Source organism: Acomys minous (genome assembly GCF_964271855.1).
Source record: "Acomys minous genome assembly, chromosome: 3".
NCBI classification, from domain to species: Eukaryota; Metazoa; Chordata; class Mammalia; order Rodentia; family Muridae; genus Acomys; species Acomys minous.
Genome location: NC_140485.1, coordinates 14,560,194 through 14,621,141, shown reverse-complemented (window position 1 = coordinate 14,621,141; position 60,948 = coordinate 14,560,194). Strand labels below are relative to the sequence as shown.

General features: G+C 39.7%; 1 protein-coding gene and 1 pseudogene across 2 annotated transcripts; one reads left to right on the top strand and one right to left on the bottom strand.

Moving 5' to 3' along the window:
• Positions 1 to 2,329: 2,329 nt before the first annotated feature.
• On the bottom strand, positions 2,330 to 38,599 carry TMX4 (thioredoxin related transmembrane protein 4). The gene is made up of 8 exons (XM_084776167.1): positions 38,268 to 38,599; positions 27,256 to 27,371; positions 23,277 to 23,322; positions 20,758 to 20,886; positions 17,037 to 17,082; positions 11,871 to 11,972; positions 7,623 to 7,686; positions 2,330 to 6,605 (listed from the first exon to the last, which is right to left on the bottom strand). Exons 1-8 carry the CDS (start codon positions 38,429 to 38,431, stop codon positions 6,256 to 6,258), a joined length of 1,017 nt encoding a protein of 338 aa, XP_084632293.1. The 5' UTR covers positions 38,432 to 38,599; the 3' UTR covers positions 2,330 to 6,255.
• On the top strand, positions 21,464 to 21,919 carry LOC311593120 (non-histone chromosomal protein HMG-14-like; annotated as a pseudogene). Its single transcript has one exon. The product of its transcript is annotated as a non-histone chromosomal protein HMG-14-like (transcript).
• Positions 38,600 to 60,948: the final 22,349 nt, after the last annotated feature.

Genomic DNA, 60,948 nt, shown 5'->3' with positions numbered 1-60,948 from the left:
GGAGTTCTTGTCCTCTTTGGGTCCCTCTATCCTTTTCCCCAGTTGTACAAGACTCCCTGAGCTACAATTGTTTGGCTGTGGGTCTCTGCAACAGTTTCTATCCACTGCTTGGTGGAGCCATGTTTTCAAGAGCAATTTCTTCACTTGCTTCTGCCAGTACACCTTTGCTCTCCTTCCCCAAAAGCATTCATAAGAGAAATGATTGATTTAGTGTGAATCCAAACACTTGTTTAATTCCAGGCTCATGCCTATGCTTTTAGGGAACTCTTGTCTGCACACAGACCAGGACAAGTTTTTCCTTGGTTTTCATGGGCTGATGAGTCTTTGTTTTTGCCAAGGACAGAGATGAGAATTTGCAGTTATTGCAGTTCATTCCCACTTTGCAGTAGCCAAGCCTTGTATATCTAGTATCTGGAGAACCAATAAAGCATGAATTCAGTGGCTTCCAGATAAGTGGGCTTTTCACCACCACCCCATCACCCCACCACCACCACCACCACCACCATCACCACCACCACCACTACCACCACCATGACAACCACCACGACCACCACCACCACCACCTCATCACCATGACCACCACCACCACCACCCCATCCCCACCACACTACCACCAAGACCACACCCCCCCCCATCAAGACAGCCCTAACAGCTCCCTTACTTGCTTCTTGCTTTTTGTCAGTTTACCTTTTGTACTCCATGATGTAGCAAACATTTCTAGTTTTTGTAGTCTCTTCCAAATTTCTGTTCTACTACACTGCTTACCAGGTATACCTTAAAGAGTCACATCTAAACATTTCTATCAAAAATCCCATTTTAATACACACAAAGATCTTCTGGCTTGTGTCAAACCCTAAATTATTGTCTGCGTGTTATAAACAGAGTCATTCTCCCAGCTCCCAGAGTTGTAGATGGGTTCTTGAGGCCATTATTTGAAACTACTACTAAGGCTCCTTAAACTACCAGGAAAGAGGCTTATCTTCCTGTTAACATGTAAGAGCAGACCTATAGTTTCAAAAGGGGGCTAATAGACAATAAAATTTTGCTTTTAACCATCCTACTTTATATTACTTAAAAACACAACTGCTGGTCAGAGAGATGCATGCCTATAACCACAGCACACTTAGAATGCTGAGGGAGGATTGTAAGTTGCGAGGCTAGTCAGGGACAGATCTTGAGTTCTAGAGTGATAACCATCATGACCCTGCTTCAAACCAAAACCTCAAACACAAAGTAAAATATTAAAAAACACAAGTGACAGCTAAAAGATAATTCCTCATTTTCCAGTAAGTAGACGTGTCTGAAGTTCAGTTGGCTTGGCTTGGCGCCTTATTTTACACAGTTGTTAAGGATGTGAAAAGAAAGCACACTGTACAGAATTGCTATTAGTCAAAACAATAAAGAGGTCAACCTATAATCTATTATGTGCTTGAGACCTATGCTTATAATTTACTGCCCAGAGAGCATGGGTTCAAAGAGCAGACAATTCCATGGTGTAAAGACTTGGTAACCTCATGAACGTAGTGAGCCCTTTGTCCTTCTGCAGCACAGACACTTTCTGTGTCTATCATATAGTCACCGCCCAAGTAACTATAATTCCAGAAAAAGGTTCCACCAGTGACAAAAACACTCTACATTCTGATGGCCAAAAACTTTCCAGAGGGTAGCTAATACTAAGTTACCAGGATTAAACAGAATCCCACTTAATATACCCATGGAATCTATAAATTACTAAAAATCATTCGAACAAAAGGAAATACTTACGGAAAGACAAGAAACTGTCATCACTCCCTCATGTAAAAAGAAAATCAAGGCCAAAATCTATCTGAGGGGTAGCTTAGTAAAGAACTTTCACTACATTTCATCCCCACAGACAGAATTCTCAGCTTTCCTTTGGTAATGGCACTGTGAAAATGTAAACTTAATAACTTGTTTTTTAACTAGACTGGTTACTACTATCTTTCCAAAAGGGATAAATGAAATCTCCATTACCTCCCACCCCTCCCTCCCTCTCCCTCCCCCCCTCTCACTCTCTCTGTTTATGTGTATATGTACAAAAGAGGCACATTGTCTCTGCTTTTTATTCCTACCGTGATGGGAACAGGTAAATTGAGTCCTAGGAGACTGAGGCTCAGCATCTTGGAGGACTAGCAGAGTCATTTACTAAATGCACCAGCCCTGGCCATGGCTAGTGTAGTGATCTCCTATAGACAATACAATGAGCTGTGATGTATTGAAAAGCCCTTACATCTTTAGCATTGACTTTGAGCACATGGCATGGTTTTCACCAAGTTCAGGAAGGAGAGATGGAGAATCAACAGTCAGAGAATAAACAGAGAAGAAAATTATTTTTTTAACAAAGTAATATATTCAACTGCTTTCACAAATGCTTTTTGTGTGAAAATATGTATATGAAAAAGCAATACTCCATTCTGTTTCCCTTGGTCATCACTATCATTATGTTTGACACAAATGGAACTTGACAATAAAATGGCAGTATGTAGGCTAAGGGGTATGTACAATTCTGTGATCAGAGAATTTATAATGCGGGCAATGTAGTACTTGAAATGATACACTGATTTCTCACTTCAGTTGCTATACATCTATCTGAGAGAGCACAGAATACATAGGTGAAGAAAAATAAATACATAGGGCTAAATAACACTATTACAAAGAATAAACAACCATTTTATAATGTATTGACTTAAAATTGAACAGCGTCTTTAGTATAAAAATTGCATTTCTACAAAGCTGTCTAGAAGCAAATAAAATTCATCCACATTAGAAACAAGTCAAAGCCACATGTGAACAGCATCACAGTGTACACAGAACTTTTGAGAATATGCCTCCAAGGTCCACATGCTAGGCTGAAGCTGTCTAAGGTTTCTCAGTTGAGCCTCCTGCTTCGGGTAGCTGCTCAGAGAACTGACCCAGCAGTTTCAGCAGACTCCTCCGTGGCTTCTGTTAGACTAGCTACAATCTCAACAGGACCAAATCTAAGAATGAGGTAAAGAGACACAACACTAGGACAGTTCTTGTTGGCACAAAGATTTACACAAATACTTTCCAAATAGTTGATAGAATTGACAGGCTAGTCAATCACACATGTACAATACTGTCAGGAATAACAGCAGGACACTAAACAGAACACAGGAAACCTGCACACACCAGCAAAAGCACCAAGCCCCCCTCTTCCTCTCACTTCAAGCTTAGGATTTTATGCTGAAATACCATTCACCACCCTTTTTAGTCTTTTCAAAGTTCCGTTTGGACTCTATTGTTTTCCATCTTGCAAAAAGCCACATGATAGATATTTCCTTAACTAGTGTTTATCAACCCCCACCACCCCCTGCCCAAAGATGTTACAAGATGCAGTTATTCAAGCTTACACACACTCAACCATGTGGCAATATCTTAACTATCAGCCAGTTTTTTGACCCTAAACCTTAAGTGTATGAGATTTCAGCTGAAAGCTGATCTGTGTCAAGCTGATTTGCCTTCAATTAATTACACTAGTTACTATAGATAACAGGTACAGCTCATATGCACAGGGTAAGACTGCAGTGATTGCACACAGTGCAATGGCCTGCGGAGTGAAGGAGCCATCCATTACCTGCTTCATGATTAGCCTTCAAAATAAAACAGTAACAACAACAACAATGTGAAACTGCCTGAGCACTGCTTCTGTGAGATTCTAAGCAAGTTGGCATGGTTCAGCACAGTTAAGGAGGTGAAAGAAAAAAAATTTACAGAGGCAACTGCAATTTTCAGTATTTCAGTGAAGAACAAGGCACCTTACACTAATTGCCTGTACATGAAGTACTATACACTTTCATTCCACAATCGCTATTGCATTCATCCAATTTTAACTTACAGAAAATAGCATTCTACAAATAAATAGCAGATATAGCAATGGAGAGGAAGCATGGTTAGTTTTTGTTTTATAAAATCATGTTTCCATGCACTAAACTTCTGGATTAAATTTACTATGTACACAAAAAATAAGGTTATGTTAAACATTGATCTAATTTTAAGTTGATCTTTTCCTTTGATTTTATATTAACTCAGTATTGAAAATAAACCTAAAGTCTTCAAATGGAAAGAAATTAAATTAGCTAATTACTTTCTGGGCTATTTACCAGAACCCAATTTTTGCCAGGATGTTAAAAACAGAAGATCTAGGAAAAATGATTCCTATAGATAAATATAATTTTACTGGACTGGACTCTCTTCTCCATGACTTTTTCTCCCAGCCTCTAATTTCTTTTCAATATTATCAAGAAAGGAAATATATTACCTTGTTGTATAACTAAATAGTATTTAGGGTCTAATTGGGAACTGGTTTTGAATAATTTATAAAAGCCAAGACAGACTAATTCTTCAAGCCTTGTGTCTTGTCAAACATCCCACTAAAACCCAATTGTCAATTTGGAGGAGCGTACTTCACAGAGCGGAGAGTCGAGGCTTCTTCCCTTTCCCACTCCTCTGAACTTGGACTTACTATCCTTGAATACTTCAGCGTCTGCTGACAAGGGAAGGGAATCCACTGGCAGAGCAAAGTGCAGCTCAGCTCTAGCAGGAAGATACCAGGTACCACAGAACCACGGCATTTTTAAGTAAGGATGTGTCAGGAGGTCAGGAAGGCCTCCAGCTCAGTGATGGCCTCAGCCTTGAACTGACTGTTAGCTAAGTTACAAAGATGAAATAAAAACATTAATAAGGAATGAATTGTCACAATAATATTTTTCTTTATGCAAGGTTTGCAGCAGCCTCATACAGTACCGAAGGGGAGATTCTGAACCTCAACTACCAAGGAGCTTCCCGTTGGCAGCTAATGCTGGGAAAGGGATCTCTAAGCAGCCAGGGAAATACACTACACATCCTTTCTTAAAAATAACAAAAACATCTTGAATTTCACAATCCTGTAGTCATTATTCGCACTCAATCCAGGAGGAATAAGATTGACTTTAGTCATCTTTCATACAGCTAGAATCTAATTTTATGGATTTATTCTCAGACATGAGAGAGTAAGAGAGGAGATGGTGAGAAATTATTTTTAAAAAGAAAGCTGGGTTCCTTGATACTAATATTAGCTTGAGTACAGAGAGATTTATAACAATACAATTCTCTAGAGAATTAAGGGAGACAGAAACAAAATCAAATATTTCACCTCCTGATATTGATTTTCATCATTTTTCACCAGAAGCACATCACTAAAAGCAAGGCAGACATGCCTCGTCAGTTGTTATTAAAGTGCTTCCAGAGACAGAGGACCCCTCGAGATAGAAACTAAACACCACAGACCTGAAGCTGCCTTTACCGAACTACCTTGTGGCGACAAGACTGAGAGTACTTTGGGTTCAGAAAATCAAAGAACGTGGCTGAAGGAACTCTTGAAGAAGTTACCTTGTCAGCACGACAGGCTGAACTAAACAAGCTGTTGTATGAAACCCCTACTTTCTTTTGACTTTTCAGAGACTACAGCATGTCCTTTGGGACATCTGGCAGTCTTAGCTTCATCAGCTGTGGTTGCTGATTACCTTACAGCTTTAAGCCGAATACAGGTAATGGATGCCGGCTCACTGCTGCCTGCTGCTCTTACTACAGAAGTTGTGAGGTGTAGGAGTCTTCAGGCCACAGAGGCAAAGCTACAGAAATTGAAGGTAAAAAATAAAAGACAACAGAGACCAAGAGAGGATTCCACAGTTCCTTTTTGAAGTTGTATCTATACCCAGGTCGCCCACAATTTCTAGCTCCAAGACAGTGTTTGGGGGCTGAGGTACCCAATGTTTCTTTCATGACAAAAACAAATGCTTAACAATGAAGTCCAAGACTTTTCCTGTACTTCACGGATGCTCTGGAGTAATGTGGCTTCACTCTCATTTTATTAGGCCAGCAGCTTCACTTTTAAAGGTGCTAATGAGGACTGGAGAGAAGTCCTCTGACTGACTCTTTGGCCCCCAAGCATACGAACTTGTTCTCCACCCAAGTCCCCACAAAGATCCTAACACCATGCTGGCTCAGTGCTCCACCTGACTCTCTTTAGGACCCCGAGGCTTACTAGCGTGTAACCACAGGACCAGAGATCATCTTTTAAAAGTGACCATTGCTCATTAAGAACAAAGCAACAAAACAAAAACAAAAACAAAGTCCCTAAGGATTTGGCTTAAACTGCAGACCAGAGGGAAAGCTGCAGACCAGGGAGAAGCAGACTTGCTCTTCTGGCCTGTATGTTTAGAAATGGCATCAGGAAACCTATGGTCCCTTGTTGGCACGCTGACTCTTGCGCTGCCTCACTGAGTCTTCCCCCACCTCCTGTGTATTGGCTGAACGAGGTTCATCAAGATCAAGCTCCCCCTGGGGCACACTGCCCTCCTTCAGGACTCCTTGGTCTTTGGGGTCGCTTCCCTCCTCATCCATGCCGCCTGCCAGGTTGTCCTCTTCCTCATCTTCTTCAGCTTCATCCTCATCTCCAAGGTCCTCTTTCTCTTCCTCATCATCCACAAGACTGTCTTTGTTTTCCTCTTCATTTGAGTCATCCTTTTCTTCCTCTGCATCCTGTAGCTGTTCAGCTGCTTGAGCCTCCTCTGGCCTCTGACCCTGTTCTATTGAGAGTAGACAGAGAGAAAAGAAAAACAAAAACAAAAAAAACTTCTGGATAAACAATAACAACTTAGTAATTAACTCACCATGTAGCCATGAGATGGACAAATGGGGAATTTTCTGCTCCTAAAGTGCTGGTATCACATGAACAGATTTTCTGGTTGAAGCTTAGCCCCAACTAGATATTTCATATTCCCCTCTTGGGGCATCACTGACTGTGATGGAAAGGCAGATGGGAATGGACTTACTTTTGGTTTTGCTATGCATTACATACTGTGTAAAAGACTCAGTGACTCACTGTTCATAGCAACTATTTCAGACAAGTGGGCCAATCAAAGGTCTGCTCCCCAAGAGTTTAAGAACAAAGCCAAGAAGAAAAGGCCTCCCCTTACTACCAAGTTAAATTGATGAAATGTGAGTTGGGAATATTGATAGTGTTCCCATCCTCAATGAGCTTCAGAAATGTAACATCACTTGGGCTGGGTAGGAAGCCAGAGAACCCCAGCAGCAGTTTACAATGGCTGCCTTTCACACTCCATAAAACTGAAGTCATACATGTCCTAGCTATCTGTGAAGTCTTAAAAATGTCTAGAACTAAAGATATGACCTTATTTAAACTCCTGAGAAACTCAACACTATAAGTAAAGGTCATCAAGTCTAGAGTCAGGTAGGCCCAGAAGTAGAGGAAGTAAATACAGATTTGGGCAAACTGCTTAAAGGAGTTGAGGTAGTGAGTCTTGGAGACTCAACAAATGTTGAGTTCCTCTAAGAATCTTTCATTCCAATTCAAAAATAAAAGTTAGCCACTGAAAATTAAGGGGGATAATCCCAAGGAGAAAATGCAATCTCCAATATGAAGTATATTCCAATTTTAAAAGAGGAAAGTAAATGTTACTCAGTTATATGGGAGTTCCCTAGGGAACTCAACAGAGGGGTCTGGATGCTCAGTGAAGGGTCTTGAAAGCTAGAACCAAAATGCTGAGCTACAACTTCCTCCTATGAGAACTTCTCAGACTCACCACAGCGTTTAGATGCAGATCTTGGAAAAGGTACATAGAAGCATTCTGAAATCACCACCAGGACCTGGAGGAAACAAAGCGACTTCACACTGAGAAGATAAACTGCCAATCCGCCTCAGCATCAGATCTGTTCCCTAACCAGACGTCCCTTAAGCAGACACTTAGCAGCTAGTCAAGCCTTTAGAAAGATATAGTTGCGTGGAAGAGCACTCCATGGTACAGGATTCTTGAATAGTTGGAAAAAAAAAAACCCTGCGCATACACAAGAAAATTCTGTAATGCTGAGAACTAAGTTCTCTTTAGGTAGAGACTGGCAGGCTTCCCATCTGACCTTGATGTCTGAGTGACTTTCTACTGTATTAAAAAAACTCTTTTTCCCTGAAAAACTAAGTTTCTTAAGGCAAGGATCACCTTGCTGCATGTTCCATACCCACGCATGGACCATATTAATGAAACTGTGGCTTGTTCCAGTAATTGGCTTGTTTCTAACCGACAGTGTAGAGTTAGCTGGAACCAGAGTTAGTTGGAACTCTCCAACTGCAACATTTTACTACCCTGTGTTACCATGCAGAACAAAGATCAAACCCAGAAGCTGCATGTATCAAGCTGCATCTTCCCACACTCACCCCCAACATACACCCTCATTCTCTCTTCTGACTGGCCGTGGACTTTGCAGTCCGCCCACCCTCAGCCTCCTGGCTACAGAAATACAGGCACTGCTATCAGAGGTATGGCACACATGCATTGCTCACTTGGACATTTCTTCTTTTACCTGGCTAACATATGGAGTAAGACTTCTCTCTGAGTGACCAGATTTCAGAAACAGGAATAGCACTTTATTATATTAGTATTTTACAGAGACTTTAAAGTTTTAATTGAAGCCACAATCCTCTGGATTGCAGTAAAATACTTTGTACTCAAGTGTATATGCATATATATATATGCATATATTCATTTGTTCAACTTCGGTTGAAGGTCCATGTTAACGGCTTAGGGAGAAATGTTGAAAGGGGGAAATAACAGTTTGACAATAAAGCAATACGTGTTTCATATGAACCATCAGTAAAGCACTCTGATACTTCAGGGATTGAAGAGATTACATCTAATGTAGGCTTTAGACTTCCCACTTGAATGAGGAAAACCCAGGGTCCTGGGCACAGGAGATGATGGGAAACATCACTGCCTGGCCCCTCTAAGCTGTGCCAAGTGGGATTACTAATATTCATAGATCAATAGAGGGCCTAGAATTGAGGCAAGGCATCCACTGTAGAAGACAGTGGGATAAAGGAAAATTTTCTGGGTTGGACAATACACCTTACGCTATTTAACAGGTTTAGACAGCAAGGGTCAAAACATATCTATCTGACAGACATAGTTTGAAAATTACATTTTAAAAGTGGGAGACATGTGTTTACTACTTCATCTTTTGTGACTTTATGTTTATTTACTTCCATAAGGAGGTAAAAATTTTTTTTCAATAATCCAGTGTTTCCAATAACTTCCAGAGAGAGCAACACACTTAGGACAAGCTTGAGCTCTATGGAGGACTGAGTACCACAGCCTAAAAGAGATTCACCCTTCAGTCCTGCCTTTGTCTGGCATTGCTGTGGCCTTGGACACGTCACGTAACTATGTTCTCACTCCATGCTCATAAAGCTGTGAATGGGCTAGCCCACAATCAAAGTCTATTTATGTGGTACTCTGTCTTCCTCCTCAGAAACTAGCAAGAAAATCTTCTAATCCTTTCATCAGGATTCTCTCAGTTCAAGATTGATTTCTGTTTCACAGGCCACTGCTAGGTTCTAAGCCACTATAAAATGGCAAGGTTTAGAAACATTGCTTATAAATAAAGGGCACTTTCTTCATCTTACACAAAGATCCTTTCAGGTTTTGGCTTCTACCTAGAGAAAAGCACCTAAATAAGGTGGGCAGATGCATTTTTCCACAGATGATGGCATCTATGCCTGTACACTGCAGACCTTCCTCTGTGGGAGGCCTTGAGGAAGGCAAAGATCATAGGCATCTTGAAAGTAATTGACTTAGCATCAAAATTTAGGCAGTGCCTGTAATAACAACAGGAATAGAAATCAGGTAACAGAAACAAAATCAGCCGCTACCCCTTATTGTTCTGTGAAAGCCTCTTCTTCAGACTACCTGCATCACTGCCTACATTCTCCACGGCTTCTCACAAAGCAGCTGGTGACGGCAGGATGCGATGCTGTCTGAGTGACCTAAGACCCTTTTCAAAAATTGAGCCCATGTGAAAAATAGCATATAATAAAATATTTTAGCTGTTAGGAGACTCAACCAAGAATACCAAACTAACAGATTTGATTTAATTATCTTCTAAATTTTGGGAAAAGATAAATACAACAGTCACACTTATATGAAGCAATGATTTAAGACATTTCCTATGGAAAATGTCATGCCCTTGCCTGTGAGTGGCTTTGTTTGATCCCCAGGTACTTAGTACCCACAGAGGCTTTGGAGTTCAGGGCCTCACTGACGAGCAGCATCAGATTGACCTTGAGACCTACAGGAGCAGGGTTTAGCACTCTGTGGCACCTCTGCCATAGCCTGGGGCTGGAAGCTTAGCACAGGCTTGCAGCCATGTGAAACTTATCTTGCTGACCTCTTCCCTCCTGTGAGTCTTTATGGAGTTGAACTTAAATAACAGACCTCATATTCATGTAGTTTCCAAACACTGATTAAAAATGAACAACAACAACCAAAAGGCAGGAGAAGTAGAACTTACATTCTATTTTTGTACAGTTAAAATCCATTAAACCAGGGCAAGGGGACCATGTTAGTTAGCAATTAAATTAATAAAACAAGACATAGCTGAGGCCTAACTAATGATTCATACAGGCAGCCAGGTCTCACCTCACTTCTAAAGTTAACATTAGAAGCCAAACTCAAAAGTGAGCTACAGTGTGAATAAACAATTGTCATGAATGAGGTCAAACCTCTTTAACTCTCTGGAGTTACTGTCCTGTACCAAGTTGTGACTTAACAATAATGTCAATTTCCAGCCATTTTAGTTTTTTCAAGACTTTGCTAGATAGTCAAATTTCATTATAAAATGTAAGTAGCCTTACCAAAAGTCTAAAGTGTACTCTTTTATCTAGATATTTCATGATCTTCAATTTTTTCTACCATAAAATATTTAGAAACTATGTAATTACCAACAAAAATTTTCAAAAAGTATATTATCTTAATTTGAGTTTAAATATACAATCAAAATGTTCACCTATAGGTTAAGCAAACCATTTATCTCAGGAAAAACAAACAAATACACAAACAAAAAAACCCTAAGTGTCATAAAACATTTAAGGCAACTTCTGTATTTAAGTATGTCAAAGTATTAGTCCGACTTTCACTAGTACCTGAGGAAAAGATATATAAACCTTATGGGATGCAAACTTTCATGTCCAAAGAGGACATAGTGATTCGCTTTGAATTTGTTGTCTTCTAGAGCAATAAGGATGTTATTTTACCTACATTACCTAACAACAACAACAACAACAACAGAACCAACACCAGGGGACCAGAGGGAACTTATAAGAATCTGGTCAGGCTTCTGTGTACTGTGGGGACCCTTGTCCTACTATGGGATGACTCATCCTCTCTTAATGTGAGGTGTCTGGTCTTACAGCAGTGTGATATGCCATGTTTGGCTGATATCCCTGGACGGCCTGCCCTTTTTTGAAGGGAAGCAAAGGAGGACTGAATGGGAAGGAGGAAGGTGTGGGGAAAAACTGACAGGAGAGAAAGGAGAGGAAACTGTGGCCCACATGTAATATATAAGAGAATAAATTAATAAAAATATTAAAAAAGAATCGGATCAGGATTCAATATTCAACTGGAAGATAAGAACAAGAAAACAGTCTGTCATCTAACCTGCTAGGTATATTGTTTGTCTTTACTACAGTAGTCAAAGTAAAGAGATTTGGGTGAGGCACAGCAAATTGATTGTCTTGGAAAATTATTACCGAATCAAATAAGGTAGTTATTTCTTCTTTGATCACCATGTATATTCTTGGCAGCATTAATCTTCAGAACATTTAAGAGGTAAGATGAGGGGATGACAATTGTGAATTTCCCCTTATATTACACATTACCATTGAAACCAAAAAGCAAATTAACTGCTTAAATGACACAAAATGATATTTATGTGCTTCTCCTTTCATAAATTTTACCTGAAATCCTGTGTTTGAAGGACAAGAAAAAAGACTGAGGTTATCTTACCAGACCCATGAACAGGCCAAACACCAACGTGGCGATGACGAAGAAGATGTACGAACACCATGCAGGAATCCCAAGGGTCACTGTGAAGTAGTTATGCAGGTGCTGCATGCAATCAGAGGGATGAGCTGTTGAACTGCAGTCTCTGCTGTAACTCCAGTCTACACAGTCTGCCACACAGGCGCCCAAGGTCTATACTGAAATAATTCCTAATTAACAAGCCAAACTGTGTAGCACTGACAAACAGTGTCAAAATCATACCTAGTAAGAATTATTCTTAGAGCTCAGGATCTTGACAGAGGTCTGGCCAAATTACTTTGCCTGCTATTTCTCCCCTCACAAAGGTGTTCTAATAGCCTTCATAAAATCATTACCTATTCCTCAGTACTCAGTCCTAACATGAAATCTATTAATATATGAAGTCCTAGGGCCCTTGTCGGTTTTTATGTAAGCAAAGTGATACCTTAGAGTATGAACCATTTATATTTTTCCATGCTTACTTTTCCCAATGTTAAGCAGTATGTGAATTACAGGTATAAACTGTTCATTTAAAATCAAAGTCTACTTAGAGGTAGACTTGCCGGGCCCATACTTCCTCACCGTAAGTCAGACTGTTTTAGACCATGTTTGTTTCTCATTCAGAACAGGCTAGAATAAAATATTTAATTTCTTAGCATAAAGTAAAAAAAAAAAAAAAAAAAAAAAGGAATGACTTAGATTTTAAGAACTATAAAATCAAAATAGAAACTTGGACTCATTTTCATCAGTTTTGTGAGTTCTGGGAAGATCATTCAGTAATTGTTTTTATGGCTGCTAATGTCTTACTTGGAGCCTTTTAATTCCATGCCTAGTAACTCACTGGATTATAGTCAGTGGACTGGAGTCCTTTGGAGCCCAGATGATGTCAGCATGAATGCGTAATATAGGAACTAGAGTTGCAGAGCGTGGTGGTTGCTTGCCCTGCAGAATCTGCTTACTCTGATCAAATCTTTCCTTGCTATGCCACCATTCACCACTTTACCATAGGCTAAAAATACCTAAGTTGGTTTTTTACTTTCTAAAAGCTCATGGTTAAGAGAACTGCCCTGAGTCTTAGAAGAGACTGCACTTTTGAACAGCTTCTTGCCATATGGGCGCCAGGGGCAGAGCATTGCTTGAATATGAAACGTCCCCCACAGGCACATGTGTGAATACTGGTACTCACCTAATGGCATTGTTGTCAGTGGCTATACAGCTTTAAGGGAAGAGCCTGTGCTTGTGAGACTAGGTCCCTAAAGGGTGGGCTTAAAAGTTAGAGCCTGGTCTTAGTTCTGACACTTTCCTCCCTCTCTCCTCTTGCCCCCTCTACTGCTCTTTCTCTCTAATATTTTTATTAGTTATTTGAGAAATTCTTATATATTTAGAGCATAATCAATACATCTCTCACAACACCCTTTAGAGCCACGCTCATATACTTACCCTTCCAACCTATTTACTTTTACCATTCTTTCTTTAGCAAAACAAAAACCAAAATCAATAAATAAAATGTGTTACCCAAATACTTTTGCGTGTGGGGTCTGTCCTGATTGTAGTCCTTCCCATTTCAGCTGGGATTTTTGTCTGGCTTGAGCTTACATTTTTTTAAGTCCAACCATGTAGTTATAGCCACTGTGTATTCATATATGCAACTGCCCTGTTGTATCTAAAAAACCACACTGTTTCCTTGCACTCGTACACTACCTCTAGTTCTGACATCTTTTGGCCCCTTCTTCCTCAAGAATCCCTGAGGAAGGATATGTTATCTATGCCTTCTGTTCTCTGCACACTGACCAGCTGCGGGTCTCTGTGTTAATTTCTATCCACTGCAAGAAGCTTCTCTGATAAGGGTTGAGAGGTGTACTTATATTGGTTATAGCAATAAATCATTAGTAGTCAGTTTAATACTCTGTTCGTCTAGCAGAATAATAGTAATAGGCTCTCCTCTATCTAGGGCTAATGACCTATCTATCCATAGGTTCCTGGCCCCCATAACCCTGCCAGGGTTGGGTTCCAAGTCAAGGACCAGGCCTTAAAGCCAATCAGAAAGTGGTTGGTTATTCCCACAACACTAGTGTCACTACTGCATTTGTGGACATATACTACCAGGACAGTCACTATTGTAGTTAACAATTATTTAGCTGGGTAAGATTTATGATGAACTGTATCCTCCAGTGGTATATGTATCACCTTTTAGCACCATGAAAGCCAGCCAATATAAATGAAGCTTCTAGGTTAGTACCCACTGGAATTCTCCATGTATTGTGACTCAAGTCTGTAGTATCTTCAGCCGCAGGGTGTTATTGCCACATTCTGGAGAGTCACCATGAGCAATGGCAATGGCCTGTATGCTGTAGGCCAATAGGATCCCACTGGCCAACAGCTCAAAGGGAGATAACTGAGGGTGTTCTTTGTTCACATATGGCTCTTGTTGGGGTACTGTATCCCTCTCATAGGATAACTAACTTCATTTTCATATGTATGGGCATTTATTTTAGGCTTCTTCTGTAGTAGGTTTTCATAATGTTGTTTTGAAAAGACCTTTAATGTTAGCTTTCCCTCCTCCTAGTCCCTCCTCTGCCCTGACCTACTGCCTACCTCCCACCTCATTAAAACACTTTCTCTCCACCTCTGCAAAATGTCACTCTCTGGAAAGCCCCTACAGCCATGACAGGAGCCCTGGCCACCTGCAGTGCAACTGTGAATTGACGTAAACTCCCTGGAGTTGTTTTGGAATATAGTTTCCAACTCTTAATGTCTTAAGAGATATTATTCAGCTCTGCCTCTCTGTAAAAATGTGTATGGAACAGTTCATGCTTTTCTTGATGACTCATTGTCATTACTGAGCTTAAGCCTTGAAGTACGCCAAAAAGACAGAGGACACTAAAGGCCACTCTGTCTCTGGGCTGACTCATGCATGTATTTTTGAACTTGCCTTAGGAATACCTGCTGCTTTACCTTACTCACGAGGCGGTAATGAACAGACTAAATGAACAATGTGCAGTGTGGGTAGTTCTGGGCAATGGTGTGTACCTTTTGTCCAGGACAAATGAAGAAAACACTCAAGAACTTCCTAAGTGAATTTTTAAACTACCAAAAAAAAGTTATTTGTTTCTGAATCATTGCATTTTGGGTCCAACACTCCTTAGTATTTGAAAGCATTCTTTTATTTTAATGTTTCCTTTCAAGTTTCTTGTATCAACTTATCTTTCAAGGGATCTATTTGAACTTCTAAAGAAATTCTGCAATACTGTGGTTTTTGTAGATAATTAATTATTACTAAAGACTAATGACTAAATAATTACTAAGGACTGAAATTAATGAAATTGTTTCTATAACCTCAGACATAAAGACATACTTTGAGTTCACAGCAGCTTTAGAGACCCTTATGAAATATTGGAGTTGTAGCATTATGAAGCTTTTATATGTAGTTGATAAGAGATCCAGTTTAGCATTAGATTTTTATGTTTCAATTTCCTTAATCATGTTTCCTCAGGTCAAAACACTGATACTTGCTCAATGTTATATGCTTTCATTATATAGAAGTATCCTACTCTATTTATTGAAAATATTTTAAAATGTCAGGTAATTATTCTGAACTTTATTTAATATATTAAATATATTTTAGTATATATTATAATATAAATATAGTATATAAATAAATATAAAATATAATATAGTATAATTAGACATAATATGTTATATAGGATATAACATAAAATTATTGATATATATATAATTTTATATAATATATATTACTAGTATTTTACCAGATGACTAAATTAGAGCTAATTTTTGCTACATATAGACTTGCATAAAGGAATTAAATGAAATAATATTTAAATAAAATAAGATCATTTCAATCAGTGGTCAGATCAAGCCCTCCACGAATAGGTAAATTCTTCTGTGTCCAGGAAGGCCATCCTTCACTCTAGACATCTGAACTCTTGAAGCCAGCAGTACATGGTTTCATTCAAAGCTGCAGTGGCCCTAAACGAGTCATAGGGTTTGCAGCTCATCTGCATCACAGGCTGATGCAGAACTCTTGAAGAGTTCAGGAACAAACTCATGATCCCTTTCACACACATTTCAGAATTCTTTTAATAACTTTCCTACATGGGAGCAAACAGCGAGGCCTTTTCAGTGGCAGCTAAGGCTTTGTGTTTCCTTTTACAGTCTCTCTCTGAATATCTGGAAAACCTAAGCTTGAAGCCTTCTGCAAGCTTCAAGAAAGGGACTTCATAGATGTATGCCACCTCAAGATAACTTGCTATGAGAATTTCTGGACATTGTGGTAAATGGAAGAAAAAGATGAGAGAAGAGATGTCCCCATTTAGATCACAGGGGAGCACATACACATGGGAACTGCTACAGAATTTTATCTTAAGTCTGTTATTAGAAGCCATAGTTCAAAAATAAATAAGTCTACGGTATTGTGTTGTTCACAAGCAGAAAGAAAGCAATTCAAACACAATACACAGTAAATCTATGGCAGTAATCTCTCTCTTCAGAGAAAGAAATGGTCAAAGGACATGTTGAAGACCAAGAAATAAGTCAATATTTAGCCTAAATAATTGTTGTAACTCTGAAGTGACTATGTGTCATTATACAAGCACATACCACAGGAAGTGTTTTATACTTGTGAGCCACAACTCTTTTGGTTTCTTCAACAACTACACAATTCCATCACTGTAGTTCAAAAATAGTCAAGAAACACCAGATACTGTAATGATAATGCTGTTTAAAGAAAGCTTTGTTTATAAAATCAGGAAGCCCTTTTCAGGAGACAGTTTGCTGCTTCCAGACTCACAGAATGACTTTCATGACAATCTTTGATCTATAAAGATATTTTCCAAAGGGAAAAATGAGATAAAACAGAACCACATCACACAAGCTTTTTTGCTTTTACAAGTAATTCATCATCAATGTAATAAAGTATGACTCGGACACAGCTGTCATGGGTCCCTCTTCAAATTAGGCTTCTCTATAAATGGATTGTTCCATGACAAACCAAACATGAGAGTAGTTTTATGGCTTAAGGAAAGCAGAACTATAAAAATACTTATACATTTTCATTTTCCTATTGTTTAAAAGGTACAATTTCACTCATTAAAAATATATCTTCAAATATAATAACTATTTAAAAGTACTCACCCAAATCTTGCCAGAGATGCTAAAAAGACCAGCCATTCCAGACATCCTAAGAAAAAAAAGAGAAGTATCCTGGTCAGATACAAAGACAAAACCCAAGCAAAGCTCAGGCCAGGGACCACACCTTCACTGAGCCTGCACTCCCTGCTCTCTCTATTCCATTCACTTCAATTCTCAAAAAGATTAGATTTCACGGTCATTATCTAGACCACTCTGCTGTAAATACATTCAAAATCCTTGGCCCCTTATCCCTTCATCCTACAAAAACTACAACTACGAACAAATTATATATGTAGAAAGACAATACAACCTGCTGACCTCCAAAAGTGAAAGCTCAATACTGTCTAGTATAGTATCTTTCAAGATGTAACTATCATAGCTCATTTGTTTTTCCTTCTTTCAATCCTACACATCCGCCCCAATGAGCATTGTCAACTCACAAGCACACAAGCACTCCTTGTACGTCACTGTAAACTCAGAAGCCATCATGTGATCACTTCTATCGTCCTATCAAATCTGAGCCTGATCAGCATACCATCTTTGTATCAACAGCAAAGTCTACTTGGCCTAACATACGCCAATTTATGAGCCTGTGACTTAGATCTTAACACGTTTGCTTTGGTGATGACATGATTCTTTCTGTCATCCCTTCTTTCCGCATTATTTCTCTACCTCTCTGGTATCACTCTCTTTAGCACAAAGACATGTCAACCTCACCTCTATCTTTTGAACTAGGCAATTCTGCCCCTCACATGGCTCTCAAGTTTCAAAGGAAAGTTCTCTCAGTTTCTTCAGCGGTTGAAACCATTTAAATTTGGCTACATTCTAACCACCATTTGCCAGGGCCACAACAATGTCACCCTGCTATATTCTACGTCCTTGTCAGAGTTTATCTTTCTTTGCCTCTTGGCATCATAGGACACAAGTAGTTACTATTTGTTTCTTTAATATCTTTTATTTAGTTTCTAAAAAATATTTCACCCTTGTTTTTCCTTTGCCTCACTGACACTGAATTTTCAATTTCCTTTCTTAATTCTAATTACATGTATTTATTGTATGTATGTGTAAATACACAGTTGAGCAATATACAGTCGCCATAGAAGAACTTGTTTGAGTCCGTATTCTCATTCTACCATGTGGGCCCAGGCATCAAACTCAGGTCATCAGGCTTGATGGCAAGCATCTTTACCTCTGTGTTATGCCACGGGTCTACTTACTTTTTGATGTCTTGTTTAGTATTTAGCCTCTTACCTTTGAGGTGAGTTGCAGATTTATCCCAAGAGCACTAGTCTTTACTTCCTACATGTTCCCTTTCATTCTGAGCCTCACAGTCCTGTCGAAGTCTTCTGTAATTGTGTTCATTAATTCTTTACAGGGAACTATCTACACTCACTCTACTGAACAGCTTTACAGAGTCTAACATATTTTTCTTCCTTTCTAATATTTTTGTTAAGACTCTCAGAATTTCACACAATAAATTTTGGTCATATTCACCCCAATTCTTCCCAGATCCACCCCCACCTCCTTACTGCCCCCTTGCTTCATGTCCTAGGAATAATGGAATAGGACAGCAGTTCTATTTTGTTGGTTTTCGGAACTGAGGCCATGATTAAAAGGGACAGCTGAGTGCATTCGTATTGTGCGCTAATGGTGAAATGATGAAAGCGTTTGCCAAGAAGGTTTTCATTAATCCAGAATGAAAGTCAGAGGTTCGAAGATGATCAGATACCGTAGTAGTTCCGACCATAAACGATGCCAAATGGCTATGCAGCAGCATTATTCCCATGACCCAACCAGCACCTTCTGGGAAACCAAAGTCTTTGGGTTCAGGGGCCAGTATGGTTGCAAAGCTGAAACTTAAAGGAATACTCCTAGGTGTGGGGCCATCCAATGGAGTGTGGTTAACATACCAGGAAGTCACACCCGTATAAGAAAACTGAATTTTTCTTTCAGAAAAGAAATCCAGGCCAGGTGTGGTGGTGCAGGCATTTAATCCCAGTACTCCAAAGGCAGATCTTGATTTTAAGCTATCTAGCAGTTTTTTTTCTCAATATTTTAATTAAAATCTAATTGTATCACTTTCTCCTTCCCATTCCTCCCTACACCTCCAACGCAGACAAAGCTCCTCCTGTGCTTACTTCTTCTGAAACTTATGGTGTCTCTCTCTCTCTCTCTCTCTCTCTCTCTCTCTCTCTCTCTCTCTCTCTCTCCCTCCCTCCCTCCCTCCTTCCCTCCTTCCCTCCCTCTCTTTTTTTTAAATGTCTAGCAGAATCTTGATGGTGAGAAATAGCAAGGACCACCAAATACTGAACAGGAATCCCAGAGAGATTTTTGTTGTTGTTTTCCTTGTAAATGCTCCTCCTCATGTTGGCCAATTCTACTTTACAAAATCAACTTTAAATCTACTTATTTTCTCCATCTCTACCATTGACACACTGGTATAAGCTGCCTTTCTTTAGGCTGGATACTGTAAAGACCTTGTAACTGCTTTTAATTGACCTATTCTTGTCCCCCCAAATCTCTCTTCCTAAAAGTCAATTTTTCTTTTTGCATGTACTTATTTTAAAAAATCCCTTCCTGATTGTGGTCACCGCCCTGTACACCCTATCTTCAAAGCTTACTGTTTCCTCAACTCAGGCTCTGTTCATCCTTTCACAGTGCTCCACTCTGCCACCATGCTGCTCCCCAAGAACTCTACACAGCACTTCCCCAAACTCAGGCTTCTGTGCGGGCTAACTTCATCCTGTGGGTGTCAGCCCTGCTTTTCCCCAGCCCACAGCTCCTCCTGTCCTGAAACTCTCACCTCAAGGCCCCCTTCAGAGCAACCTCTCTTAACATCTCCTCAAGCAGGCCCAAGATCCAAGTTTTTCCAGCCTAATATAAGAAAATCTGGTGTTGTTTTACTAGGTCTCTTCAAATGATCCTATCTCTATAGTTTGTTTTGCAATTTGTCTTGGTAGTTTTAAGTTATCTAATAAGGTAGTGGAGAAAGCAAGCCTACACAATGAAGTCATAAACACCTGACTCCTAGACCAACATCTAACATAAAAATCAGTGCTCAGTTATTTATAGAATGACATGCCAGAGGTGAGCTATTTATAGGATACTTTCCATATCTCCTAAGCACTAACATGTGTGTCATGTGTTAAATGAAATACTATTACATTACATTGGTTCTATGGTATTAAAATATTTTTATACTTGTATATGCAAAATAAAATTATTTACTAATATGGCCATTCAAGATTAAAGCCAAATAAAGAATGAGTGACTGCACTTCAGCCTTATCTACCTTACTAAATATTATCAAAAGCTATCCCCAGGAACATTGTGCTGGACAGCCCACCCCACCACCACTTTTATTTTCAATGTAATTCACAAGAATCCCTGAGTACTGTAAATTAAGAAACATTTGCCATTCCAGATAATGGCAACCAGCACTCAGTCCTACACTTGTAAAGAGGAAACCGCTGGCATGGCTGCTGCACACGGTGGGAGAGCGGTCTCCTAGAGTGCCCCCTCTAGCCCAGCCATTCACTTACTTCCCACTATGCTAAAACCAGTCTCAGTACAGGTGGGTCACAACCAGAAACACTACACGGACCAGTAAAAATGTGCAGTCTAGATAAAAAGAAAGGAATATGAGAAAAAGTCTAGACGTGTAAGGTCTGCACATCAACATGGAACCTATTATTTTACATACAGCCCCTTACTGATAGCTTACGTTAGGGAAGCTGGGGACTTCCAGCCAGTCAGAGGCTCAACTGATTGCCACTTTTTCTCTAAGATGTAATTCTGTAAGTCTTCATAGATTCCTGAACCACGGTAACGGCGGAATATCCCATCTTTTGCACTGTAGATTATAAAATCAAGTACAAATTAGATAAATCAGAATAGTTATTACAGAATAATATTCAAAGTAATTATTGATCACACATGTAAACTCTGCTTGAATTTTAAATTAGCTCAAAGAAGAAAAAACTGTAGCCAGACATAAACCAGTAGGCATGTGCTATTCATTCTAACCTAACACTAATGAGAAATTCTAAAACCTAAAGTGTGTAACCTACAACCTTAGGCTAAATTTCTAGCAATATTTAATCGATCAACTCATTTGCTATTGCTGGGTCATGCAAGAGGAACAACAAAGGGCTCTAGAATGCGGCCCAGTGGCTAACATACCCATCACGGGCCTGTCTTGGTGAGGTATGTCCTGAGGACTCCATGCTGCTATGGGGTATATATAGCTCTGCTTGCTACCTTTGCAGTCTTATAATCCTCCCAATATATGAATTGTGTGAGGGCTGCAAAGGGGGCAATATCATCGGCATACATAATAGCAAGGCTTGCTCTCTTTCAGGTATTATGCAGGGCTCTGCTACTTCATGTTGAGGCCTGGCCTTCTCTGGATAGCCAATTCCAGAAGAAGAATGGACTCCCGTTCTCAGCAGAGCCCTGCATCCCATGTAGTCTGCTCACTCCAGAATGTTGTAAGCGGTGTCACATGGAAAGTGCAGGCCGGGGTTCTAGCACCACCCCTGTGGCCAGTTGCATTAGTCCCTAAGGCAGCGGCTGCCAGTGCAGCACAGGAGGCTCTAGAGGAAGCTAGTGCAGATGGGGCGGCGGAGGCAGAGCCCAAGCACTGCTCTATGAGGTTGTAGGCCAAACACACCCCTTCCAAGGTGCACATGAAGCCAGAAAAGGCCACCACGGGAAAGGATAACTCATCAGACAAAACAGTGCAAGCAAAAGGGAAGAGGGGAGCAGAAGGCAAACAGGCTGAAGTGGTTGGCCAGCAAGCTACAGACCTGCCTGCAGAAAATGGAGAGACAGAAAACCAGAGTCCAGCCTCTGAAGCAGAAGAGAAAGAGGTCAAGGCCGACTGACCATTCATCGTGTCTGTCAGTGACCCTGCCTTCCTCCTTGTACAACAACCCAGAAGAATGTTTTTATCAACTATTTTGTAAACACAAGTTTTTTAGTAGCTCTAGAAACATTTTCAAGAGGTGGGGAAATCCTACCTCATCCCATTTTTTTAAGTGTAAATGTAAGAGGTTAAATCATTTGCTGGATGTTTATTTTTTGGTAAAACCATGAAATAGCAGAATACTGAATCAGGAGAGGCTGTGACTGCCTCGGGGATCACCATAACATTCCATAGAGGGGGCTAGTTTTATATTCTACAACACAGAGAGCACTAATGGCAATTTGGAGTCTCAGTTATATATTTGTGTCTGGAATCTTTTCAGTTAGATCTGTTCTCCCATTTCCTAAGAAAACCAGTCCTTGGTCCTTGCCTTGTCAGAACTGTAACATCTCTGGTTATGGCAGTCCATTTTTTTTTTTAACAAATTTGATAAAATGTGCTGTGAAAGTGGAAATTTTGAGAATGTACTGTTTGTGGTTTAAAATTGTGAGTCAGTGGAATTGAGGATTATGCGCATTTGGTTGTTATGTGGGGCCTGGAATGTCACTGGAATAAGTTCAAAGAGACACAGCACACGGCTCTTCATTTTGGGTACGTGAAGACAATGTGTGACTTCAGAGTTTGGGATGCTGACCTGCCTGCCTTCAGGGACCCAGACCTGTGGGACCAAGGGCACAGGCAACGTGGAACTTCGCATGTTGCTGGAGCAGATTAATGATTCAACTACCACTTTGAAAAGAACCTACAGATATAGATTGCTAACCATGTCCACCACCCTCAGAAAGAATTTGGAAAAATAGATTGTTCAGTAAGATTAGGTAAACATGTTTTTGCTATTGGCTCTGATGCAGAAAATCTTAGGGAAAAAATAGATTGTTGAGCAAAGGTAGGTAAAGATGTTTATGCTATTGACTCTGATACAAGAAATCTTAGGGAACAACTGGAAGTTAAGTTACTCCTAATAGTAAAGCTGGAGCCTTTCTGAGGTTACAGAAGCAAGAGCAAAGCACATATCTCACATGCACCTCTAAGCGTTCCCTCGCTCACCGTCTCAGCTCAGATAGGACTCACAGGGAGAATCCACACATGCCCTTTCTTCTCTTCGTTCCTAATGCACTACTGAGTGAAGCCGGGAGTTCTGTTCCCAAGACTCCATTGAATCCGCTTGGCCTGTGTCTTGAATGACCCCAAGTGCTATATCCACAGATAATTTTTCTGCCATTTTCCCTTCACCTCTCATTAGCATGGTTCATTACCACCTACTTAACATCTCCCCCTCCTAATCTTTATAAGATCATAAGATTAATAAAACTTACTGAAAAAATGCTGGGAGAGTGGTAACAAAGAAGCGGCCACTCAAACCTAGGAGAAGCATAAACAGAAACAGTTACAAGTTAAACTCCAAGTAACTCAAGTACCAAGCGCTGAGATGCATCAAGACTGCTATATTTGTGGTTTGTGGTAACTGTGACCACATGAACGAAGATCACTGGAATTACTGATTTACATTCATTATCTTTTGACTTAAAGGAAAAAACTTTAGTCACTTTTATTTCCTAATTCCAGTTACTGACATACACATACTTATGATTTAGGTGTTACCCTAGAATTTTCTGGTTTATCTATTACTTGGGAATGTATGCAAGCTAAAATAATATATAGAGCAATATATCTGAGTTAAATACTAACTTTCTCTACCAGTTTTATGGCTTTAGATAATTTTTAATCTTTAGTTTCAGCTGCTTTATCCATAAAATGGATATATTAGCACTTAATTACTCTAGAATTAAATTATGTTAAGAACATAAGGACGTCCCTACATACAGTAAAGGACTCAACAAGTTATAGGTATTAAGTACCCCAGCTGGCAACTTAAGAAGAACAACACACTCTTCACTGCAGGGAGTCTGGTAGTAGGGCCTCTGTACCACAGTAGACAGACAGCTCCACGCCCATGCACACAGTGGCAGCAGTAAGTAGACTGAATAAGTTACTAAGTAAGAAACAGAGGAAGATAGATACATGTAGTTGAAAACAGAACATGTTGAGGATCTGGAAAGAATGCAAGGGTAGATGTGATATTTCATTATATAAATATATGAATACCTCTAAGAATAAAAATTTAAAAATAAAAAGAACATTTAAAATAAAAACAATTTAAAATATAAGGCAGGCTCAGTGAGGCAAGCTGGTAATCCCAGCACTACAAGTCTGAGGAATGCCTAGCCTATACACTAAGTTTCATGCCACTTCAAAACTATAGTGATGCTTCACAAAATGCAAAATATAGTAATAAAATAAAGATACTTGTATTATTCCATTAATAAATATTTTAAAAAGACTTAAAATTCCAATTGTTTTATATAATTTTGTGTATTTAAAAAATTTCCAAGTATTGTACATGAATCATACTTAGTTTTCATTTGTTTTTGCTACTGAACATATCAAATGTCATACTACCTATAAGTAAAAATAAATAAAATAAAGGTCTCCTTCATTTACCAACACTAAGAAACTTCTTTGTTTGAGGAAGTCATAGTTGCTGGAAATAACTAGATGAAGAAAGCAGGTAGTGTTCTCACAGAGCACAGAGGGAAGAGTTTATCTGATCACAGCCATGGCCTCACTAAGACATTGTACAAAAAACAGCATGCAGCAAACCTAACTCAAGATGAATGCAAACATCTCTCTGCCCTATAAGTGTGATCTGCAAATCAACTATATTTAGAAGAGTACCTGTACTAAGAGGAGAAAAAGAACATAACATAAAAAAAAACACATCCTTTTAACACTTATTGTTTCTACTACCTCTCTTGCTGAACAATACTGACAAAATCAAGTATCGATGAAAGCAAATTAAGCTGCTCCAATTTTTTATCTCTTCAGTCACTTGAAATTTGATGCACTGAAGCTTTGCTTTTAATAATAATGATAATGATTTCACTGTTATTATAAAATAAATCTATATTTAATAATACTTATGATTATCCTGGCTGGGCTTGCTGACTATGTTCCCTTACAGAATGAGGGGTCAGACATCCAGTCACTTCTCCTAATCAGCTATATGGAATTTTGCTCTAACCACATGAGGCCTTGGGGAAGGGCTAGAGCATACAGGCAGAGAAAGACTAGGAAACTACATACAGGAGGACTCCATCTATTAAGCCAGGAGGGAGGCACCATCCTCGCTATGGGCAGACCTAGTGTGGCAGCTATAGGGTTATGCACATTTGCCTGTAACCAAAGGGAAGGCTGGCGTGTTGTACAGGACTACCTTCCAAGGCAAACTGCTTGATGACTGTTGATAATTCCTCCATGGAAGGAAGGGCTGAAGGACCTTGGGACCCTCACTTAAAGATCCGGCCAGTCCACCCACCAGCTTGCATCCATCTCTGTCCTACCTGACCGTGATCTGGGGAAGGAAGAGTCTACAGGCAGGGAAGGACTAGGGAAGCCGACTCCATGTACACAGCTATAATGGAGTTGTCAACCGTGCAGAATGCAGACCCTCCAGTGTGGCTGCAGTAGCTAAAGATACAACTGTAGTAGAAAAGGAAACTACTAAAAATTTAAAAATCCATATTTTGAAGTTTTCTATGATAAGACCCAAGTTTTGTTCTTATGTATATTAGTTATTTTTAAGTGATAAATGTTAATTTGTGTTTATTTGGAATTTAAAATGGCCTCCTATCTTATATTAAGGGAAAAGTGATTCTTTTTATTTATAAATTATAGCTAGCACAGGCACATGGAATGGCTCATGAGTTCACCATTCTAAAACCGAAAATGAACTATCTGATTCAAGCAGGAATATCATAAAGATTAAAACCCCAAGGTATCACCTCTCAGATTATTCACTAGAGAGAAAGGAGAGGATGGTTCTTCACATTTTCTGTATTTAGTGTTGCTAGTTTTGCTAAGTGTTCAAACTTAACTTCACCAATGGTGACAATAGGAGCCTTCTGATGCGGGGCAACATGAATTTACAGCACTATCTATATAGTACTCTTTCTATAATCTGAATGGAATCACATTCCTATAGCAAGCTTCCAGTTTATAGAAAACAGGAGAATAAGATAAATATTGCCATAGAAAAACGTCTGTAAATCGTGGCCTATTCTCTTAAGCATACTGACACCATTAAAAAGAGAGAAAAATTCTAGACTGGGAGAAACTAAAAATGCTGTGAAGTTGTTTTAATTTCCTCAGACGATGGGATGAGATGAGAGCTGCACCCAAGCTTTACCAATGCATGGCTTGTGCTGAGCCCAGAGCATTTCTATCTAACTATCCCTAGGTCTAGACCTGGAAATTTCTAGTTTCTGTACAATCTAATCTTCTGCAAGGCCAGATCTTGAAGGCTTCAGCTTCCAGCCTCCATCTGCTAACATCGTCCTAGAATGTTTTCGGCCTCTAAGACTTACTGCTAAATAAGCTCACCCTTTCCAGTTCTTTCTGAACTTTGGCTGGCTGGTTCAACTCAACTATTCTGGCTGAAAATTCCTCTCCAAGCTGACTGATTCAAATTGGCTTCTCTCAGCTTCTGACTGAATTGTTCTGCTTGGGAAAACTGCCTCTGAACTTCATGAACTGAATTGCACCACACTGCACCGCTCTGTACTTCCAAACTCTACTGTATTCCTGTACTGTATTCCTCCTCCTCCTCTCTCTACACTACTCCCAAGTATGGTGTATCCTATCTCTGACTCATTCTGTCAAATCTTTCTCTGATTTGCCACTTTGTCTATCCCTCAATAGATGTCATCATGTGGGGTTAAAGGTGTATACTAAATTCCAGCCAGAAAGATTAAAGGTATATACTAAGGATGTGTCTATAAAGCAGCCAGATCGCACAAACCTAGATCTTTGGATGTGATCCCTTGCCAGAGCAGCCATGTTGCTGGATTAAAATTCCTCTGCAAACACTTAATAAAATCCAAGTTATGAACCTTGATTGGATCACAATTCAAAAAAACTATACAAAAATCAATGGGAAGCCAGATTTGGCATGCTAAAAAAAATTAACTATCATGATATTTACAACTTACTGACAATAAATGTATCAACAAACAGTAATAATAATAAATACAAATATTAATGTATATATGTTTGTATGTGTGTATGTATGTATGTATATGGGTAAACACGCAATCATAGACACTTAAAGGTCAAAATGTGGTCTGTTGCTTCTAGCTGGTAAGTTCAACACCCTACTTGGCCAATTTTCTACACACACAAAAAGTTCTAAGTAGCCAGTTGCTAATCTTCCCCACCTAAAGATGACATTTACAGTACCTGGTTCTTGAATGACATCCACCTTCCCCACGCTGATCTGAAGTGTGTCTCCATTCTTTGCAAAAGTTTCCCATTCAGAATCAGTCTGCTGGCAGGATGGACACCATGGGGCATAGCTGTAAGAGCAGAAGAACTAATCAACATAAACTATGTGGAGTAAAATCTATAAACAAAATTAATAGAACAATTGAAGATAAATTCCCACCTAAAGGGGGAATAAAAGCAAGCTTTCCAAAGTTATTTGACATAAAAAAGTGTATTTCCCACTTATGATTTTATATACAAATATTAATTCTATTGGAAAAATGAAGTCTATTTTTAAAAATTATCTTAACATATAAAAACACTTCCTCCATATGATTTTTAAATAAGTGAATCAAGTTTTATCCTTTTTCAGGTATCTTTCATCTATGAGGCAAATATGTTTTGAGCATCCAAATTAAAATAACTTCCAAGGATGTCTCAATACTAGCCACGCCAATTCCAGATATCTAAAATCTATAGATGTGATAGGCAGAGACCAAAGAACAGTCACTACTGGGTGCCCTCGCATGCTTGCAAGTATATAAACACCTGTGAAAGTTCTTAATGTTTCCAAAGAAAAGAGGAATGACTTGACAATTTTTAAACACTTTAAAAAGTTAAGAATATCTGGGCCTTAAAGCTCTACTTTTTACATATTCTTTCAGCTAAAAACAGGCAGTGACATCTCATAAGGGTCTACAAGAGAAAGGGACTTCTGCACGAAGGCCTAAGGAGAACCATCAGCCAACAAAGGGTTATCAAATGTTCAAGCAGGGAAATGGTATAAATGAAGAGGCTCGCGCTGAGTAAGAGAGAGGAAAGACTTTTTACAGCCTCAGTGAAAACCAAGGACTAGAGAAATATACTTCCTGTGTAAGGGCATTGTTGTGTAAGCATGCAGACCTGAGGTTCAAATCCCTAGACCCTGCGGTAGCATGTGACTATAGCCCCAGTGCTGTTGAGAATCAGACACAGGGAGATCTTTGGAGTTTACTATAGGCCAGGCCCCTCCAGGTTCAATGAGACACCCTCTATCTTCAAAGAAATATCGTAAGTAGGCCTCTATTTTTAAAAAATAACAAACAAACAAGAACAAAAATACTATATGAAAACACACACACACACACACACACACACACACACACACACACACACACACACACCCCACATATTTTAAAGATGATTTTTTTTTCTTAGTGTTGAATCAAAAGATAACAAAATGGGAATAGAATGATTTGCTGCTTGTAAAGTGTATGGAGTAAATAATTTTCCCAAAATAATGTGTTCAAATTCTACCCTGGTGCCTGAAAATGTGAGCTTATTTGGAATAGTCTTTATAAAAAAAAAGGGGGGAGGATATTATAAAGAGGATCACACTTATTTGAGATGGGGCCTACATGTAGTAACATAGTGACAGTTCTTACGAGAGGAGGAGGAGGGAGCTCTGACACTGAGGACAAGCACAGAGGCACACACCACAGCCACAAGAAACCAAGAGCAGCACAGAATGGACACTCCCACAGCCTCCAGAGTAAACCAACCCTGACAAACAGTGACCCCTGCAGGCCTGTGATCTCCAGAACTAGGAAAGAATACATTTCTGTTATTTCAAGCCTCCAGTCTGATGTTCATTTGTTACAGGAGCCTGAGGAAACTAATACAGAAAGCAAGATAAAATTTGAAAGCAGGCCTTCAGTTGAATAAGCTTTACAGGTCTTAGAGCAGTGGCTCTCAGCCTTCCTAGTGCTGTGACCCTTTAGCACAGTGTCTCATGCTGTGGTGGCCCCAGCCATGAAATTATTTTCCTTGCTACTTCATAACTAATTTTGCTACTGTTATGAATCATAATATAAGTATTTTTAGACAGAGATTTGCCAAAGGGTTTGCAACCCACAGGTTGATAACCACTATGTTAGAGGAATGCCAGGGCAATGTCTAACATAAAATATGTGAACAAAAACCCCAGCATATTCTGGAATTCCACATGAAAAGAATAACATGACACAACTTAAAGAAAAATGAACAGTTTCATAATGTCACAAAAATATATTGACAAAAGTGGAGAAACAATTTGGTTTAGTGATACTTAGAAGATAAACTCTCTAAAATAAAACGATCATCTTCAAAAATTGGAACAGAATATTCAAGGTGAAAAAAACGTCACATGGCATACTTTGAAAAAAATATTTCAGGATGCCACCAATTAGACATAATTTAGTAAGTCTAATTAAATTGAACTTTTAAGATTAAATAAAGTCAAAATATTGAGGAAATAAATGAAACAGATTTTAAAAATTTGATATCATTAGATTGTTTCCACACAATGACTGAATGTTGTACTATATAAATTACAATACCAGGGGCTAGAGTGCAGCAAATTACATGTCAATTCATAGTGATGAACACGTGTGACCTCAGGCACAAGTGCATTGTGAGACCTATCTGTGGGTCTGATGTATTTTGATGCTAATTACTGCTTGCTGTCTCTCTGCCCCACCTGTATAGGGCAAATGGGATAGGCCTGGCTAAGGTTCCTGGGCTTGGGGAGACAGAGAGAATCTTGGGAAGAAGACCAGAGAAGAGGAGAGAGAGAGAAGAAGGTTGCACTATCATGGGTTAAGTGGAGGAGAAGCACATGGCTGGTGTGGATGGAGACTTGGCCTAGATGATGGTGATAATTAGCAAGCATATGGGATTATGGATGGGAAGTAGCTTGATAGAAATTATTAGAAACAGATGGCATGGTTGCTCCACTATGGCAAGTATTTTAGATTAATATCTGCCCTGCCCCAGGTTAACCTAGGCTATTTTAAAATATAACAGGTGTCTGTGTCCTGATTGATTACTAGCAAGTTATACTGCCATAATAATAGTTATAGGCCTGACAATAAACATTATTAGGCCATACTGGTAATCTAACCGCAACTCCCATCTTCCAAAAAAAAAAAAAAAAAGCTAATTCCCTTGATTTTTAAAAATTGCATTTATTAATTTGTGTGTGTGTGTGTGTGTGTGTGTGTGTGTGTGTGTGTGTGTTATCATTGTTTATGCCATGCCTTTAAAAGAGAAGCCAAGGAAGAAAAGTAGTAAGCTAGTCAAATTCTAAGTTTGCTGCTGTTGTTGTTTCTTTGTGTTAAGTGTTTATGATTAAACATAGAGCCATGTGCATGGTCACTGAGCTCTACTCTCTTGGTTTTAGAGATAGACTCCTGCTGTAAATAGCTCAGGAGAGCCCACACTGGCCTTGAACTTACTTGTAAGTCTAGGATGATTTGGAATGAGCAACCATCCTGCCTCAAAGTTGGTACTAGGGTTACAGGCATGTACCATGTCCAGATAAAAAATCCTTTTAAAATCTTACTGTACAGACATTAACTGCCACTTAAACAACAGAAAATTTTAAATAATGAAATTTGGAAATATTTTGGACATTTACATATTTAAAAAATAGGTAGGGATGTTAGTCACAACTAGGTGGAAGTACTTATTTTAGGAAAAATACTAACAATTAGGTAAAATCCAAATGAGAAATTTCACTTAAAAATGTTTTTATTCACCAAAAAAAAAAAAGGCAATTTTTTTCCTTCTTGGTTCTACTTTCACCAGTGTTTCTTAGGGTACTCAGTTTTCTGAGTTTTTCTTGTTATTACAAGAATTAGCTGGACAACAGATAGAGGCAATTTACTTAGGATTTACTTTACCAAACACTCAACTGTGACAATGAAAATGAAAGATACTCTAGGCTCACTGTTCTACAACTAAATAAATTAAATTACAGTGTCAACAAATGATACATTAACTACACCAACCAAGTGTGGTTGACTTCCCCATATATACAGAAGGCACGATCTCACAGCAGAGGCCCTGGTCCTTTGGCTCTTATGTGATGATCCCTGAACTTTAGTATAGCGATGGTGATATAAACGCATCAACTGGGGTTTGGCACACCACAGTCATTTGTTCTCCGCATTTATACCAGATACGGATTTCTGCAATGGTCTCCATCTGCTGCAAAGAGAAGCTTCTTTGATAAGAAGGTAGAGCTATGCTTATCTGTGGACAGAAGGGTATGGATTTAGAATACAGTTAAAAATTCTATTGTCTTACAAAAGTGGCAGTTAATAGACTTTCCTCTCTTCTCACCAACCACAGATTCCCTCCACTGAGTGGGCCTTATGTTTAATCAGACAGCTCTTAGTTACTCCTACGGTACCCTTAGGGCTATCTTGACATGCCGGTCACTGCTGTAGCCTTACACATTACAGCTGGGTAGGACTACTGATTGCTTTTCTCTTCTTGCAACCTTTAGATACTAGGAAGGCTACTGCTCAGAGGAGGAGGAGGCTTTAGGTCAGTTCCAGCTCTATCCTTCACGATCCTGTGTCTGAACTATATGGTGCCTTCGGCAGCTCATCATACCTTAAAGTTGCGGGAAACAACCAAGGGCAAAGGCCATTGTGTAACAACATGGTCTGGTGCTTTGTATTTGATTGTTAATTATTTCTCCCCTGAGATCTGCTTGCTGTCTTTAAGGACCACTCATGTGTCCCAAAATGATGTTTGTAATCCTTGCCCCCAAGTTACCTCGATTGGTTGAATACATGCCCACACCTGGGCAGGGCAGAGTGAGGAGGAGGTATGGCTAAAATTCGAGGGCGTCTGGAAGACAAGGGTCTTGGGTAGGAGAGAGGTACTTGGAGAGGAAAGGGGGCAGATTCGCCATGGTATAGGAAAGAGCCATGCAGGCCAGGAGGAGGAGGAGGAACTCTGGAGATGAGCAACATAAGCAAGTATTTTGGGATTATAGATGGGAAATAGCCCAGATATAAATGATTAAGCATACGCCGTGGGATGGGGGCTGGGAGACAGTGGAAGGTAGATTAGGGGGTTAGTATCTGTCCAGCCTCAGGTAACATGAAGCTTATTCTAAAACATAACCAATGGCTGTATATTTTACTGATTGATAGTGGGTTAGATAATACCACTGTAATAATTACAGGCTAATTTTATAATAAACATTATTAGCTATTTTTCACATTTCCTATAACACAATTGCCTAACATTTAATTATACATGTAAAGAATAAAGACTAAAGCAGTATGAAAACCCTGACACCTTGCATGAGTGAGGAACACTATGTTCCCAGGCATAATGAATTCCCAAAGGCAATGACTGCTTCATCTCTTGTACCTAGAACAGAGACCAGCAGGACCAAGCCATGGAAAACATTTACAGCATCAATAAACAAATGGGAGATGACACACATGTTCTTTGAATGATATTCTTTAAAAAACTCAGTAAAGAAATAACTAAGTGGCATTACTTATTCATTTAATAAAAACTACTGACCGACTGCTATTTAATAGTAAGGCTCTAGAGTTAAACAGAGAGGAAGAAAAATCTTGTTCCTCTATATAAAGTTTATAGTGTCATGGAAAAATGAAATATTTACTACAAAGGCATATAGCCAATTTGTACTTACTAGTTGTGGTTAAAGCCATGCAGCATGCACAGGTATTGTAAAAAGGGAGTTTCCTGAGGAAAGTTATTCAAGTGGTAAGGAGTGTCAAAATGGGCCTGCAACAATAATGTTTGTCACCTACAGGAACTAGAGATGATAAAAACATGGATGGGTCCCTGCTTCCTAAAGAACAGCCTTCCCTTATGTGATCTGGATGCTGATCCACAGAAATGCTAGCGGCCTAAACCAGAGCCAGTCAGACAAGCATTCTCATATACCAAGGAGCTGTCCAGCCCAAAACGAAGAGCGTCCTATTGAGGACGACTGATAAATGTCTAACAAAAGACTACTGTTCAGTGAGCAGTTGCTAAATAGTTGACTGCTACTCACACTTCTCTCCTTCAGAGCACAACAGATGGCCAGCTCCCTTGAAATCAAGGTTGTACCTCATTCACCTTCACTTTCCCAAATCCACGCCCCTCCCCCCAACCTGACAAGTACCAAGCAACCATTCAGTGACTACTTCCTAAACACTCAAACAATAAAACACAATAGACTATTAAACTAGATGAAATGTAACTGCTTGAAATGAGCAAGTCAACATTTTTTCCTACAGGTATAAGAAGAACACTGGAAAGACAATACTAAAACTTAGAAGTCCTACAGAAATAAAAGGCTACATACATAACTAGGTATCTAATCTCAGCTTTGAAACATGAGTAGTCCACGAACAAAGTCAGGAGTCACGCTCCATAAAAATTAATTCCCTTTATAGAAGTCAAGTTTACTCAAAAATATATTTTATCCAAGCGATAGTATAATTAAGCACATCAAAATTATGGTACATGGCTATCTAGACAGCTCTTTGGATTGGGAGGAAACACCATCAGAACAGTACGGAGAATGAATAATATTGCATATTTTGGGTTTCCAAAGAACAAAAATGACAACAGAACTAGGGAAGGCAGGATAAAGGAGGGACTACAGAGAGAGACAGAAAACTCTAAATGGATTTTGAAAACCATACAGAAACCTACTACTATAGAATATACATGAAACTAATTTAAATCAAGTCACCATATAATGGGGAAGACAATTTCCCAACTAAACAACTTATACCAAGAAGTAAAACCTCTACATCTTGTTGAGTTGTAGGACAAAGGGGTCCCAGAGACCCTCACCAACCTCAGACTCTTGCCAAGGCTATTGGTTCGCTGCTGTTAAAGACACCACTTACTCATAACATCAAACATAGAGAAATCAAGCTGGAGTGTGCAAAAAGCTCCTCCCCTCTGACTAATGTTCATGGTGTTGGAAGGTACTTTGCATACAACTGGAGAACTGTTATCATCAATAACACCCAGCCACAAACTCTGAGACCTACAACAGTAACCTGCCTACAAGATGCTGCAATGGTGGAACAAATGTCATAGAAATAGCAAAGCACTTTTTAATTGAAGTTAAGGCCCACTCCATGAAATAGAACCCATTCCTGACATTGCTAAAGTGGCCAAGATCTAAGACTATACAGACCACGGGCTCTCCAGGAAAGCCTATTGTTATTACTGTGCCAAAGACACACAGCAATAAAATGACTCCTAATGATACGTTGCTGTACCTGTAAATCGGAGTCCTGCTCATAACCCATCCCAGGGGTTCTTCTTGAAGTGGGTGGTAATTAACAGAGACCTACAACTGGACAACGTGATCAATGAGGGACACTCAGCCCTCCCCTCCCCTCAAGGCTCAGGGATCTATGAAGAAGAGGAGGGGAAGACTATAAGAGCCAGAGATGATCACTCCAAGGAAACAGTGTCCGCTAGAAACAGATTGATAGAAGAATGACCTGACAGCATGTGCACAAGACCTGCAGAGGTTCAAACTAGACAAAACCCTAGCATGGAGGAGAAGTGGGCATACTATCCCAGCCCTAACCAAGAAGGTATTTACAGTTGATACCTGCTGGGAGGGGGACAATCCGTTTTCTCCAGTGGAGTGTCACTGGGTATATTAACCAAAACAGACTCCATGGTTCTTTGAGCATTTTTGCCTTGGTTAGTTATTTTTTTGTTTTTGAATTTTTTAAGATTTTTGTTGTTTGTTGTTTTTGTTGGTTTTCTTATTTGGGTTTTGTTTTGTGTTTGTTTGTCTTAGAGAGAGAGACAGAGAAAAAGAGAACATCAAAGTTGGGTGGGTAGGGAAGTGGAAAGGATATGGCAAGAGATAGAGGGAAGGAAAGCATATACAATATATTTTATGAAAAATATAATAAAAATTACATTGAAAACACAAATTATAATGAAAGACTTTTTAAAAAGTAACATAACAGGAGCCAAGTAAAAGTTAGAAAGTAGAGCCGGGCGTGGTGGCGCACGCCTTTAATCCCAGCACTCGGGAGGCAGAGGCTGGTGGATCGCTGTGAGTTCGAGGCCAGCCTGGTCTACAAAGTGAGTCCAGGACAGCCAAGGCTACACAGAGAAACCCTGTCTCGAAAAACCAAAAAAAAAAAAAAAGTTAGAAAGTAATTAAATGAAAGGTAGTTTATATAAACCAATAGAAATTAAAAATAGCATCAGAAGGTGTTTAAGGACAGCAATCAACTATAGTGAGAGAGAAGAAATTGTGAATAAACATTATAAAATAATATATGAAAATAAATGAGAGGAAAACATAGTGCACAACAAACCCATAACATTAAAGAAATCTAAGTAGTAATGGAGTAATTTTGCAGCTTTGTAAAATGTTTCAAAATAAAAACAGTAAATTATCACAAATTCATTTTAACTGGTATTTCTCAAATAGGACAACTTCCAAATTGAAAATCCAATTCCAAGAACCACAAGCTCCTTAAAAAACAAGGAAATTTTAATTAATTAAATTTTCAATAGCTATTCATGTCTCAAAGTACCAAACACTGCTAGGGTTTAAGAGCAAATGGTTAGTACCAATATAGGCATGAATTGTGTTACAAGAGCTCTGAATGATTCAAGATACAAAAGCTGGTTCCCAAAGAAAGGTAGCATATGAACAAATGAAGAGCTATCATTTAAAATAATGTCAAAATTTCACAACATTATCAAAAAGCTTTCTAATATACTTCTTTACAGAACACAAATACATTCTATCTGAAGGCTAATGAGCTCCAATTATATGACCAGATCATCTGATAAAACATTGACTTGAGAAGTCAAATAGGCAGTTTAGTGCATGGATATTAGTGTGTGTATATGTTTGCATGTGGTTGTGCATATATGTATATGTATGTATGTGTGCATATGTGTATGTGTGCATATGTGTGTGTGTGCATGTATGTGTAGGCAAAAGATCAACATTGGGTGTCTTTCTCAGTTTCTCTCCCCCTTATTATTTGAGGCAGGGTCTTTCACTGAACCTGAGGTTCCCCTATTTAACAGACTAGCTGACCGAGCAGCATCAGGGACTTCCCCACCTACACCTCCCCATTGTCAGGATTACAGACATGTATAGCTGTACCTTGCTGTTACACGGTGTCAGGGACATGAACCCAGGTGCTCATGCCGTGTGGCATCTCTCTTACATACATGGGGGAGTAGCTATTTTGAAAGAATAATACAAAGTGTATTTATAGTAGGCCTATAGTGGCCCTGAGAATACAAATAGGTCTTATATTTAAATGATGGAGTTTTTCAAAGAAGGATTAGGAACATCATATCAAAAAATACAGGAAAATAGATTTGTAAGAATGATAGAAGTCATGGTATCTCTTCTGAACCAGTGTCTGGCATCCAGAAAGAAACCGGATGTAATAGCATAACCGGATGTAATAGCATGCCATAACCTCGTTTCATTGTCACTTCCTATCTACCTATTTTTGAGTGTCTCAATATATATCTACCATATAGCTGGACTCATGGCAAGACACAGGAATGGATGATAACTATCTAGGCTGGGGCATTGTAAAACAGTAAAATATGGCCCATCCACAGAACCAACTGTTAGCCAGCACTGAACTAGAGGCTTACTGGGATTTACAAACATCCCAGCTTAATTGGTTCTCTTTTCTTTAAACAGAAAAAAAAAGGGGGGGAGGTAGGGGGATTCAAAAGGAATCAATAAGGAGTTAGTTAACAGCATTAGATATGAGGAGACCTTTCTTTGTGACTGTTTTATATTTCACATGAAAACATACACATTCTGCTCTAACCAGAAAGCTAGAAAAACAACTAAGGACTTTTGAAATAATAATAGTAATAGTTCTTAAATACTGAAAACTGACAGTGCTAACATAGAGCTTACACCTTTAACCTCAGCACTCCAGAGGCAGTGGCAGGCTCATCTCTGATTTGGAAGCCTCTTATGTCTACACAGCTAATTCCACTCCAGCCAGAAATACAGAAATATCTAAAAAAAAGAAAAATGGCTTCTCTCAAAAAGAATATGACCTCATTCCCATCCAAATAAGTTATTCATATCTATAGCCTTATAGTTTCACTGCTTTGATGATTTAACAGCAGCAATTCATTTGGAGGCTTAAATATCTCTATAGTATGAGGGGATAAATAAGCACTCTGTTCCTTAAATTATGTATTTTTTACCCTGATCTAACACTAAGGTATTCACAACACAGGTATCCACATACAGTCTAAACTGAAGGAATCAAAATGTGGCCTTGGACAAATAAATTAAAAAAATAAAAATTTGAGAGTATCTAATTACCAAATGGTAGTGATAAATCTGTATTACCTGAGACCAGGGGCTATGGTAACATGGTGTCATAAATAATGTTTCTATAGATTTTTCATTTTCCCTTGATGCCCACGAAGTCTATGAAGCCTATTCAAATGGCTGTTCCCTTCCCTAGTATTAATTTTATGCTACAATCAACATATATCCCTTCCCTTGTCCTGACTGCGGCCCATAACCTTCAAGCAAGGTTCTATGCACCACCACAAACCGATTTTCTGTTGTTCAAAGGGGACTATTTGTTAATGGCGTTTTCTTTATGCCTGCCATTGGCAAAATCCAATTATGATACTGACTCGAAGCCCTAGCTCTAAATTTTATGGCATCAGAATTAAAATATAACCTTGTTTTATTAAAGTCAGCCACCCATGTTAATGTTTTATCTCCACAATGACAATTCAAAGTCTTCAAAGGGGAAACTGGTATTTCACACAAACTCGTGCTGCAATGGCTAATTTCAACACACATCTTACCCTAGGTGTATGCACCACTGAATAGCTGCTCCTTTTCTAGTATGGGTATGCCTCTAAGAACACATGGTTTTCTTCCCCCCTTTATCGCCCCTCCCCTTTGCTATACTGCCTCCTCCATTTCTAAAACACTTAAAGAGGCTAAGGATGCTGGCTTAGTTTCTTCACCCGTAACCTGACAGCGACGGGGTTAACGTGCGCATGCTCCCTGCGAAGGCCGCAGCCCGCCACTGCAGATGCCGGCAGGGGCGTCACCGCAGCCCCGGGCCAGTTCCCCATAGGATGGCGGTCGCCGCGAGGACCGGGCACTGTGCGGGACCGGTGGGCACACTCACAATTTCAGCATCCACTCGCCCTCCATCACCAGCGTCCAGTTGGAGGCGGTCATGGGCTGCACCCGGCTCTCCTCCACCGGCACCGCGGCCTGCTCCAGGCCCTCAGCCGCTGCTGTCGCGAGCCAGGCGGCCAGGAGCACCGGGACGCAGTAGCTGCCTGTCATGGTGGCGCCCGCGAGATAGCTCGGTTCACTGAGGGCGGGGAGCAGTGACTGGGCTTCTCACCCGGAGCAACCGCCCTCAGCGAGGTCTGAGGAGAACCCCAAACCCGCCTCAGCGCCGCGCTCCCAGCCACGCCTGCAGTGTCGCAGGGGTGTCTCTTATCTGCCCGCCCCGCAAGGCCACGCCCATCCGCCGCGGCCACGCCCCCAACGCTCTGCAGGAAGGCGGTTGCCAAAGCAACTGTCTGCTGTTTGCCAAGGCAACTGCCTGCTCTTCCTTCTTACTGTCTAGGCTGAAAATAAGCAGATGACCCCCATGTTGTTTAAGCAATGCCTTGCACTCTCTTTGCTGTCTGTTTTTGTAAAGGGAAGTGTGGCCAGTGCCTAAACAAGCCGCTTTCATGGTAACACAAACACCTTAAGATCTGTGCACTGGACCATGGTGACTAGAGGGAGGGACAATATGAAAGCTCGTTGCATAAGTATACTGGAGCAGCATCACCTCAGGAGATAAAACTAAATTAATGATAAGTATAGATTACTCAGTCTTTAAAAAAATAAACCTTTTTAAAATTTTATAGACTTTCAAAATCTGTATACTAACCAAATGGGTCAGTCTGTGTGTATGACTGCTTGCAATGAAGTAGATGCCACAATTTTCTCTCAGCCACAATTTCATCAGACCTACAATCAGAGTAATTGTACACGATTTCAGTACCTTTACAGATACACATTGGGCGAATCTTTACCCTGGCACCACCACACCTTGAAGATGTGTGACTCATTACAATTCGAAGACCCATGAACTTCTTTAGATATCTAAATTGCAAAATTCAGTAGTATGGTTAATATAGCATGAAAACTTTAATTTCCTGCAACTCAGAGAACGGAAGGTTAGTCTGTAGTTGGTAATATAGAGAAGATTAATTTTGCATTCAGAGATTGTCTGGGTAGGATAGGATGTTATGATGTGCATGTCGAGTCTACAATGTCAGGAGAAAGAAATTACGGTGCTTATAAAAGATTCATTAGCAGGAAGTTGATCATTTTCAGTATGGCTTTTTAAAATTCAGGATCTATGATTGATTCTCAGTGTTCATATAATAGTGTTGCTGTTGACTATGTTAATTGCAATAAAGATGTTATGAATATTTTTCAATCATCACTAGCTATCGACAGTAACATTTATGCATTAATATGATGCATTGGGTCTGGTGGCACAGGTTGCAGATACTAACGCCAACCCGGGAAACTCAGATTTGGCCTCAAAAACAGTTAAAAGGGGCCCTGAGGATGTAGCCATGTCCTAAAACATTTTCCCAGCAGGCAAGAGGAGGCCTTCCTCAGCAGCACACACACACACACACACACACACACACACACACACACACACACACACACACAACATACACACGAGACAGGCAGGGAGACAGAGAGAGACAGGCAGAAATGATGTAATACTTAATGCTTAGAATGAATTGGCGTTGGAGTGTTTTGCAGGCAGAGGAAGCATAAATCAAGAGTGATACAAGTTTAGTCCATATTGAACCTAAATGTGTTTTCTCTGTTGTTTGTTTTTGTGTAAATCTATTGAAGATGAGAAATCAAAGAGGAAACACAAGAAGCATGGAAGAAAATTATTGCTAATGTATTTCTTACAATACAAACTGCCAAAAAAAAAAATCCCACCTCTGAGTTTCAGATGGAAGGGGAAGAGGAGGATGGTAGGATAGAGCTCAGCAAGGATCGCGAAGAGGGACTGTGCCTCCAGGAGGTACAGCCCAGGACAAGGCCATAGCTGCCTTCACCCACGATGGCATCTAGGTCCCTAGGTCCCAGTGCTGCCTAACCACACAAAATGTAGGGCTACAACTAGCTTCTGTTTAAAGACAGCTGATGGAAAAAAAACAAAACCAAAAATCAAAAACCTGTTCTAAAAGGTAGCTGTGCAGACTGCAGAAGATGGAAGTGTAATTTACACGCCATGACTCGTGAAAACTGGTTGTTATTTGTAGGCAACAGCATACTGTAACATGGATAAGGCTCTGTATTGTCCCTAAAGTCAAAGTCACTTAGATGTCACACAGTGTCATTCATAACGCCTTGTTTTTGCCCACCATTCCAGTAAACCCCTATGCTCCAGTAACAAAAAGCTATATCCCATTGCTGAGCACATCTCCTTAGTCTCTTTATTCTTCTTACAATCACTGTTCTGCTCCATTACATAGCTCACCCTGTACTGCTGACAGCCCTGTCAGAATGAGTTGCTGGCTTCAAAACCAATGGTTCCTCTGTTAAGCTTTACCACACCTCTGTCCTATGCAACAATGTTGCTTCCTTATCACCCGACTCTCTCCTCTTTTCTCCAAAGCCTACAAAAAACCATGCAAGGTTATGGACTTATCTTGTGTCTTCCTTGTCTCCTACACCATAGACTCCAACCTTACTTGGCATAGGCAGTTTCTAGCTTGACTCTGAAGGTCACCCAGTTCCTGATATTCGGAATCTCGTGTCTTTCTCTCCTCTTGACTGTGTTTTGGGCTGGTGCCTCACTTCTAGCTAATAAAATACAACAGAAGCCATGGGTTAGATATCCCCCAATAAGATCACAAAAGAATCTGGAACTTCCACCTTGCTGTCACTCTCTGTCCTTCTTTCTTATTCATTTGAGACCCTGTTTAGGGAAGTCCAAAGAGAAGCCTCAAGCCAACATCCCATAAGGAAAGGTGGCATTTTGTATAATAGCCTGCTGAGAACTAAACCTCGGGGACATCCATGTGAGTGACCAAGATGAGAGAACAAATTCTAAGAAGTGATTCAGAGCTTGAGGTGATGATCAGATGGGTCTTTTATGCAAGAAATGGAGACATTCAATGCAAGTTTAAGCTTCGCAGATTTGGAATGAGTGTAGAACACATCATTTTACTTATGTTTCCAGGCACAGTTTGACATGACTGGCAGAAAGGAAGATGCTCTAAGAGACTCTGTGGCTCTCAAATTGATTGTCAGGTTATTGAAACAATGAGCCCCCCCAAAAAGTGGGATCTCCCCAGGAGCTACAAGCTAGAGAAGGAAAGAGCCACAGCTGGCAAGGGGTGGGGAGGTAGCGATGACAACTTGTCTTCCTGAAACAGATGTCACACAGTTTTACAATCTTGTCAGCCCACCTTCCAAAGTGAGACTGAATTCCAGATAATGACGGGTCAATGATAAGTAGGTAGACATGTTGACAAAGTCCACTTAGAAGTATGTAACCTTGGCCTTCTATTTAAACTTTGATCTCTCCTTAGGACCCCAAAGACAGACTTAAGGGGTTCACAGGATTTCTTGGCCCCTCCTCCCAATATGGCCACCTTGAATAAATCTCCTTTTCCTGCTTTCCACTTTTGAGTTGGCTCCTTTGATCTTCTTTTTGAGGTCAGGTGGTCAGGCATGGTTTGAGCTCTGGTTGTAACACCCAAGTCTGACAACAGAACCTGGCACTGAGGAACAGAGCTTTTTGTCATTGGAGCAGTTGGCACTAATGGGGCTAAGGGCCAGCTCTGGTTACAAAAAAAAAAAAAAAAAAAAAAAAAAGAAAGAAAGAAAGAAAAGAAAATGAGTCTTTATAGGATTGGGTAGGATTTGGAGGTGTGGCCTTGTTGGAAGAGTGTGGTGTGGAAGAGGGTCAGTGTTTGAGGCTTCAAAAGTGTCACTATTCCCAGCACTCTCTCTGTCTTCTACCCAAAGATCATGTTGTCAGCTCTCAGCTGTTCCTGCCTCTGATCCCTTTGTTTTACCATTATGGACTCTAATCCTCTGAAACTATAAGCCAAATTAAACACTTTATTTTATAAGTTGCCTTGGTCATGGTGTTTTATCACAGCAACAGAAAAGTAAATAAGACAGCAACAAAACTATTTTTAATACATAAACTTGTAGGACATAGGAAAAAACCTATAGGACTTTATATGGCAAAAACTTTCCAAAATAATGTCTATATCCGATGCTACATTATTCAAAATCTAACCAAGGTCTATTCTAATATAATTGTGTAAATCTATCTTACAAGGTAATACATCACTGGGCATCATAACACCCTAATATGATTCCAACACTAAGGAGACTGAGGTAAGAGGCTCTAGGGTTCAAGACTAGCCAAGTATCAAACAAACAAACATATATAAAATACAAATAAATGATTACAATAACAAGAAACATAATGCTTAAAAATAACTACAGGGATTTTGAGAAGAAGCACATGATTCTCCTGGGTATTAAAATCTACCATAAACTTACAAAACAATAATGAGATTTTGGTATAGAAAATATTAAGTAGATAAGTGAAGCAGGATAATCACACAAACTACATTTTATTATAAAATTATAAATATCTATATTTATCCAAGCAATTACCTGTGTTAAAGGTAATATAACACTATAAAATAGACCTGGGGGACAATAAAAATATACATAAATAATAAAGAACACAAGTCTCAGATGATAAGCTCATAAAGATAATCTCATGTTATGTGAAACACATCTCTGATCTAAGAGAGTCAAAGGAAAGCTGTACTCCGTACACCATCTCAACTCTAAGGCTTTTCTGATTTAGCTCGGACTTTCTTCATGACCAAGTAGGGATAAAGAAATGAACCACAGTGCAAGTAGCCTTTTTCCAATTCAAGGAACACGTGTCAATTCAACTTGTTAGTCCATTAGTCAGAATAAAACAGGAAATCCTGCCTAGCTGGAAAGAGCAATGCTCTCCCATGGGAACTAATACATAACAAGTGCAATAACGTGTACAAATGTCATTTCAAATACATGTGAGAAATTGGACTAATACAAAGCAGGGTTAAGACAGAGTCTTCATCAAGAAAACACATACACACATATGTTTATGTATTTTTATACATATATGTGTGTGTTAATGTGCATACATATTCTTCAAAGGAGCTCCAGATCCACTTTTGACAAATGAGCACTTTCAGATGATAATATTCTATTCATCTGTTGGACAAAGCTTCCCTAGGTATCATGTGATACACTGAGGACATAGAAGAACTCTAGCTGTTTACCATACATGCACACATGCACACAAGTGCACACACACACATGGAAAAAAAGAACTAAACTGGGAGTATAAGGAGTAAACAACAAGAAAAGGATATTAAATCTAAAGATCAGGAACCCCTATAATAATGCAGAGACACACAATTGAGCAGAAGCTGTGACAATGTGCTCCTGCAGAAGATGAACGTACACATGCACACAGGGAAAACACATCTGACAGCTGCTAATTCTCTATGACTCCTGTCAGCACAGACCGTATACTTAAGGGGCAGATGAAAGAGGGGGCAGAGAAAGTTTTGGGTGAGGAAATAACAGAACATGATTGGGTAAGAAGATGAGCATTGACCTCAAACTGACAATGCCAGCAGACAAGGAACTTCAGTCATGTTTCTTATGAAGAAGCCTTGTCTGTACCTGAAGGAAATCAGGACCTGTGTTTATTCACATGACATATGGAGTCAGGATTGATTTTCACTGGAGAGAAGAAACAACACAACAAGGGCATCTTCTGACTCTACTGCTCTGCTCTAAGGCTGTGAGATAAAACTGACATAATTCCTATTTTCCTTGATGTTTCATACAAATATTTCTGGCCATACATATGACAGTGTTTTCTTACATCTCAATATATGTAAGAAACAATTAGTCACCGAGGATAACTTTATATTTCTAATTTACCTTTTTTTGTCTCTATGGCAAGCTTTTCTCCCTTGTTTTTCATATGATTTTGAAATGCAATATCAGGCATACATAATAATAGAAATATTACATATACTGGTAGCCAAGAATCTAATGTTTGGATCTTTCTATGAAATTCTTTGAGGAGATTGCTATGAGATGACTTCTGTTTCTGATAGGAGATTTTAAAAAAAAGTTAAAGTAAATAACATATGTTAAAGACAAATGAAATAAAAGTCCATATTTCATATAAATCAGTTGTGTACTATACTACTAAACACACACAGTACTTTACATTCTGAACTATAGTGGGATAGAGTTTATGTCCCACCATTTAGGCTAGTGACCAATGATATATGTTTACCTCACATCCCTGACAGGGAGTTTGCCAATTTCCATGGTTTAACGACACACAACATATCTATTTCAACTTCCAACTTGATATATGCACTAGTTAGTAAAATGGCTGAAATTTATTTGTGTGCATGTGCATGCATATATTACATGCATGAGTGTGGGTGGTTGTGTCCACCTTTGAACTCACATGGAGGCCAGAGCAGTACATCAGGTGTTTTTATCTGTCATCCTCTGTCTTGAGACAGCGTCTCTCTCTCTCTGAATTGGAGGCTCCTGGTTTTGGCTGGCTGGTTGCACTCCCTAATGCTGTGTTTATAGGCACTTACAGCTTTTCTTTTTACCTGGGTACTGGGGATTTGAACTTATATATTCAGGCTTGCCGAGCAAGCACTATTACCCACTCAAGCTCCTCGGCTTGTTTTTGTTCTGGTGCAAGTTGACTCCTGAACTCACTGCAAACAAAGGTCATACGTAGCATACTAACAATATGCTTATCTTGTTGCACTTAAACTAAATGCTAGTGGCACATATAAACTGTCAATGTGGCAAGAGAAGAGACAGGTTTTGACTGTCTCCTAATATAACCTAAAGAGTTCTTTTTCTAAAGCCTCTGCTTAGTAAACCTGGATTCTTGGCACCACTGCAGAAAGGAATTTCGGGATGAGCCATTATGAAGTAGAGGTTTTTTTGGTTGTTGTTGTTGTTTGTTTGTTTTTGTTTTGAAGCCATTTTTAAAAGTAGGATTTATGCACAGGAGTTAATAGAAAGAGTGGTGTCCAGGGAACCAATACCACATATGGAAGTCTAGATCTAATTTCTCAAGGGACAGTCAATGTCTCCTCTTTCTTCTTTACAGTGGCCATGTGTACACTCCTATACCTTTCTAAGTTTAAAGAGTATAATTTTCAAAAATAATGCTTGAAAGTTGAGCCGAATGGCATTAGCTGGTTTAACTATTTCTCTTATTTAAAATATTTTCCTTTTGTACATGAAGCTTTCAGAGAACATGATAAGGTATGTGGTTGAGATTTAGGGATGAGCATGCATGGTTAACATGACAGAACCCAAGGCTACACACCTTCTGGCCCTAAGTAAACAGAGTCATTTATTGTTTTTTAACGTCATCGTTTGCAATGTATTTGGGGAAATACGCATTGTTCCTGAGGGCAATTTTGATTTCCTGCTGGTGTTGAGGTCTTCTTGACTGTGAGCAGGAAAGGCGAGCCTGATCCTAGAGAGACTGGTTTCCTTCCCTCTGCATGCATGTCTCCTGGATCTCCTTTTGCGGTGTTCTGTCTAATAAAACATGGAATAGAGCTGCACAGGCTGCAGATGGACAGACACGCAATCCTACACTTGACTCAAACATACGCCTTTTGTTACTCACTCAACTTGCTTCTTGCAAAGTGTCACTTAAGACATAACCAAAGAAGAGTTCCGTGGATCCTCGGGTAGGGAGTCACTGAGGTTCAGCATCTGCTTACAGCTGTTCACACACTCACACACACACCTTGAGCTTTTAATCACCCAAGTCAGCACAGGTAGCTGGGCTGTGGTGATGATCCTCTTTCCAGTATAGATTTTCCTCTCTTCAGGGAAGATTTCCAGCACTGCCTAAGTCCTGATGAATCACAACACCACTTCCCTCCTCAAGCCTATGTAAATAAAAGACAGCATGCGTTTAAAACATCTGAAAAAAAAAAAAAAAGGACACATGCTATGTTGCCAAGTTTTCGGTGCCAGCTCCTGTTTGAAACAACAAAAATGAAAATGAATCTACTAACTCTTAAAAATACCAGATATTTAAAAAATAGAATCACTTTCTCAATTTATCTCAACTTCTACCATGCAAAACAGAATTTTCATGAAATCACTTAGTAGATGAGTGAAAATTCCTCTTTTGTATACTAGTGGCTCCTAAAGTTCTCACTGGATAAAAGACCTAGAAAATCAGCGATGGCAGCACAGCTGGGATTTGGACGAACAAGAGAACCTCCTCGTGAAAGAAGGGATCAGACCCAGACCATTCTTTGCTTCTCTAAGATCATAAGTTCACACTGTATGGGAGCAACAACCATTTTCATCAGATAACTATGGCACCAAGGATGCCCTACTGAGAAGGAGTTGACTTTACCCTTCCCGGGTGAAGGTAAAGGAGACATCTGGCAATGGCTGGGGCGTTTGGGGCAGACTCTAGGAGTAGGCAGCGTCACTGGTATCAGGTGGGCAGAAGTCAAAGATGCTGTTGATATCCCAGGACAACAGACATTATCAATCAATACAAAGCTGAAAGGTCAAAAGCTGTACACAAACATTCCCACACATACAGAACATGCCCGCAAAGAAATGAAATGTCACCAGCACCACTGAGGTCCCCCACCTGGCTCTGCCAATCCCCAGGCTATGCATCCCTCCATCCCTCCTGGAAGAGGTCTGTGTCTCTCCCTTTGTGGCAATTGTTTATGAGCCTGACTTCACAGTTTGTAGATTTCCTTAGTAGTACCCAAGTGTTCTACTCGTCTTAAAATTCCCATAAATATAATTTTAGATAAATTTGATATCTTTGTTAGCTTGCACACTTTAAAATTATTTTTATTAATTCTTCGAGAACTTCATTCAAAGTATTTTGATCCTATTCAACCCTCCTCTATTCCTCCAAGATCCACTGTCCTTCCCTAACCCATCAACTCTGTGGCTCTTTTTTTATTTTTGTAAAATTATCAATTCCACCTTATGCTCAGGTATGGGGCTGTCCTTGGAGTGTAGTTGACCTACTAGGGGCTGTATTCTTAAAGAACACTGAGTGCCCTCTCCCAGCTGATGTCATTTGAAAAAGATAGCAGTTCTTCAGCTAGGAGTGCCACCTTTTACACCCCACTCCACCCCACTGCTGTTGAGAACCAGGCCAATTTTGGGCTTTCTCAGAGGCCCTGATGAAAGAACAAAAGGAATCCAGTTCTGTGTTTTCATCAGAGGGGCAGACTTGGCAAGACCTGGTCTCAAAGGAGTTAAGGTTTCAGTTCCTAGGAACTTTGTTTTCCCCATGAAAAGACGGGAGTAATAAGCCCAAAGGCCATTGTGTGCTAGATCTCTGGCTCCTGTGTTTGCTTCCCTTGTGCCAGCATCACTTGATTAGCCTCCTGTGAGGTCATCCTATAGGATGATAGATAGCTTTCTGCTAACTCTGTCCCACCTTCACCACCACCCCTGCCCTGCAAACAGTGCATAAGATGCTGTGCCTCTTTCTGTTTGTTTTTTTGTTTTGTTTTATGTTGTCTTGTTTTGTTTTGGGTTTTTTTTTGTTTGGTTTGGTTTGATTTGTTTTTCTTTTGTTGTTGTTGTTGTTGTTGTTGTTGTTGTTGCTCTTTTGGTTCTTGTTCTTTTTTTGTGTGTATCCTTGGTTGTCCTAGACTTGCTTTGTAGACCAGGCTGGCCTCGAACTCACAGAGATCCACCTGCCTCTGCCTCCCAAGTGCTGAGATTAAAGGCATGTGCCAAGCTGGCTTTGTATAGAACATAGCTTGTGCAAGACCCCTGATTCTACCTGCTCTGCCTTCTTTGTCTCTGATCTCCGTCCCTTCCTCCCTAGGAACCTGTCACTGAGGAATGAACTACTGGTCCAGATCACCCCTCCAGGCTGGAATTTTGTCTGCCTTGAACTAGTGCAAGTCTTATGCATGCAGCCACAGTTACTATCTGTTCGCAAGTGCAACTGCCCTGTTATGTCCAGAAAATACTGTTTCATTGTAGCTACCCATTGCCCTTGCTCTTATATCTTTCTGCATACTCTACTGTGATGATGCCCAGATATTCTGTTTAGGGCTTAACATCATATTTTCTATCTCTTGACCAAATGTGGGTCTTTGTGTCAGTCACCATTTACTGCAAAGAGAAAGTTCTCTGGTGAGGTATGTGTGGTGCACTAATCTATGAGTAGAGCCATAGATCATTAGTAGTCAGCTTAAAAATATGTACATTTAGCAGAGCAATGGTAGGAGGTTCTCTCCTATGGCCAATTACCTAACTAGCTACAGATTCCTTTTCTTTTTAGTTGAAAATGTATGCAATATATTTGGATCATGGTTCTCCACTTCTCCTCCAGATACACCCAATTTCCCCTCCCATCCAACTCCATGCCTTCTTTCTCTTTCTCTTTAAAAAACTAGCTAAAGAAAGTAAATAAGCTAGACTATAGATAAATAGAAGTTAATTAATTAAACAGTAAAAACTCACAAGAAACACAGATAAAGACATACATACATACATAGAAAAAAATTAAAACACAAAATTGGAAACCATAAAATGAAAAAAAAAAAACCCACCAGTTTGACCACAAAAAAATGTTCAAACAAAGCATACAAACAAAAATCTACAACCGCTGAGTTTGTTTTCTCTTGGCCATTTACTGTTGGGTATGAGGCTTACTCTTAGGTGTTATTTATATATCCAGTAAGACTCCATTGGAGTTGATAACAGGAGATCACTTCTTGGTTAGGGATGGGGACTCCTGTCCACTTCTCCCTTTCAGTGCTGAGATCCATCTCAGCCACAACTTCTTGGTACCAATAATCATGTCAGGTATAGGTTCAATGAACTTTAAATCCAATCAGAAAGTAGTTGGTTCTTCCCATAATATTTGGACCACTGTTAAACCAAGAGACATATCATGTAATGCCTTCTTGTAGTTTCCATTCAAAGAACTCAAAAAGATAAACATCAAGAAAACTAATGAGCAAACCATAAACAATTAAAAATGTATGCTATGGAACCACCTGGTTACCATCCTCATTAAGAGAATCTCCTGTCTCAATGTTTTGTAAACACTGCTCCCCAATTGTTCCCCAATATGCCAATAAAGCAGCTTACAACTAATGGATGAGCAGAGGAAAGAATAGGGATGGACTTCCCGCCAGCCAGAGGAGAAGGTGCTAGAAGAGGAAGTAGGGGATTTTGCCATGGGATAGTTCCAGGGGACACAGGAGAGAGAGAGAGAGAGAGAGAGAGAGAGAGAGAGAGAGAGAGAGAGAGAGAGAGAGAGAGAGAGAGAACAGGAAAAACTACGGAGCACAAGTATCTCTTGGATATATGCTAGGAGGAAGCCCTCAGCTTAGAGGGTTAAGATTAGAGTAAAAACTGCTCAGTTTTTGTGACATGAAGCTTATTTAAATAATATAATAAAGTTTCAATTATTTGTGTGATAGCTGGGTTAAGAGAGAAACTAAGAGAAACAAACAGTCATATTAAAATAACTGACATTTAGTTATTAGGGAAATGCAAATTATTACCACTTTGAGATTTTATCTTCTTCCAGCTAGAATGACTCAGTAGACACATCCATACACACACACACACACACACACACACACACACACACACACACACACACACCATACAAAGGGTATTACTGATTCACTGCTGGTAGGAATGTAAAGTTGTGTAACCACTGTGGAACTCACTGGGGAGATTCCTCCAAAAGCTAGAAATAGATTTCTTACTCTATCACTTGATCCTTGATGCGTTTATATGATGTCTGGGCATAGACCCAAGACTCTATATTCTACTGATGATTATATATACTTTTTAATTTAAAAATATTAATTTTATTTTAAGTGGTGTGTGTGTGTGCGTGCATGTGTGTGCGTGTCTGTCTGTCTGTCCGCCTGTCTTTCTGTCTGAGTGATCTGTGTAATAACCCCAGAGGCCGGAGATATCAGATGTCCAGAGATAGAGTTAGAGAAAGTTTTGAGCTGCCAACCGGGTGCTGGGAACCGGACTCCAGGCTTCTGCAAAGGAAGAAGTTGCCCCTCACCACAGACCCATGTCTCTAGCCTCCCATTAGCGATGCCGTAACAGCTGCATCTCTTATCCAACACCGTCTTTTCAGCTTACCTATTTCAATGCATATCATGGAGAGCATCATAAAACACAGGCGGGCACAGTGCTGGGGAAAGGAGCTGAGAGCTCTGCATCCTGGTCTCCAAGTACATGTGTGTGTGTGTGTGTGTGTGTGTGTGTGAGAGAGAGAGAGAGAGAGAGAGAGAGAGAGAGAGAGAGAGAGAGAGAGAGAAAGCGCTGAGGAAGCATCTGAGGGCTTTATATCCTGATCTTCAAGTAGCAGACAGACACAGAGAGCAAGAGACTGGCACTTCAAAGCCCACCTCCTCCGCCAAGGTCGCACCTCTTATTCCTTCCCAACAGTCCCCGCACAGGGAACCAAGTGTTCTAACACATGAGCCTATAGAGCCATTTTCATTCAAACCACCACACCAACTATTTTCCCAGTGACCTATAGGCGTTTGTTATATATTCTCAAATATGGTTCTTTGATTCACACACAAATTACTTATTCACTTTCGTGGCACCATGAAACAAGTTCGTAAGGTTTTAATAAAGGCACCTATATTTTTCCTCTTTTTTTTTTTTTTTTTTTTTTTTTGAGACGGGGTCTCTCTGTGTAGCCTTAACTTTCCCTGGAACTTGATCTGTACATCAGGCTGGCCTCAACCTCAGAGATCTGCCTGCTTTTGCTTGACTGCTGGGACTAAAGGTAGGTGCCACTATGCCCAGCTTAACCATATTTTGTGGGCATAAAGTTATTGTGTAGTTTAAATGCTCATTCCTGTCTTCCCTCCGCCCCTGGCCATGTCTGATTGCAAGCTTTGTTCTAAGAATTTCCTGTCTAAATCTTGTGTAAACTCTGCTCTCCAATTGTCCTTCTGATATGTCAATAAAGCAGGTTACAGTCAATTGATGACCACGGGAGAGAACAGGGCTGGACTTCCTGCCAGCCAGGGGAGAAGTTAGGAGAGGAAGTAACGCAGTCAGCCAGGGGGGTCAGCCATGGCCTGAGGATCAGGAGGAAAGAGCTGGAGCCAAGGAAAACTAAGTATTGCTGGGATGTTTGCTGGGAGTAAGACAAAATAGCATAGAGGGTTAAGAACAGTCTTAAACTGTTCAAGATCGTGTTGTGAAGCTTTGTATTATAAAAGAGTCTCGATTATGTGTGTGATAGCAGGGTAAAGATAAAAATTAAGATAAGCAAACATAGCTTTATAAAAATAACTTCAACAATCTTTCTTCATCACCTTTTTCAAGTTGACATCTTTATGGTGACTTATAGATGTCCTTGTTGAAAGTGTAAAAGTGTACTAAATGATAAATAAGAAAATAAAAAGTCTAAACATTTGGAAGCATGGGTTTTGTCCCAATGTCTATCATATAAAAGCTATTCAGAGTAATATAAAAAGCCACTTAATATTTTAAGATCATTTTAATTATCATATACACAGGTCTATATATGTGTGTGTATATATATCTGTCTCTTCAGCCCCAGAACTTGTAGCTTTAATTAGTTAGAAGCCATTAAGACTTTAGACATGTGAGTTTCAGTTTCACATAGATAATTTCAGAGAATTCTCAAGCTCAGATTTGTCACAACTCATCCTTTAAAAAAAAGAAGAATAAACATTGTGGTCTACAAACATGAAATATCAATCAGATTCTCTCTCAGAGATGACCAGTGACAAATTCATTAGCATAAGGAGGAGGGCATACTTAGGGGTTTAGAAACATGTCTGTCTATTTAGTGCAATTCACTGAACCACACAGTGTGGAGTCTTCACTTTTCCTGAGAATACTTGTTATTTTAATTGGACCATTTCAGCATTTCATCTTGTTGAGGCTTACTAACATATGCCCAGGCTAGCTGGATTGGAAACTGTAATAAAAGGGCATATCTAACATGATGTACTGTATTGTATAAAACTTTTGAAAACTAATAAAACATACTAAAATAAAATGATGCATTGGAAAAATATGCAACTATTGGCAAAGAAAGGAAACACTTGAAGGCTGTACACCAGTAATTTCCTAGTGGCTAATAAAGCACTATGGTGTCTAACCAAAGTGGTGTTTGTACTCCCTATATGTCCATATTTAACAGCGCAGATGTTTGCAGGCATACTGCACTATACATGATACACAGACACAAATTTCTACTGATAGCGTTCAGTCATTTAGAAATGCATACTCTTCTAAATAATGCTTCAATGACTAACCCTGACTAAACATTTGTATTACGTACAAGGGAGTTTATTTGAATAATGGCTTTCTAGAAACCAATTTGTGGGCAAGAAAGAAATGGGTGTTTGCAGCTTGCACTACTGTGGTGCTGCCCAGTCATGGCTCTCTACAGGGATTTACCCCTACACAGTCTTCCAGAAGCAGTGAGGAGAGTAGCTGTGTCTACATCTCTCCCAACAGAGTTTTTATTTGCTCCCACCCTCTCCTCACAAAACTGGCTCGGTTATTTTGCTGATACTCTGAGCAGTCCTCTTCCCGTTTCTTTCTGTTGTAAGATTTTTTCAAATTAATTGCTGTATAAAGTGTGAGAAGGTACATATGAGTCTTCTGGGGGCTGAGATTGGAGAACACCGCGAATCAGCGATGACTCCTTATCTCTATGTTTTTTAAAGAGTGTCAATCAAACGCTCATGTAAAGCAGAGAGAGGCCGGTAAAGACCCACTGACTGACAAGTGCCATCTGCGAGAGCTGCATTCTCTGGATTGTGACGTTCTTTATGAAGCACCAAGGGACAGCTTAGTCCACGTTCTCCAAAGAGCAACACTTCAATAATAATGCTGGTTCTACTGACTTAGGGATAGTTTAGTCCAGAGATTGTATTGCTACAGAATTTTAAAGACAATAGCTTTGAGCTGGAGCCGTGGCTCAGCAGTTACAAGCACTTGCTGCTCTTGGAGAGGACCCAGGTTTAGTTCCCAATACCAACATGGCATCTACCAACCTTGCAAGTCTAGTTCTAGGGGATCAAATGCCCTCTTCTGGCTTCCACCGGTACTGCATGCATGTGATACACAGTCAAACAAAACCAGCCAACCAAACAAACAAAAAAACCCATACACATAAAATAATGTTTAAAAACATTGAAGACTATGCCTGTTTCTATGAACACATATCAGTGAGCCCACTTACCAGCCTTTGATGACAGCAAGTTTGCTGGCAGCTACTCAGGACTCTGCCTTTCCTATGACAACGTGGCTCCTTGCAAACAGAGTGACAGTTTCTCAGGCTACCAGCGGTTGTCCTTCCCCTCAGAAAGATAACATACCAGCAGCATACAGGGAAGCCTGATAAGAAAGAACAGTGTAGGATAGAGGTTTTACCCAAATGCAATGGATTTTATTTATAATAAACGACATAGAGTAAGAACACTCATGGAACAATCAGGAAAGCCGTATGTAAAAGTTATATTCAAAATGTTTAGGTCATTTGTATTTGGCAACCTTGAAGAAAATACTATCTATCCTGCCTAGGTGAGTCTAAATTCTTGTATCTAAATTATTCTGTATCATATCTTGTTTTTATCAAATTAAAAAAACATCTTTCTAGACCTTAAAACTTTTTCTTAAACCCTAAACAACTTAAGCCTAACTGGAGGCTTTAAGTTGAGTATCTTTGTGTTCTATGTGAATCTGTTACCTAATTTAAAATAATTTAAATAAACAGCAAAAGTGAAAACAGAGTATGCAATTTTAAACCGGAAAAAAAACCCATGACTTTTCCTGATGCACATTTTATATTCATGGCAAGTGCTTCTTTGCTGCAAAAAAGCCTTGCCAATTTAATTTTCAAAATGGAATGTTTGGCATGGGGAAGATTGGGGTCAGGTTAGGGTGTGTGACAGGTTTAAACTCGTTAGTTAAGAACACTTACAGAACGTTGCATTTGATTTTGGAGCCCTGCCTAATACAAGACTTCCATTTTCCTCTCCTAGAACATATTAGTGAAAGCATGTCTGCTTTGTGTGTTTGGCTGTTATATTTCCATATTCTTTCTGAAATAGTGGTCAAGTTTTAGGACATTACCACACTAGTCCTGTGCTACTTTACTGCTCAAACAAGACACACTGCACCTCTGGGTCAGACATAGGACCGAGTCGTGAAAATCTGATGGATTTATCTGGGGTGGATGTGGTCATTTACTAGCCATGCAACTTCAGATGTAATCACAAGATTATAGAGGCAGAATAAGTTAAAAACAAAACAAAACCATCACCACCACCACCACCTACAACAACAACAAAAACAAACAAATAAACAAACAAAAACCTTGATTTTCAGCTTGGGACATGATTAGAGAAAAACACCATTAAGGAACAATATAGAAATAAATCAAATTATAACATTATGTTTAACCAGGAAATAGAAGAAAATGGAGTTAGCGGTCCCTTAGGATTGTGGAATTCCCTTTAAGACTATGCACACACCTTGTGTGTCAGGACTCTGACCTGCAGGTTCCGCCCCTATCTGCAGACCTTGCCTGCAGGGACCACTACGCTTCTAGTCTGAGGGGCTTTGTAGCCTTCTCCTTGCACACTTGCTCTTTTTAACCAGAAGCCTATTGCATTTTTCCCTAGTTTACTTATTTCTTCTTCACATCTTTATGCTCTCAGCGTCAGCCCATGGATATTTCTCCTGTGTACTCTGGGCTACAATCCAATATACCTGTTACTTACCTAATTACCCAAACTGGCTGGCCTTGGCAGAGGAAAGGCTTTTCAAGTCAGTAGAATCTTCCTCTGACGTTCCTATACCCTTTTCTAAGATCTCCTCACAGTCTGTGCTATAAGAACTTTGTGACTCCACTATGTATTTTATAAATGTAACCTTTTCTTATTTTAAGAGATACAATAGAAATATTTCATGTAGTTAATAAAAGGATCAGTATTTACAAAAACCAAATGATTATTTTAAAAGAAATATTTTGGATTTATATAATACAAAATGCTGGGGAGATGTTTTGACTGTTAAGGATGTTTGCTGCACAATCATGAGGACTGGGGTTCAGATCAAAGCACCCACACAACAAGTACCAAATACAGTAAATACCCATATGCTAATATGCTAAGTAATCTAGCTCCAAAGATCTGACATCCTCTGTGAAGCACGGATAGACATGTTCATGCACAGCACACCCACACACGTGTGTACATGTGTGCAGGCACATATACACACATACATACATAAACCAATCAATCAATAAATCTTTACAAAATATAAAGGCCAATCTAGTGGCTCATTCCTTTAAACCCTGTACTTGAGAGGCAAAGGCAGGTGGATCTCTGAGATTAAGGCTAGCCTGGTCTACAAAATGAGTGCCAGAAAGACAGAGAAACCTTGTCTTGAAACCCCCCCCACACATGTGCAAGGACACACATTACATTATATATAAACATTATTTTATTTATATTAATATATAAATTATATATAAACATATAATTAAAATAATACCCGAAATAGGTGAGTTTGAGTAGAGAAAAAAATCAAGAAGAAAAACTTAATGTAAATGGCATTAAGCTTCTATAAATACAGCAGATAAAAGTGGAGGGAAGCAGGAAAGGAGGAGAATAGTGAAGTAGGCGTGGCCATAGTGAAGTAGGCGTGGCCATAAAGAGTGCAGGTAACCCAGCACTTGGGAAGCTGAGTGCGAAGTTTGTGAAAAGGCTAGCCTGGGTTACATAGCAAATTTGAGAGCTCAAGGCTGTCCTGGGCTACATAACAAGAAATGTGAAAAGTGAAACATAGAAATGATTTGAAATGCAGAATCATTTTCATCTGAATTTCACATATACTCGGGCACCCCATAATATAATCATTTACTTGCTGTATGATAATATGAAACATGCGGGACTACCGATTTCTGTGTTTCCAATTTTTTTGTGGCTCATGGAATTTTAGTTTTAGAACTTGCTAAATTCGTAGACATCACTTATTTCTGAGGTAGAACATATTTCGACTGATTTTCCCCCCTTTTCAAGCAAAGGAGATGAAGACAAATGTCAACCGTGCTATACACCATTGACGTTATTCCCTTCCACACCCTGCTCTGCAGAGACAGAAAGGGAAGCTGGGGACTAAAGTGCTGGCTGCGCAGCACAGCCTTGCACGACACACTGAGAACAAAGAGAGACTGATGCTCTGTGGTACCTGCCTTCACATGCTCCCGAAGCGAGAGGCTCTCTTCTTTGAATCCCTTTCTTAAGGTTTCTGCCACTAGGTGGCAGTAAAGTTCACAGCTACATCCTCAAACTAGCTGCCTGGGATTTGCAGAGCTCCGTTATTTATGCATTTGATTTATTGATTTAAAATTTTTCTTTATTACTCAAATATAAATTATGACTCATACAACTGCAAAGAACTTGGCTTCCTAGAAACCATAACATAAATTGTTTTCTGTGCGGTCACATAAGTGTAATATCTACTTAATGGTGTGTATTTATACTGCATGTATGAAGGATAGACTGTGTATCATAAGCACAGTGAAGCAATATGAAGAGAAACACTAAGCTGCAGCACATGCACCCCTGTCTGCTGTCCTACAAAGGGGATCTCCTTTCACCTGAAGCAGCTTTTGTTCGTCCTCCCAGAACAGAGCCCGAACAGCAAGCATCAATAGCTCAATTAATCCTTAACAAAAGACTGGATGTATTCAGGCAGCATTCTTCTCTGATCCATTTTTATTTAAAAATCATTTTTGAAATACTCTATTTCTTTACAAAGCACCACTAAGTAACTATTGTATTTGTCAGTGGAAGCAGGCTAGCTAATTCTATCATTATAGTGAATTGAGGTTTGTTTACATCTTCTGAAATAATATGTTGTTCATCCACATATTCAAAGATTCCCTTTCATATTTATCAAACACAAAGGACATGGAAAAACTTCTGCTTCTTCAAGAGCTCCAAATCAGAATAAGCTGAAACGGAGCCTGTGGTTGCTAAACAAAACACAGGACAAAAACCCACATCTGCTTGGAACATGAGTTTTGTGTGACTTAGAAAAATCACCTAGGTGGTGTAGTGGCACACACCTTTAATCCCAGCACTCAGGGAGGCAGAGGCAGGCTGTTCTTTGTGAGTTCGAGGCCAGCCTGGTCTACAAAGCAAGTCCAGGACAGCCAAGGCTACACAGAGAAACCCTGTCTCGAATCAAACCAAAAAACTACAACAACAAAATCACCTAACATCCAGCTACTAAGGAAGCCCTCTGAATTATGGGAGGGGTGTACAGGATGTGTCTGCTTAGTAGCTGTATCCTCACTGTATTGCTTTCACCCATGAGGAGCAGGCCTTTTCTGAGCACATTCTAAGTCTTATAATGAACTTTAATGCATGATCAAGACCTTTGCACCCCTTTGAGGCCTCCTTTTAGGCTCAGTGATGCTGGCACCACCAGTTAATTCTCCTTTTCACCCCACGAAACCTGGCTTTTAGCATCTCAGGCTTCTATTCTTTGGCCTGCTGGCCAGTGAGCCTCTATTACTGTCCAGTCTGTCTGTCCCGTTTTAATTAGTCCAGTGTCTGGGCTTTGTTGTTTAGCTCCCAGGCGGTAGCTGTTTTCCGTGGCTCCTGTTTAAGGGAATGCTTTTAGCTATTACTGCTTCAGGGATAGGTGTGCTCTTCTTTATACTGAGAATTCCTATCCATAAAACCTAGTGTGCCTTCTATCACCCGAGGACATATTGACTAATAATCCCCTCTGCTGTGCCTCCGGAATCTTCTTCTTTAAGGCTCGAAGAATTTCCCAACCAAGATGACAAAAAGCAAATTACTAAAAAGGAGCTTCCTAATGAGTGAGTGGCAAATCCTGGAAGGGATGAAAAAAAAAAAAGATTCAACTAGTTTTTTGCATATGCCATGATTGTTCCACAAGAACTTATTTCTCAGAGTATTGCTAGACTTAATAGAAAAACATCTTTTGAGAACTCTCAACTGGAAAGATTCTTTGACCCAGTAAGCCAAAACTTCCGTATCCTACACACTGGTGACTTTTACATTTTTCCTGGATGCAACAGGAGCTCCTGAAACTCTCCATAACTTTTTCCTTCTCAGAGTGGAAGAAAGCCATTTGGACATTGCTCTCATGTTCAGCAGCTTTGCACTTTCCAAAGAGCAGCCACTGTTGAACTGAAAGTCGTCTATCAGAGGAAGATTAAATTAGCTGGGATTAAGACTCAAGGGTTGCGATTTGTCTATTTTGGTAGCTTCTGTTTGTACCATTTCTCATACGACACAATGGATCTCAGTAGACGGTTTCAGTTTGTTTTGTTTAATGAGATGTCCCAGCTAGCTTTTTCTTAATATAGCATATAAGTTACCATGGCTACCAGAGTTCTGAGGATTCATTTCTTAGGATGAACCTATCTTAACTAGCTTTTTATAGAGTATATAAATAATGCTTGATTTTCTTAAAGAAATGTTTTAGGAGACACATCAATTTACATAGAAAAAAAAAAGAAAAATGTCCTGAAATCTCACAACCATATCTTATTGTGCACACACTCGCGCGCGCACACACACACACACACACACACACACACACACACACACACTTATGTAAAATCTATTATACTAACTTCTTTAATATCCCTTCATCAAAATGTTTGCAAAGATGGCCTTGTGTGTAGCTATTTATTTCTGGGCATGTGGGCTAGAAAACCACTTTTTTTTTTCTGAGCATAGGTGATAAATCCCCAAATAAAAGCAAAAGAGGGACAGAGTATTGTATAGTTTTTCTGTTTGTACTTCCTCTCCCTCTTTCTCTTAGTGCACATTTTCTTTCCTTTTAAACGTCCTGCATGCCCTTCCATGGAGATGCATGGCTTTATCACCCAGCAGCAAGTCCCCAGTTGGCTGCAGAGACTGAATCTCGCTGATAGCCTCCTTTCCTGGAGCTTTAGTTGACACCTTCGCCTTGGAGTTGACGCCATAGTCTTAGGAGTGGTGTAACACAGACAGCGAGTGAGTGTAGGCAGGTAGAAAGGCTAAGGGGCCATTTGTGCCCTGTGTAAGGCTGCTCCAGAAGACAACCTTTGCTCTGGTGATCACCAGTAACTTGGTTGAGCTGGTGACAGGTACAAGTATATTTCCAGACACGTTCTAGGTTGCCAGGGCTTCCTCCTTTTGTTTCACAGGGACCATTTCTGAAAAGATCTCTGGAGCTCTTAAGTCCACGTGCACATCTGTTTTATGGAACGGGAGAATAAAGCACTTACCTTGGCTCAGCTTACCTAATTACACAAACACCTAATTACACACACATAAGAAAATTTACAACTGTTTCTAAAGCTATTTCGATATATACAATTCTAGTCAATTTGCTTCTTAACAACGTAGTATGGACATGCATCCACTTCCATTAACGGACTTTTAGGTCACTCTATTACTAGCCATGGTGTCAGTGATATTTTAAATGGGTAGTTTTTCCATTCATGAATGTTTCTAATCTTTCTGCTCTCCAAACTGTAGCACACAGACATGCGCATTCAGTCTTCGGCATCTTGTCCCTCAGTGCCACACACTTTGGATGGGAGCATTCAAGAATCAGGAGTGTGTGTTTTCTATTTATTCATTTCTCTGTTGGGTTTGGTTAGCATTTTGAAGACAGGGACTTAAAAGGTAACCCTCGCTGACATGGGCCTCCCAATCCTCCTGTCTTAGCCTTCCCAGTGCTCAGTTACAGGTATGTACTACCACACCTGGCTTGTTCTTTGGATTTCAATAAAGTTTTGTCGAGAAGTTATATTCTAGAAGACCCCAAAATGAATGCTCATATCCACTTGAAATTAAAGAAGGCCTTTCTTCTGCATTCTTTCCGGTAGCAGGTGTCCATTCCCTGGTTTCTCCCCAGTCTAAGTCAGACAAAGTGATGCTGTGTCACTTACATCTCTGACCTCTGACTACAGACAAGTTTGAGCACTTTTCTATGTTTATCCCTTATTAGTATTTGCACATCCACAGATTGTCCTTTTATACCATAAGTCTACTTTTTCCTATTAAAATTGTAATTTCTAGGAACTCTGTGAGTAGCAAGTGGCATAACTCTATTAGTTACTTTTCTGTTGCTGTGATGAGGGACCACGACCAGAAGCAATTTAAGGAAGAAAGTTTATTTTCACTTAGAGTTCCATGGGCTAGGAGGTCATCGTGGCAGAGAGGCATGACAGTAAGCCACAGCCATGGTTGGAGGAGCAGGAAGCTGAGCGATCACATCTTCACAATTGGAAGCAGAGAGAGCCAACTGAAAATGGGACAAGGTTATAAACCATCATAGCCTGCCCCAGGGATGTACTTTCTTCATAAAGACCACACCTAAAGGTTCTATAGTTTCCCTAAAAGTGCCACCAGTTGGGAACCAGATGTTTAAATACATGAGCCTATGGCTCATGAGCATTTCTCATTTTAACCACCACTTTATTTCATATACTTAATCTTTTTTATAAAGTCAAAGTTGTTTATCAACATTTTTTCTTCCATGGCTTCTTAGCATTTCCAAGCCCACTGTGGTGACTCAAGTCGATAATTCCAGAACAAGGAAAGCAGAGGCAGGAGGAGGATCAGCTTTTCAAGGCC

Bases quoted from the DNA above. Each gene is read 5' to 3' on its own strand.
- TMX4 (XM_084776167.1), bottom strand. From the start codon at position 38,431: ATGACAGGCAGCTACTGCGTCCCGGTGCTCCTGGCCGCCTGGCTCGCG. The intron at 7,687-11,870 runs GTAAGATAACCT...TGTTTCCTCCAG, and splicing joins TTGGCCTGTTCATGGGTCTG to GTCCTGGTGGTGATTTCAGA. The intron at 6,606-7,622 runs GTGAGTCTGAGA...TACTCTCAATAG, and splicing joins ATCTGCATCTAAACGCTGTG to AACAGGGTCAGAGGCCAGAG.